The sequence below is a fragment of the Xenopus tropicalis genome, chromosome 1 (genome assembly GCF_000004195.4).
Source record: "Xenopus tropicalis strain Nigerian chromosome 1, UCB_Xtro_10.0, whole genome shotgun sequence".
NCBI classification, from domain to species: Eukaryota; Metazoa; Chordata; class Amphibia; order Anura; family Pipidae; genus Xenopus; species Xenopus tropicalis.
The window spans coordinates 143225331-143297419 of NC_030677.2; the positions used below are offsets into that span (position 1 = coordinate 143225331).

General features: G+C 38.6%; 5 protein-coding genes across 5 annotated transcripts; 1 reads left to right on the top strand and 4 right to left on the bottom strand.

Annotated features, from left to right (window-relative positions):
* Positions 1-22178: 22178 nt before the first annotated feature.
* On the bottom strand, positions 22179-23048 carry LOC101731992 (olfactory receptor 5V1-like). Its single transcript, XM_004911375.2, has one exon. The coding sequence runs from the start codon at positions 22944-22946 to the stop codon at positions 22179-22181; it is 768 nt and encodes a 255-aa protein (XP_004911432.2). The 5' UTR covers positions 22947-23048.
* A 7224-nt stretch (positions 23049-30272) lies between these two features.
* LOC100486940 (olfactory receptor 5V1-like) lies at positions 30273-31220 on the bottom strand. Its single transcript, XM_031906108.1, has one exon. The coding sequence runs from the start codon at positions 31218-31220 to the stop codon at positions 30273-30275; it is 948 nt and encodes a 315-aa protein (XP_031761968.1).
* An 8061-nt stretch (positions 31221-39281) lies between these two features.
* On the bottom strand, positions 39282-39884 carry LOC116412263 (olfactory receptor-like protein COR9). Its single transcript, XM_031906110.1, has one exon. The coding sequence runs from the start codon at positions 39882-39884 to the stop codon at positions 39282-39284; it is 603 nt and encodes a 200-aa protein (XP_031761970.1).
* A 5940-nt stretch (positions 39885-45824) lies between these two features.
* LOC100486623 (olfactory receptor 5I1) lies at positions 45825-46809 on the bottom strand. Its single transcript, XM_031906113.1, has one exon. The coding sequence runs from the start codon at positions 46807-46809 to the stop codon at positions 45889-45891; it is 921 nt and encodes a 306-aa protein (XP_031761973.1). The 3' UTR covers positions 45825-45888.
* Positions 46810-51534: 4725 nt separating this feature from the next.
* Positions 51535-52470, top strand: LOC116412266 (olfactory receptor 226-like). Its single transcript, XM_031906116.1, has one exon. It carries the CDS (start codon positions 51535-51537, stop codon positions 52468-52470), a length of 936 nt encoding a protein of 311 aa, XP_031761976.1.
* Positions 52471-72089: the final 19619 nt, after the last annotated feature.

Genomic DNA, 72089 nt, shown 5'->3' on the forward strand with positions numbered 1-72089 from the left:
ATAACTCACAAGGTTTTTAATTGCAACAATGCGGAACCCCAGGTAAGTTGACCGTTAGGTGAAAAACAATCACCCCACTAGTGCTCCCACCTTATTCTGTTATCTACAGGCGATTATATCTTACATACCGAGAGTTCGCCCTGATTATAATTGATTCCCGATTACTATTAATGGTATCTCGAGTCTTACCCCGTACTTAGTCTGCACATCGGATTTCTCTGCTGATACGATTTAATTGAAAGAAAGCCGAGCAGGGGATCCAGGTATAATGTGGGTCCGTCGTGCTCTTATACAATCAATTATAGAGTGCGCTAAGGGAATTAAAGTTTCCACTTGTCAACGCTATCTACCGCCTGACTATTATCTAACACACAGACTCAGCCAAGTGGATTAGCCTTTGCCGCTGAGTCGCTCAAACAACATGTTATACAGTCACCAGACAGATATTTGAATCGGTGCGGGGAACAGAAGGGAAAGTCGGCATTTAACTCAGCTAATGTATAGCTACTAATCACGATGCGATATTTCCCTATATAGTTAGGATCTTCGGGAGCGTAACCCTAACTCTCTCGCTAGCTGTGCCAGTTGCACAGTCTGATAAATTAGCTATGTTCTCCAACTCATACTCGCTTCGCATTTATATCAGCACCACCCCACCATGGGGAACACGTAAAGTTGTCGGCGCTAATCGTATTTCGCAGCCGATTTCAAAAAGCCGATATTTACCGAAGACAACCTTGAAGAAATGGATGTTAATATTCACCCAGCCTACCATACAATCGCTAACTTGCTTATTAGCTGTGCCAGCTGCACAGTCTAGAGTCGTTAACTGTTCTCTCTGAGTTCCGTACTTCCCTGCTCCCCGCCCACCGTATCAAACAGATCAGTTGCTATTTGCAGAGCACGCTTGTCGCATAATACCCTCCCGTATATTTCTCAATTGCCCATTGTAGCGTTACACATTAACATCTATTGCCCTACCCCAGTGCCTACCACACAATATTCTACCTCGGCACTGACGCGCGTTTCGCTGAAATGCTTTTTCAAGGCGATATTTCCGCTTTGTTGGGAGTTACTTTTAAATCCTTCCCAAAATCCTTCCCAAATGCCGACTTTCCCTTCTGTTCCCCGCACCGATTCAAATATCTGTCTGGTGACTGTATAACATGTTGTTTGAGCGACTCAGCGGCAAAGGCTAATCCACTTGGCTGAGTTTGTGTGTTAGATAATAGTCAGGCGGTAGATAGCATTGACAAGTGGAAACTTTAATTCCCTTAGCGCACTCTATAATTGATTGTATAAGAGCACGACGGACCCACATTATACCTGGATCCCCTGCTCGGCTTTCTTTCAATTAAATCGTATCAGCAGAGAAATCCGATGTGCAGACTAAGTACGCGGTAAGACTCGAGATACCATTAATAGTAATCGGGAATCAATTATAATCAGGGCGAACTCTCGGTATGTAAGATATAATCGCCTGTAGATAACAGAATAAGGTGGGAGCACTAGTGGGGTGATTGTTTTTCACCTAACGGTCAACTTACCTGGGGTTCCGCATTGTTGCAATTTAAAACCTTGTGCGTTATCTGGCCCTGTATAACACGCAGGAGATCGATGTAAGTGGTCTAAAATAAATTCCTACTATTGTACTATGAAAGTAATACCTACCTTAGGAACCGCAATGTATTTCATTGGTTGAGAGTATAGGAACAAACAGGAAACTAATATAAGGGTTGAAATAATTCCTTATTGAGATTACTTACCTCAGGAACCACGTTGCTTGTTGAAATCAGAGATAGGAGACTGTTTCAATTTACACTTGCTGTTTTCCCGTTTCCTAGAGCTATATTGCAACATTTTAGCAACTTTGTAACTGGCATTTCTACCTCCCTAAAGGGATTTGCAACTGTAGCGTTTACTGAAGTTAAAGGGTTGTTAGAGTAGACACAACCCTTGTGATTAGCCCAGGAAATAGAGATTGGATCTTAATTTTCCTTCTTACTTACTTTTTTCTATCTACAAGTTTTTAACAAAGGTTTTAAGTGAAGAAATAAAGACATAATTTTTAATTGTGGCCTACAGGTGTGCCAGAAAAGTGCTTTGTGTGTCTTTCCTTCTTAGGAATGTTTCTCGAGTTATGATTACTATCACACACTGTGCACCCTGAAACTATAGTGCAGGGCCAATTTTTCTCTTTTTTTGGATTCAGTATTTATATTAGGGACCTTCTCTTTCCCTATTCTGACCCTAGCACATAGTGTAACAAGTACACGGAGATGTCACAAAGAGCCGGTTCTTATTTTGGGGGTGAGACACATGGTTTTAACATTAAAGCCAGGAATGAACAGAGAAAAGAAAACCTGACCCAAATTTTCTCATGTCCCCTCATGACAAATACTTCAATGTCAAATAACAATAAAACTCTGTTAAAAGACTTGAAGAATAATCTGTTGCAACAAACTAAGAGTTGGTGGAATAAAAATTTTTTAATATATTTTAATATTTTTAATATATTAAGCAGAAACTCATTCCTAGGGGTTTAAGAATTCAAACTTTCCCATCATTTACACTGTTGAGCGATGATCTTAAAGATGAATGGGAAGAAACCCTAACTACGTGCTCATTAAAATTAATGAATATTCTTATCACGAATGAAAGGGGCAAACTAGAGAAATTGGAACAAGAGATAGATCTAATACAAACGGAGCTTGAAAAGAATCTAACTGATATTAGGATCAGCTATGACAGACTGTCTGTTGAAATTGACCGGTATGAGTCAATAGTCATTGAACGTAAGAAACGGAAACTATACAGAGATCAGCAGGATTTGGTGACTGGAAAGATGTATAATTGGCCACATACCAATACTAGGGAGAGTAGGGAAACAGATAGAGACCCTGAAACTTCCGACACAGATACAGAACCTTCATTTACCAGGGGAACCAGACCAAGGCCTAGTTTTTTAGAGACAAGTACCGATTTAGACAGACCCTACAACAAAAACAGAAACAGATTGGATCGGGAAACCCCCCCCCGCTCAAAGTATAAGATCCGGAGGGGGAAGGGAAAGGGAAAGAAGAGGTCTCAGACCTCAGGAGAGGCGAAATTACAATTACCAATGATTCCCGCAGCGAACATAAAAGAAACTCATAGGGTGATCAACTTATCAGAACATTCCCTGGATCATAACCATATATCAGTATTATCCAAAGGTCTTTCATTCTGCCCAACACCTCAGGTTGACAATTTCGAGTTAGAAAAAGACCTTAATCTTTTCTGTAGAAAGATCTTGTTAAAAAAGTTTTTTAAGAATCAGGTGGAGGAAATGACATTTGATTCTTTTCAGGAAACACAAACGTGGACAATATTGAGAGATTTAGCACAAGAAAATGAACCCCAGTGTAATGATCAGGTTACGAATAAATTTAAGAAAAAGTCAGATTTCACCCCATCACATACACTCAGCCATTTCGTACAAGTGTTCAAAGAAATGGCTTCCAGGGAATTTACAAATATCAAACGTAGGACCCAATTAGATAATTTGACGAAATTTGAGAGATTAGCCCTAAGGGAGTTACAATCTTGGGAAGATGTTCAGATCAAGCCGTCAGATAAAGGGGGAAATGTGGTCATATGGTCTAATGAATTATATGTGATAGAAGCAAAAAGACAGTTACATACGGATACGTATAAGAAACTTCTCCTCAATCCAACAGAGGCATATGTAAATAAATATAATCGGTTGATCAATGATGCTTTCAAAGACCTAATAATCTCTGAATCGGAAAAGATTTTCTTGACGGCTGATTCTCCCAGTATTGCAAAATTTTACTTATTACCAAAAATCCATAAGAATGAACACAAACCTCCAGGTCGCCCAATAGTTTCAGGTTATGGCAATCTAACAGAAAAGGCCAGTCAATTTCTGGACCAATACTTACGAAAATATGTTTTAACATTACCCTCCTATGTAAAAGATACAATGGAGGTTCTAGCACGATTAGATGGCATACATGTGACGAAAAACACATGGTTGGTAACTCTGGATGTTGAAGCTTTATACACCTCAATCAGGCATTCAGATGGGATCGAGGCAACTCAATTTTTCATAATAAATGACCAGACACTTAATCAACACAAGGGACGGCCATGGGTACAGCGTGCGCGCCAACCTATGCCAATCTATTTTTGGGCAAATGGGAGCAGGATAAAGTCTTCTGTGATGATCTCAGCATATATACCAATTTTATCCCAATGTGGATTCGGTATATAGACGATATTTTCTTTCTCTGGGAAGGACTGAAAGATTTACTTGATGACTTTTGCGGCATCTTAAACTCCAATAATTTAAATATCAAATTAACGAAAACCTTATCCCAAGAATCGATTACCTTTCTAGATTTGACAATTGGAATCGATAAAAATGGAAACTTAATAACAGATTTATTTCGTAAGGATACAGCCACCAACACAGTGTTACATCATGATAGGTTTCATAGAAACACTGTAAAAAGATCACTACCCATTGGAGAATTTTTGAGACTAAGACGAAACTGTACGTCTTATGAAACTTTTCAAATGAGAGCCCAACAATTAACAGCAAGACTGAGATCAAGGGGTTACCCAAACAAAGTAGTAAAGCAAGCCTATCATAGAGCACTAAAAACTGATCGGCAAAAATTATTGAGAGCTAACACCAAAGAAAGAAATGCACAAGATCAGCAAATTAGATTTGTAACTACTTTTGGCCCACACACGCCACAAGTTGAGAACATTATTCAAAAACTATGGCCGATAGTACAACAAGATCATGAATTAAGAAGATTGATAACAGATAGAGTTCACTTTTGCTATAGAAGATGTCAAAATCTTCGAGACAAATTAACCAAAAGTCACTTTGTTAATAGGACACGACAACCTCCAGTTAACGGATCTTTCAAATGTGGAAATTGCATTTCCTGTAAAAGTATGAAAATCCAGACACAATTTAGGGATAGATTTGGCATTACACATAAGGTGAATGATTATATAAACTGTAAGTCCACGAATGTGATATACTGTATCGAATGCCCTTGCAATAAAAAATATATAGGTATGACAACCCAACCCCTTAATAAGAGGATACAAAAACACATACCGTATATACTCGAGTATAAGCCGATCCGAGTATAAGCCGAGGTACCTAATTTTACCTAAGAAAACTGGAAAAACCTATTGACTCGAGTATAAGCCTAGGGTGTCACCAGTAGGACTGGTGCGAGTGAGCCAGCACACAAAGTGTGCTCACACTTTGGTTTAATTGAGTATCCCAAAAATTGCCCCCTGTCTAGCTTAAGAAATATATATGGTATAGTGTTTTAGACAGTGGTGGCCTAAGAAAGGTACTAGAAAGGGACTAGACATGGTGGAGTGGGCAAAGTTTAGGAGAGACTGGAAAAGGCAAAGAACGGGAACAACTGGCCTGACAAGTGCAGGACAGGTAGGAGCAAGTTGGAACAGGCATAAAACAGGACAGACAAAACCAGGACGGAACATTTAGATAATCCCCTACTCAGGCTGGCCTTCCACTAGTATCATGGGATTCCAAAGTCTATATTGATTACCAAGAAAAGCACATTTAAGATTAGCAGAAATAGTACAGGAGTTGGTGCAGCCATTGGTAATCTGTGATGTTCTACCAATGCCTAAGGTAATAAAAACAGCAATGACAATAGCCCTTTCCAGTTTGATACTATAAATGCATGGATTACAAGTGTCGGTGAAACAAAATAATTTTTTATTAATCAGAAACCATCAATCTAAAATTCTAAGATAAAGTTTCCCCTTACTCCTACATAGCAAAATCGTTTAGGATTAATTGCAAACTGCATATACTGCAGGCCATTACTGGAGGACTTGTGTCCCTGCGTACCTGCGCCCGTGCTCTCCCTATGCCAGCTTCCCAGAACGCCATCCTAACTGTGCGCTCTGCTCTTCACCTGTGCGCGCTTCTGATCTGCTTGGCGCCGCAGTCGCGCCAGTGACGTCACGCGCCCCTTCAGTTACTCGTGGCCTGATCTTAGACCTTGTAAGATCAGGCCACGAGTAACTGAAGGGGCGCGTGACGTCACTGGCGCGACTGCGGCGCCAAGCAGATCAGAAGCGCGCACAGGTGAAGAGCAGAGCGCACAGTTAGGATGGCGTTCTGGGAAGCTGGCATAGGGAGAGCACGGGCGCAGGTACGCAGGGACACAAGTCCGTGGGGGGGCACATCCATACCATATACTCGAGTATAAGCCGAGGTTTACTTTTTGAGCACATTTTTAGTGCTCAAAAACTCGGCTTATATTCGAGTATATACGGTAAGTACAATCAACAATGTAAAGGAAGATTTGAAACTAAATAAAACAGTCAGCTCTGTGGCAAATCATTTCTTCAGATTCCACATGGCCAATCCCTCAGGGCTGAGATTTTGGGGTGTGGAACATGCCTCGTTAGGCATAAGGGGAGGAAATGTCACCGAACACCTTCTGAAAAGAGAGAGTCGGTGGACCTTCCTATTAAATGCTTTATCTCCAGGGGGACTAAATGAGAAAATTGATTATGGTGCATTCCTGCGTGATTAGATCCCAGGAACTGGTCCTAATTATAAGGTCCAATATTATGATTGAATTTATTTATTTGCTATTTTGAAATAACTGTTTACCTAATAGGTTATCAGAAAAAAGAGGGTCAATATATAAAAGAGGGCTAATACACTTCACTAGTGATATTCACTAATGACTCTTTGAATAATAAATCGTACACATAGAGGACACAAGCTATATTGGGCAAAACAACTTCATTCCACTTACCAATATTTGGCACTTTTCACTAGCAATACACATGTATTTTCACAGGGCTAATCCCTAATTAGTGCATCTAAGATTATTTGTAATAAACACAAATTATTCAGTAATAAGCTTCACTTGATTCCTCCCAGTCACGTATATTTTTTCAGAACATTCACTTTATTCCTCATCACCAATTTAGTATATTAATAACTTTTTATCCTCACATTTCACTCCCAATCACTGATCACTTTCCAATAGCAACATTATTCACTCTAGCTATATAGGATAACACAGGAGAGAGATCACGATGTTAACAGGAATGCTCATCTAAGTTAAGCTTAATGGTAATGAAAATCCATAATCATTCACAAATAAGTTACATCTAGCCCCAACTAAGTTTGTACAATCTATCCGGGTCTAAAGGAATTAGAAGTATTAGTGACCAAGGATTTACGAACGGACACTTATAGACAGTAAAAGTTCAGGCAGTAGGGAATTTAGGGGTTAAATCCATGGAAAAACCGGCAAGTCTCTAGTGATTGGTTGGGAAGGATTTAAAAGTAACTCCCAACAAAGCGGAAATATCGCCTTGAAAAAGCATTTCAGCGAAACGCGTGTCGGCGTACAGATCTCTAAGAGTAAACCTCAGTGCCGAGGTAGAATATTGTGTGGTAGGCACTGGGGTAGGGCAATAGATGTTAATGTGTAACGCTACAATGGGCAATTGAGAAATATACGGGAGGGTATTATGCGACAAGCGTGCTCTGCAAATAGCGACTGATCTGTTTGATACGGTGGGCGGGGAGCAGGGAAGTACGGTACTCAGAGAGAACAGTTAACGACTCTAGACTGTGCAGCTGGCACAGCTAATAAGCAAGTTAGCGATTGTATGGTAGGCTGGGTAAATATCGGCTTTTTGAAATCGGCTGCGAAATACGATTAGCGCCGACAACGTTACGTGTTCCCCATGGTGGGGTGGTGCTGATATAAATGCGAAGCGAGCATGAGTTGGAGAACATAGCTAACTTATCAGACTGTAGCATTTACTGAAGTTAAAGGGTTGTTAGAGTAGACACAACCCTTGTGATTAGCCCAGGAAATAGAGATTGGATTTTAATTTTCCTTCTTACTTACTTTTTTCTATCTACAAGTTTTTAACAAAGGTTTTAAGTGAAGAAATAAAGACATAATTTTTAATTGTGGCCTACAGGTGTGTCAGAAAAGTGTCTTTCCTTCTTAGGAATGTTTCTCGAGTTAGGAAACATAAATCAGACAGCAACTGTGCAGACGTTACAAATGAATTTTACAAAGGGGTGGCCATCAAACTTCTCTGTGTGCCAAAAAGAAAGCAAAAAAATTAAAAGTAATTTGCAGGGCTATGACTGGATGGAGGACCCCTTGGGGTAAAAGGGGTGGGGGGCTGGCAGGGGGGGCTCACACATGAAAAATGGTTTAAAAAGGCAGATATCATATACTTTTCTTGAGATACAGGAGAACTCATAGGGGTTTTGAAAAAATATGGATCTCTGGCAAGGGGACCCCAAGAGATACACAGTTTGAAGTAAGCAGTGTTTAGAGTAAATTGCAGGCGACAGATCAACACTTTAGGAGAACTAGCACAAAAGTACAGAGAGCAAGTGATTTGCCATATATACAGAAATAATGAGAGATGGTAGAAGGCAACTTAAATAAGCTTACTTAGTAGATGATTTTAGTGATGTTTGGTGCCCTTTAAGGCCTGGCCAACACTCAATGAACTATTTAACTAAAGGGAAACTAAATCTGGGGGTTCCTACACATACATAAAGGCCAATTTTAAGATTCCTTATTGGTTGCCATGTAGAATCACTGGTTATGTCAAGGATTTTTTTTTAAAGGTATTCAAGTGTCCACTATAAGTAGTATTTATTCTGTGATTAACAGTGGTCCACAATCCTTGTGCCTTTTATTTTTGAGGTATATTGAGAGTGGGGGAAAGAAAGCAAGACTGTTATATTGTATTGTAACTCGCTGAAGATTAGCCAGGTAAGCCAAGGCAAACAATATAAAAATATATTTAACAGATCCTTAAGTACAATCAGACTATGTGCAATAAAGATAAAGACTGAATAAATAGTGACTTTAGTATGTTCCTATGCATCGTAGGTTTTAAGTTATTAAGGCTGAAAACAGAACTGCCGGACATTTCATGATTCCCATACCTCTATACATTCATCAGTTCCCGGGCTGCAGAGAGCGGACAAAGCATTCTTTTCTGTAGTGGTACGATCTTTAGTAAATAAGTACCCAGTAGCCATGCCTACTAAGCCCAAAATGTTGTAAAAGTTTATATGTGATCACTCTATTATATAAATTACCATCCTACAGGATTTTGCATTTCTAGAGGAGTGCAAACTGCAGTTATATAGAAAAGTTGGTGTTAAATTCCTCCAAATTCCTCTTAAGCCACTTACTATTCACTCTCAGTTTACCACGTGTTTGCTAAGCTTAATAACTTTCTAATATTAGAATACTGAGCATATGCACTGCCTCAGATACAGTAGCTGCAAGAGACCACTGGAAAGTCACTGAAAATAACAGCGGGGCACCCAAGAATGGGACATTTCCAACAAAGGGGATCACCAGCCATGGGTCCAAGTTAGGAATTGAATCTGAGAACTTTGTTGCTGTTTGATAAATATTCTCTTCTTTCTTTTCAAGGTTTTGTTTGGCGACACATAATACTTGGGCGTAGACTGGTGGTCATTTGGAATCATCATATATAAAATGGACAATGGCAAATTACCTTTTCACTAAAGGGCACTAGAGAAGAAAAATAGACTGAATCATCATCACCCCAGTTGAGAATTACAAGATTAAGAACTCTAGATCTGAAATGGAAGGAGTAATCACCACTTTATATGACCACAAATGTGGCCAATCGGGCACGGCCGCAGTACGGTCTGTGGGCCAGGGCCTAAGACCGGAAAAGAGGAGAGCAGCCCCAGGGCAGGCGGGGGGCTCAGGAACCAGAGAAGTGGAGGGTACATAACGGATACCCTGCCCAGTGTCACGCCAAAACGGCAGGGGAGCCAAGGTAGAGGCATCAAGGGAACAGGATAGGAGCAGGTGCAGCCAAAGCAGGTGCGGTCGGGGAAGGAGCAGGCGAAGCGAGAGCAGGAGCTACAGAAGATCAGGGTGGAGGTCCAGGAGTTGATCAAGGGGTCACAGCGGGAGGCTGAGCATAGGGAGAAAGTGCTCCCACTCTTATGTCTCGAGCATCAAGAGCCAGGCACACCCAGAGGGAATGGAGAGGAGTGTCCAGAAGTCGTTCTGGGAGAAGGTGTACAAGAGACTGAGGGCTGGAGGAGCGATGACCAAGCGAGGAAGCTGGAGCAGCACAGGGAGTGGTAAGGGAGACCAAGCGAGGCAGCGCAGGGATTTATTGGCAGGGCTTAAGCAATTTTTAGCCAGATGGGAAGACCAGGATACAGAGGATGAGGCGTCTCAGGTGTGGGTTGGCAGGGCGGCCATGCCAGGGGGAGGAGTAAGCTGGGTACAACAGTTGACCAGGGCCTCAGCTACTGTGGCAGCAGGGCAGGAAAAAAGGGAAGGGACATCTGAGGCTGGAGACAAAGAGGAGGTAGACATAGGGGGCAAAGAGAGGGACAATGGGCTTGAAACACTGATGAAATTGCAGAGGCGGCAAGGCAAAATGTTGCATTTCCTGGCCCATTGGGGGTTCATATAAAGAAGGAAGTGAAGGATAACATATGGAAAGGAGAGTTTCTAGAGCTCTTCTATCTGCTCCCCCTTGACGAGGTCATAGAGCTTAAAGATTAGGATAAGAAGGATAATAATAGAAGTGGTATAAGAAGAAGTGGTATAGGAAGCTCCCCAAGACATTCGGTAATTGGCTCAGAGCTTTTTGCATCCTAGCAAGCATTATCGGGGAGATGAACCCTTAAAGGTGTATAAGGGGGGCTAGCTTGGTGGCAGTACGATGAGCAATTCCGCCAGAGGCTGGCTGCCAACCCAGCCATGAGGTGGTACCAGATGGATATTACCCTCTATCTCAAGCTCATGATGCCAATAGGCAAACCCCTTTCAGAGAGGGGCCGGGGGATTACAACAGGGGACCACCTCGGCCCTAATTTAGCCCGGATATTTTTGGCAGTTCAACGAGGGACAATGTAAATGGCCTCAAGCATGAGTGCTCCGGATGTGGGGGTGCAAACTCCTATGCCCGGTGCATCAAGTGAGGGAAAGGGATTGATAAGCCTGCAAAAGTAGAGGACCCCAGTGAAGCTAAACAAGATGTAGCCGCGGCTCGACCACTACAGTAAACTGGAGGAGGCAGCCTTATTGGTTCCGGGAGGGGTTTAGGATTCCCTTTAGCCTGCGGGAGGAAAGAACAGGTCCTATGCAATTTGAAGTCGGCCGAGCAACACCCAGGGGTAGTATAAGAAAAACTTGCCAAGGAGGTAGAGATAGGCAGAATGGCAGGTCCTTTTAGTGACGCGCCCCTAACCAACTTGAAAGTGTCACCATTGGGGGTGGTCCCTAAAAAAAACTCGGAAAGTTCTAGCTTATCCATCACCTATCACACCCCCGTGGGCAGACTGTCAATGAGGACATTGACAAAGACTTGTGCTCCATATCCTACACCTCTTTTAATAGGGCGGTCTACCAGGTTAAAGAGGCAGGACAAGGAGCCCTCATGGCAAAATGCAATCTTGAGATGGCTTTTTGTCTTCTCCCAATACACCCCAAGTGCCATCACCTTTTGGGATGCTGGTTTGAGGGGTTGTTCTATGTAAATCTTTCCCTGTTCATGGGATGCGCCATATCCTGCGCTTATTTTGAGGCATTTAGTACCTTTTTGGAATGCGTAGCGAGAAAGAAAGCAGGTAGTCCTGTCATGGTTCATTACTTAGACGACGACTTCTGGGTAGGGCCTGCTAATTTGGATACCTGTATCCACATCCTGGAGACGCTCCAGGAAGCGGCACAAAACTTTGGGGTCCCCTTGGCAGCAGCAATAACTGAGGGTCCCGCCACGACTATGCAGTTTCTCGGCCTGGAAATAGATTCGGTGGCAGGGGAGTGCCGGTTACCAATGTCTAAAGTGGAAGCACGAGGTGGGCACCCTGCAGCAGGCTAGGAAAGTGACACTCCAGCAGCTCCAGTTACTGTTAGGGAAGTTGAACTTTGCGTGTAGGGTCATCCCTGTCGGCAGAGTCTTCTGTAGGAAATTAGGACGGCCTATGACAGGTCTGCAGGCACCACATCATCATGTGCGCCTCACACAAGATATGGAGGTATGGGAGGTGTTTTTGAGACGCTTTAATGGTAAAGTTTTCTTCCAGGCAGGTACCTGAATACTTGTGTAGTCACACAAAACGCGTTAAGTTTTACCACTAATAAAGCTTTTTGAACTTTTTAATCCGCTGGGTGCATGCTGTTTTATGCTGGATATTAAACTGTTCTTCCAGGATTCTGAAACCACGGCGCAGGAGCTGCAGCTCTTTACTGATGCTGCGAGAAGTGTAGGCGTCGGGACATACTGTATCTGGCAGGGAAGTGGTGTGCGGACCAATGGCCCAGGGAATGGGTAGAGTCAGGCTTAGTGTACAACTTGGCCTTTCTGGAGCTGTTCCCAATTGTGGTTGCCATGTCTTTTTGGGAGGAAGAACTAAGGAATGAGTTTTGTTCAGACAACATGGTGGTCCTGCAGGGTATCTGGTCTGTGCCCTCCCAACTGGTAACTGGTCTGTGCCCTCCCAACTGGTGCTTAGGCTGCTTCACGTGCTTGTGTTGCGCTGCAAGCAGCGCATGTGGCAGGCGTATGGAACATTATTGCTGATGCTCTTTCTTGCGTTCAGTGGGAGCACTTTTGGCAGGTGGCACCGGAAGCAGAGAAGAGAGGGTTCCCCCTTCCACAGCAGCAATTGGATCTGGGGAACACAGACGGAGCTGGTCAAAAATTTGTTAGCCGAATCTACTTGGGTAGCTTATGGTTATGTGTGGGAGGAGTGGCAACAGTTGGAGAGCTGGGCAGGAGGTTTCAAATGCAGGGATGATCGGCGGGATGCAGTGATTTGGTATGTGGCTTGACTGGTGAAGCAGGGAAAGTTCGTAGCAGTGATAAAAAAAACAAATGGCAGGACTGGCATTCCTTTATAAACTGCTTAGGATGGAAGATTTCATAAATCAATTCCTTATTTGGCAGGCCATTAAGGGATTTAAGAAGGGAAAGATAGGCCCGGATCAGCTTCCAATCCCTTTTGATTTATTAGTTAGGTAGCAGGTAGCGTTGGAACAGGGCTGCTTATCTGCATTTGTTTTGGCCTTTTTTGAGGCATTTTGGGTTGGGGAATTAGTGAGCAAAAGCAGGAGGGGTTTGCAGTTGGATGATATAAACGTCAATGATAGTGAGTTGGTGGTAAAGTTGCAGAAGTCCAAAACTGACATATGGGGCAAGGGATCAGTTATTCACTTGTGTAGTGTAGATGGGGGGGTAGTATGCCAGTCGGTTGTGTGGCAAGGTATCTTAAGGTCAGGCCGGGCATGGGGGGTCCGTTGTGCATGAAGACGGGTCCCCATTGTCACGCTTCCAGTTTCTTGCAGTTCTAAAAAAGGGTTTGCAGCTGGTGGGGGTGAGGCCAGAGGACTTCGGCACTCACTCATTTCGGATTGGAGCGGCAACAGAGGCAGCTCGTCTAGGCATGAGAGACAAGATGATCATGAAAATTGGCAGATGGAAGTCCAGGAGATTTAGAAGGTATATACGGCCAGAATTCAATCAGAATTTTGGATAGGGACTTGGACAGTAAGTTGGACAGGTGCCAGGCCTGGGCTCAGGATTGGTTATCTAGGAGATTGTTATAGTTATTTACTGCTGTTAATGTTTGTAATACAAACGGATGTTACAACAAGTTATGATGTTATATACATGTGTTATAAATTAAAGATGTTTAATTAATGTTAATAAACACTGCTGCCTTTTCTTCCCAGCCTGTTGCCTGGTATTGTGTCTGTTTTGGGTGGGTTGGGGAAGGGGGTGGGTACTGCAAACTCAACACTGCACTCGTCATGTAATTGTCCCCCAGTTCCTTGTAGCAGTCCTGAAACATGCACAGTATAGTAAAAATCACAGGGATCCCCAGAAAGCCACAAAGGACTGGCGACATTTCAGAACATGACAGCATGACAGTGACGCAAACACAGTGACCCATGGCAACTAAAAAACAGATTGGATTAAAAATAAAGACGTCAATGATAATATTTTTCTTAATTTGGTTTCACTTAATGTTCTATAATGGTGTTCCACTATTTATTTGCATTCTGACTTCCAAAATGCTATCTAGGTAATTAAACCCTAGCAACTAGATAGCAGTCAAATGTCGAGCCTTGCAGCAGCACAGAGTGATAGTTGCTTATGGCTTACCTAGAGCGCAAGTAAGTTCCTACATAAAGGTGATAAGACACATATGGTCCCAGCTCACACTGGCTTTACATGCTTATATTCAGACCCACATATTGCAGTGATTTAATACCATAACCTGGATTGGAGAGGTATAAAATTTAATACAAGATATATTAATATACAGCCAAGAAAAAGGAGGTACTGGTAAATGACGACTGGTCTACATGTGAACAAACTTTCAAGTACAGGTATCTGACCCCTTATCCGGAAACCCATTATCCAGAAAGTTCCGAAATATAGAAAGGGTCATCTCCCATAGACTCCATTTTAATCAAATAATTTACATTTTTAAAAATTGTTTCCTTTTCCCCTGTAATAATAAAACAGTACCTTGTACTTGTTCCCAACTAAGATTTATTAATCCTTATTGGAGCCAAAACAGTCCTATTGGGTTTAATTACTGTTTAATTTAATTAAGTTAGACTTAAGGTAGGAAATTTCAAATTATGGAAAGAACCCTTATCCAAAATACCCCAGGCCCCGAGCATTCTGGATAACGGGTCCCATACCTGTATTAGCAGCAGAAAGAGATGAGTGCCAACTAAATAATTAAAATACAGAAAATATGGTATAACAGATTTATCAGAATTCAAATGTGTGTAATTTGTGTGGATTGTTATAAAAACGTAAAAATTAAAAAAAGTATTAATGTTTACATATTTATTAAAATATACACTTTATAAAGTGTATTTTGCAGCTGCAGATCTAAGGTTTGCTATTTATGAAGTTATACCTTTTATCTGTTTTGTTTCTGTATTATTGGAATAGTATTAACAGCACAGTGTCATATTTGTATGTTACACATAATTAATGAGGTAGCTCATCTTTAAATAAGCTTTTGTTATAATGCAGACAGGGTATTCTGAGACCATCTGCAATTTGTCTTCATGTTTTATTTTTGTGCTTTGTGAATTATTTAACTTTTTGTTAATTTTGGGATCTCAGAAGTTACCTGGTTTCTAGGGTCCCACTGGTTTGAATGAGAGACTGGATAATGAATAGGAGAGGGCTCCAATAGAAAGATATGTCATATAAAGCAGACAATTTTTCCAATGACCAGGGTTGAGGTTGGGGGGGTGGCGCAACTAATGCATAGTACATGATTGAATTATTACATATATGATGTAAATGTAATTATTACATTTTATATTATGCACTTTATTTTATTATTATTACATACATATAATACAGCTCATCATAATGCAAAATCAGTGGGGGACCTGAGCTTGTTTCCCTGCAACTAGATGCGCCCAGCCCCCTTGCCTTTCCACCTAAGTGGTAACATCCCCTGATGCTTAGTATGGAGCTTTAAGTACTTTGGCCCTTGTCGCAATTAGTAGAAAGCTTCCAAGGCTTCACATTGCTGTTGTCATGGCTGTGTAACACATTGGGCAATAGATCATACAACAGAGTTGGCGCTCACAAGAAACAAACCACCAATTTAAGTGAGTTATAAAACAATTTATTAGTTATTTACAAAACAAAACCCTCATTTAAAAAGTGCATCAATACATGATCAGAAGTTAAAATACAAACCTCAAAATACGTTAATTCATAGAATGAGACTTAACAATTCTTGTTTGGATGGGAAATACAATGTACAGAATCAGTGAAAATAGTTTAAGAACAAACCCATATGATAAATCAGAAAGCTAATGGATAAAGTACTTAAATAAATAAATATACATGGGTTAAAAATGAGGGAACCACCTTAGGGATAATTGCACTAATACCTAATGCGACTTTACCATTAATCCGTCGCTAAATATAGCCAATAGTAAAGTGCACACTAGTCCCTATAGAAACCTCACTCCAAAAATAAGCGTTTAAACTTGTAACCTACAGATTCATATATGGCGTTAGCAGTAAGTAGTATTAAGCGCAATCCCCCACACTCCAGAGAATATTGAGAAGAACTACCCTCTGTCCCGGCCGGGAACTTACTATAGGGCACAGCCGATGGCGGATCCCGCTCCTACCTGTGGCGCAGCAGCGTTTCTCTCCTAGCGGTGACGTCACCTTCGTGAGTCACAGGTCCGGCTACGGGTCCTCACTGGCTACAAACTCCGACGCGTTTCGCGCACCTGCGCTTAGTCATGGAATATTCTATCAAGGGGATCATTAGTCTCTTATATACCTCCTCACCCTGAATCAAAACGCCTCCCTGCTGGTCAGAAATGGTTAACCCTTAAACCTATAGGTTACACGCAAGGTGTGCTCCAATTTTTAAGCCTAAAAGACTGTTTCAAAAAAGTCAATAAAGACCACCTGTATTAATAAAGGGCTGGAATTTCCAACCCTATTGGGATAAATTATCTAAAAATGTCCATATTAATATGCAGATATAAATCTAATTAAACACAATTTTCCAAGGTATTGAATAATGCCTATAATTCAGTCCCCTAGGTAGATAGCACCATGTTATACTTGCTATCTACACACACTTATAATTATGAGTCTCAAGTATATTTACAAAGTAAGTCTCAGATGTATTAAGTCTTATACTATTGTTACACAAAATAATGGCATCAGTCTAGAGCAAAATATAATAAAGGAGATGAGAGACATATGACAAGTAACCAAAGGTTCTCTAGAATGGGGAAGGAGACCAAGTGGAGTAAGTTTAAAACCAACCGACCTCTCAATTCTAAAGTCAGGAATATTACACAAATGAGAGATAGAAAGGATATTGTGAACTTTGACAAAATTGGGGGGGAAGGAAAAGAAAAAAGTTTGGGAACCTCTTTGTGGAAGTACAACACTAATAGGTTTGCTCCCCTTACAGAGAAACCGATAGGTTCATCGCGACATTCTCCAACAGATGCTCTACCTACCCCTTTTCTGGAGAAGAAAATGACGCCAAGGAGGGAGAACCCAAGAGATGTTTGGGATACACGCCAAAAGTTCGGACCTCATCCAAAGAGAATGAGGAGATGGGAAGAAAAATTACCCTTAAGTCTAGAGGAAAGAGGTCCGGAAAAAAGACCAAATTACGGGAATTGAAAGAACTTGTGAAGAATACCAACCCCGAAGACTTATACAGATATGGGATCTATAATTTGTCTGGGGTTTGCCTTACCTTGGGCCAGATTAGTCTTCTGAATAAGGGTTTAAATTTCTCTCCCAGGTCCCCATTTGATAGATTTAACTTTTTTGTGGATTTTGGCCTTTTTATTAGAAGGCTTTCTATTAAGAGGTTTTTTAATATTAATAACTCTAGGAAATCACAATTACCTCAAGGGGGGGAGTTGGTCTTGAAAAAGACGATACAGAATGAATTACTAAGTGGAGAATTAAGTGGTTTGATCGATATGCATAGCTTATTGAGTGAATCTATGTCCATTGAAGGCTTTAAAGTTGGTACTAATGTACGAGGGACCTCCAGATTTTATCCTTGTGAAACTAAGGGTCCCTATATTTCTTTATTTGAGAAATTGGTATCTAGAGAATTGTTAGAATCTAAAGATCTTTTTTGGAAAGATAATCTAACTACTCTAGAGAGAGAAGCTGTGAGATCGATACAAAATAATACATAAATTATTATTAGACCTGCAGATAAAGGGGGAGGGGTGGTTATACAAAATATAGAAGAATATTTGGGTGAAGCTCATAGACTTTTGAGAGATAAGTCAACATATAGGAAACTCGAGAAAGACCCTACAAAAGAGTTCCACGTAGAATTGTTTATTGTTTTAAGAAAAGCCTTTTGTAATAATATTATACAACAAAAGGAATACGATTTCCTGTGGATAAAATATCCTAAACTAGCAGTCTTCTATCACTTACCCAAGATCCATAAAAAGTTATTAAGTCCGGAGGGTCGCCCCATTATTGCTGGCATTGATTCATTAACATCTAAACTATCTTTGTTTGTTGATCTTTTCCTACAGCCAGTGGTACCCTGTATCCCTTCCTATTTAAAAGATTCTGGAGCAGTGATGGAGATCCTGAATGATATTACATGGGAAAGTGGGTACGTCCTAGTTACAGCAGATATTTCAGCCCTCTACACCTCGACTGAACATCATAGAGGTGTGGAGGGGGTAATACGGATTTTGGAGAAATTCAATTTCCCTGAACGCAAACAGAGAGAATTTTTGAGAGAGTCAATGTTGTTTATATTACGACATAACTATTTTAGATTTGGCAAGGAGTTTTTTCTCCAAATAAGGGGTACGGCAATGGGAACTCGTTTTGCGCCAAGTTATGCAAATCTCTATCTTGGAGATTGGGAAGATAGATTTGTTTGGGGTTCGAATCGATCACCAGCCCTTATAATGTATCGACGCTATATAGACGATTTACTACTCATTTGGGATACAAAAATTGCCTCTTTGGATGATTTCTTTAGGACCTTGAATGATAATGAGGATGGTCTGAAATTCTCTTTTAAGTCTAGTGAAGGGAGTATTGACTTTTTAGATTTAGAGATTTTTGTCCAAGATGGAAAATTGTGCACTAAAACTTTCTTTAAAGAAGTAGACAGGAATACATATATACTTAATAGTAGCCATCACAAAGACATTTGGCTCAAAAATATTCCTAAAAGTCAATTCACTAGAATACGTAGAAATTGTACTAATGATTATGATTTTATGGAACAAAGTATTTTTCTTTTTAAAAGATTTTTAGAAAAAATGTATGACAAAGAACATCTTATCAGAGAGTTCGTTAAGGTAGCTGGTGACAATTTTTCGGTCTTTCTTCCTAGATTAGGAAAAATTTTCAGAGCGGATCAGATAGGAATCATTGCGTTAGATGGATTGGTGGATTCTCAGACTAAAAACAACTTAGATGTTTTTTTGGAGAATAGAGATGATTTGAGTTTATATGATAGACACCAACCCATACAAAAAGGGAATAAGTATCCAAAATCGGCTCATAATAAAGTATGGAGGGAGAGGGGGTTAGGAACCATATCCCAGGAGAAGGTAGTGAGGAACAAACGTAAGAAGTTCTTTATTAATAAAATAGATAGTGTAGATGTGATACAAACCACTGTCAATGAGCCGTCCGATGAGTACGGCGAGTTGGCATTAGTGGCTCAGTATCACTATAATATGTCCGGAATTTTATCTATACTGGAGAAAAATTGGCCCATTCTTCTACAAGATCCTTTTTTAAAGGATAATTTACCAAAACACCTACCGGTAATATATAGGAAAAATAAGACCCTTAGAGATATCTTAGCACCCACCGTGTTGAAATTACATAGAAAAAATTCTACGGTAGAAAGTGGGTCTATTTTAAACTATTTCCCTAGTCCCTCAATTAGAACAAAAGACAGGGTAAAAAGTATGACCCCTAGGGGATGGCATGTATGTGGTAACTGTTCCCAATGCAACTTCTGCCCAAAGAAGATTTCAAGTATCAATTACTATAATTCTGATAAAAAATATCTTATTAAGGGCCATATTTCGTGTTGGTCACAATATGTGGTCTATATTGCTGAATGTAGCTGCAATAGGAAATATGTGGGACGTACTATACGTTCATTCCGTACTAGATTATATGAACACATTCGGAAAATCAGACTAGGGTCTACTGAGATTCCACTTTACAGACATTTTAAAGATGTACATGCATCAGACGTTAGACATCTCAGGGCTTGGGCGTTAGAACATGTAGAAGTAGACCATAGAGGGGGAAATAGACTCACTATTTTAGATCAAAGGGAATCTTTCTGGATGTTTTCACTTAATACTTTTGAACCATTAGGTTTTAATGAAAATTGGAATGTGAAGTCATTCCTTAGATAACCACTAGATGGTAGTATTGCAGGGAGAATGTTTTTAGATTTTTTAAATGTTATTATTTTGTGTAACAATAGTATAAGACTTAATACATCTGAGACTTACTTTGTAAATATACTTGAGACTCATAATTATAAGTGTGTGTAGATAGCAAGTATAACATGGTGCTATCTACCTAGGGGACTGAATTATAGGCATTATTCAATACCTTGGAAAATTGTGTTTAATTAGATTTATATCTGCATATTAATATGGACATTTTTAGATAATTTATCCCAATAGGGTTGGAAATTCCAGTCCTTTATTAATACAGGTGGTCTTTATTGACTTTTTTGAAACAGTCTTTTAGGCTTAAAAATTGGAGCACACCTTGCGTGTAACCTATAGGTTTAAGGGTTAACCATTTCTGACCAGCAGGGAGGCGTTTTGATTCAGGGTGAGGAGGTATATAAGAGACTAATGATCCCCTTGATAGAATATTCCATGACTAAGCGCAGGTGCGCGAAACGCGTCGGAGTTTGTAGCCAGTGAGGACCCGTAGCCGGACCTGTGACTCACGAAGGTGACGTCACCGCTAGGAGAGAAACGCTGCTGCGCCACAGGTAGGAGCGGGATCCGCCATCGGCTGTGCCCTATAGTAAGTTCCCGGCCGGGACAGAGGGTAGTTCTTCTCAATATTCTCTGGAGTGTGGGGGATTGCGCTTAATACTACTTACTGCTAACGCCATATATGAATCTGTAGGTTACAAGTTTAAACGCTTATTTTTGGAGTGAGGTTTCTATAGGGACTAGTGTGCACTTTACTATTGGCTATATTTAGCGACGGATTAATGGTAAAGTCGCATTAGGTATTAGTGCAATTATCCCTAAGGTGGTTCCCTCATTTTTAACCCATGTATATTTATTTATTTAAGTACTTTATCCATTAGCTTTCTGATTTATCATATGGGTTTGTTCTTAAACTATTTTCACTGATTCTGTACATTGTATTTCCCATCCAAACAAGAATTGTTAAGTCTCATTCTATGAATTAACGTATTTTGAGGTTTGTATTTTAACTTCTGATCATGTATTGATGCACTTTTTAAATGAGGGTTTTGTTTTGTAAATAACTAATAAATTGTTTTATAACTCACTTAAATTGGTGGTTTGTTTCTTGTGAGCGCCAACTCTGTTGTATGATTAGTTTGTTTCGATTGGGGATTAGTTTTGGAGGAAGGCAGCTGGTCACCTAACATATATAATTTAGTTTGGGCACTTTAGTACCTAGTAATGTAGATTTACATGTGATTAATTAAATATTTTTTCACTCAGTGTTGTCCGAATTTAATATTAAAATTTTCTTAGCCAAGCGCGGACAAGGTTTAGCACATTGGGCAATAGAGACAACAGGTAATTAGAACCAGAGGTGGCCCGGTTCAGCACAGCCAATGTCCCGGCCCAGTGGTTGGGGACCCCTGATATAAAGTATCACTACAGTAAAATAAATACAATAAAAGTGTAGCCTTACAGACAGCAGTTTTTGGCTGCACCCACTTTTTGCAAGCCCAAAACAGAAATCACAATTTGAAATCTGGCAGAAGGCAAATAATTCATAAACTATATGAAATAAAATAGAAATACAAATACTCCTTTTCTATATCCCTATCCCACTGATATAAAGTACAGCCTTTTACATTTAATGCCCAGTCATGTGACTTACTCAACCAAGTTCCAGTATTGGAAATAACATCATAATTGCCATTACCTATAGCTTTCCTACTGCAACAAAAAAGGGATCATTTTAATGATTTTAGTAATTGATTCTTTGCAATTGCATACATTTTCATGACATTTTTTCTTGTACGTTACAAATCTCTCTCCTTTAAAAGCTACAGCAGGGGAATAATCATCATCATAATGGTGCAGGAACAAAACTGCACCAGAAGTTCTAACCTTTGTGTTCTATAAAATGCATGAACAATTGTTCAAAAACATGATTTTATTAAATAAAAATGTTTTGTATTGTTCCTTAACTGATCTAAAATTTGTGCGGATACCACTGTTTGGAGGTGGGCTTGCAGTTTCCTGGTGGGCTTCTGGAACTCCAGTCTACTGGAAAGGGAGAGACAAATACTGATTTGTATTCCATTGTTTTGGGGTTTATATCCCCCCTAAAAAGTTTGTTTTTAGAATTTTACCAATAACTTTTTTAATTTCTTGGTTCCTCAGGCTATATATAATTGGGTTGAACATTGGAGTTGCTACACTATAAAACAGGGATACCAAACTGCCAGTTTGTAAGGAATAGGTTGCAGAAGGTTTTATATATGTAAATATAGCTGTTCCATAAAACAAAGAAACAATTGTTAGATGTGAAGCACAGGTAGAGAAAGCTTTGTGTCTTCCTTCTGTAGATGGTATTTTGATGACAGTGCAAATGATGAATGTATAAGATATAATGATAAAAATAAAGGGACTAAAACCTACCCATATCCCTCCCACTACAAACAGAACCAGTTCATTAACATGAGTTTGAGTGCAAGAAGCCTGCAAAAGTGGTGGGATGTCGCAGAAGAAATGTTTAAGATTAGTGTCACAGAAGGAAAGACTGAATGTGAGGATTGTGTGGACAAGTGAATTCAGTAGGCCACCAAGCCAAGAAGCAGCCACTAGCAGAAAGCACACTCCTCTATTCATGATCACAGAGTAGCGCAGAGGATAACATATTGCAACATATCTATCATATGCCATAACTGCTAAAATTAGTGCCTCTGTTCCTTCCATGGAAATAAAGAATAGAAGTTGCACGACACAACCTGAATAAGTTATAATTTGCCTCCTTCCCATAAAATTGCTCAGAATTTCTGGTACAGTTACAGAAATGTAGCAAAGATCCAGAAAGGAAAGATGACCCAACAAAAAATACATTGGAGACTGTAGGCGACCTTCAGAGGTGATCACGAAAATGATTGTTAGGTTGCCCAAGAGTGCAACTAGATATATAGAGAGAAATATCACAAACAACACATTCTGAGTCCCTGACACACTTGAGAAGGCAAGAAAGGTAAAATGACTCCATGAACTGGTTGTATTTCTGTATGCTGAGAGTCCACTAAGCTGCATTTCGGGCCACATTGTATACTGTGTTTTCTGATCAGAAGACTTGATTTAGACTTCTAAAATGTTCTTTACAACACAGCAATGGAGCTTTTGTTCCTCCAGCCCTTACTGCTGCAGTAAAAATATCTTCATGTTTTCTGTTTTTTTATCTTCAAAATGAAAACAAGGTTGCAACAAAAAAGGCAAAAATGTGGATTTATCTGTATATTCTGAATATCTCTGATGTACAGTATATAATGCATCTTATAGTGTAGCTCCTCTTGCTTTGTACTGTTAGGGCTATACATATGACCTTAGACAATGCACCCACACAAACAGATGATCCGGTATAGTAAAACCTACAGTTTATCTTTATTATAAATGTGAATGCTTCCCTTTCTCTCTTCTTATGTCCAATCCTGCAGCATTAATAGCTGGTTTTAGGACACGTCAGCTACACAAGGTAAATTGGAGAGCGATGCAAAGCTCTGATTACTGAAATCAATTGCCCCTCCCTACTGCCACCTTTCTTTGCACATCCTGTTTTGCATCTTTCTTATAGTATTCAGCTTTTAAATCAACACCTACCGTTCTACCCGCTAAGTGAAAAATACATATATTTAAAAAGCACTTGTAATATTATTCAGCATTTCAGCATATTAGTCCTCGTACAACAGCTATTAACAAATCTCTGCAGTAATGAACTTTTATATGCAGTACCGTTCCTCGAGAGACCTGCAAATCACAGTGCCAATTATTACAAGGAATATTATAGTATGGATAATTCTGCTGGGTATTTAACCAAGTAAGGTTTTGCAGCTGCATAAAGCAACACTGTCAACTACCTGAATCCCAAAACAGCATTTTACTAATTTCAGTTGATTTTAGCTGATTTTACGTTTTTTTTTTTTTTTTTTGTAAAACGAAGACATATAAGTTTTATTGATTTTTACATTCTCTCATTTGCACGAAGCAAGACACAAGCAATGCAGCAACACAGGCACAAAATATGTCCATGGTAGTAAATGGATCACATTGGACATTCTGGATATCACCCATGTAGACCATGAAAATATACAGTATTTACATGCAGCTCAATTACACACATTAGCTTAGAGCCCATAAGGAGCCCTGTGCTTTTCCTAAGTAATGTACACAGCGCTCTGTGCCTTTTGCCTAGTATGAAAACTTAATACTTAAGAACTTAATTTAGCAATGGTCAGTGATTTCTACTAAGTAATAAATGCATTTACTGCCCTATATTGGTAATTAATGATTCAAATTAGTGCTGAGTGCGGCTGCTGGGCCTGAGTATGCTGTGTGGAGATGTTGTATTATATATTACGTTCCCTATTGCTTATTTTTGTTTCCACTGTCTGTAAAGTTTGTTGCAGGATGTAATTTACACAAAAGAAAAAGAAGTTTTGGTAATGTAGGGAAAGCTGTCTTGAGAGGGTGAGAACAGGCTAAGAGAACACTACTACTACTCTACTACTACAGGGTGTGACCCAGAGGAAAGTGTAAGTTTTTTTTTTTTTTTGACTGATTAGTTTTTAAGAAAATATTGCTTTCATTTGACCCTGCTACAGGCAGATGTTGCTGTGTAAAAGTTCCTTTAATAAGTTCCCATGCAGGATAGGCTATCCATGAGCAAAGGCAAAGGAAAATGTAGTGAAAAAACGTGAACACAAATATACTCAGGAATATTCTTAATAACCACGAATAGTCAGTATTATTTAAATAAAAAAATCATAGAAAAGATTTTGATAAATCTGCCCCTTAAACTGCAACTTAAAAGCCTCCATAGAGGGGTTTTGTGCATGCGCAAAACCTCAAAATTTAAATATATATATATATATAAGGATAATACAGTACATGGGACTTTAGTGTTATATCACAGAACACGTTTATAAGCACATGAAAGCAGACAGGCAGCTAACAGTAGAACCAGGATTTATTTATTTTCATTTTTCAAACAGTGAATAAAACAACAACAGCTCAGGAGTTAGTCATAACTCACCTCAAGTAAATCAGTCACTTGAAAAATCAGTGCCACCAGTCCAAATAAAGGGGCCGCATGAATAAGAAAAATAACTATTCTCATGTCTCTTAGCATGAAGTTATTATAGTAGTCACTTTCAGTGCATGGCCCCAACCCCTAACAGTTCAGCCAAACGTAGTGTCTTTCATTTCATAAGCCTTTATTCTAAATGCAATATGGTACATAAAATCAATTCTAAAATAGCCCGCAAATATTCACCAAAAGGGCTTCCTAACTTAACTGAACTGAAGTCCAGAAGCGGGGGACAACACAGCTTGTTGTGTAGCAGTCAGGTCACGAGGCAGGAAACCTACACCATCCTTTTACAGTCCTTAAGCACTAGATCAGCATTCTAACAACCTGGGATGGTGAACATCATGGTTTTAGTGGTTTTTAAAAATGCACTCTGTGGCATAAATACACATGCAAAACCACACAAAATTGACACCTGCATTTTTTGCCCCATCAAAAAAGGAGTTTTCTCGTCCCTCGACGACTTTTTGTGTAATTATGTCAACCTCAAGTGCATCTTCTATTGTTACGTAGAATAACCCCCACTGTGCATTGTCACTTGGTATGTATTTGGCCAATTACATCTTCTTCCTGCAATATGGCAGGAGTCAGCTCACTGTCAGAAGTTCTCCTATTACTTCATCAGCTTTGTTCTGCCGCACGAATATGATAGTATGTCTGTGTGGGTAGTGGGTAAGCATGACCGCAAAAGGAAACTGATTGGGGAGGAGACTTCTAAGGTGGTTTAATAATGATCTGTCCCTGCAGACTAGCCAAAGAATTTGGTCAGATCTAAAGAGTAGGCAGCCTGACCTGATTCAGGAAATTGCTAGAATTGTGCGAGTATAGCGTGATATTGCAGCGTCAATATGTTATGTGTAATATACCATCATATATTATTTTGCTTCTTGCTACACTAAAAGATGATATAAACAAATTTATCAATATCCCAGATTTATATCTTACATTTGTGATTTTACAGCAAATCTGAGCTTTAAAGGACATGTAAAGCCTACATTTGCCTACAATGTATATTAGTTGGGCACATCTCCCCCACCCAAATGGCATCATTTGTACTGCATATATCCCCTCCGTTTGCCAGCACCATCACATTTTCCTAAAGCAAATAGCAGCTTTCACCTGGTGGCCATTTTTCCTCTGATACATAATTGGATACTTTTAAATCTGTAAACAGCCTACAAACACAAAGACCCTTATTCAGCATACATTTCATCAAGAATACAGGCTCACACAGGCAGAACTGTCTCTGATAAAAGTTCTGCTTTGTTTGAGCGCTGTAATGGCTCAGGAGAAAAAAATTGAAGCAGACAGCTAGAGCTGACTTTCTATGCAACTGTATGCCTAACAGCAAATCCCATTATCCTTCTGTCCTCTGCTTTGTAACAGTCATGCTTTGGCTTTGCAAAATTTTTTGACACGTCTGACGTTTTTTGACGTGACCGTGACTTTTTTGATGCAACTGCAATGTATTTCATGCAACCACAACTTTTTGATGCGAGCAAGACTTTTTCCACACCCAAATATTTTCTGTGGCAAATTATTCCGGCGGTCACACAAAAAGACGCATATACAGCACATCACCTTTGGGTGAGCCTGTTATATCAAGTTCTACAATACACTTAGGGGCACATTTACAAAAGCGCGAACGCTCCGAGTGTATTTTCGCCGATTTTTTCGGGCGTCCGCACAACTTTTTCGTACGGCGCACGACTTTTTCGTACGGCGCACGACTTTTTCGTACGGAGCACGACTTTTTCGGACGTTTGCACGAAAAAATCGGAAAGGTTTTACCGTTGTTTACAATTGTTCGGTACGAAAATTTCGTGACTTTCAGATCGCCAATACGATATTATCGTGACTAATACGATTTTTTCGTAAGCATTTTCGTGATATTTGCGATCTTCCGAAATTTTCGTTTCCAATACGATTTTTTCCCATTTGTGATTCGGATTCGTGGATTAGTAAATGTGCCCCTTAGATTGTAAGCTCAACGGGGCAGGGACCTCCTTCCTACTGTGTCTCATACCACATGGCAATTATATATATATATATATTTATTGTATTTATTTATTATATCACTTGTCCTCCCTGTGTGTAATTTTGTATTCTGTAAGATTGTGCAGCGCTGCGTACCCTTGTGGCGCTTTATAAATAAAGTTATACATACATACATACATACATTGTATTAGTCCTCTGCTGCCCACAGCAAACTTCTCAGCTACATAACTGTCCCTTGCCCGGATCCCTGCACCTTTTTCATGCTACAAACTACTCCACTGCATATGGGGCCTACTCACCCACAAGCCCCAGCAACATTCTCTTTAAAGTTTACTACTAATCTACACATACAGTAGATGCAGATTTATGAAAGTGTGGAATTAGAGCTCACTGCAGAAAAAATTCACTCACTTTCTATACACCCCTATTCCTGTTTTTATCAATGGGTGAAAATTAGGAGTTCACCATTTGATAAATGCGCTTCTAAAAATCCCATAGGAATGAATACATGTGGATGAGTTTTTCTGTGTTGAGCTCTAATCTCACACTTGATAAATCTTCCCCATAATTTAGACATCTGTTCACTCCAGCCTTTATAGACTATATTTTTGGTTAACAGCCTAGCTATTTACCCAGTTTTATTTTTACACTGAACTGTTCCTTTAACTCTCATCTTATTGCTATTCAAAACATTTTAAGGTATGGCAACAGAGACTTCAGATATGATAAATCAGGATCCTCTTCTTTGTTGTCTTGCTTCCTGACTCCCTGTTTAAGATGTTACCAGCGTCCCTAATGTCCTCTGGGAATGCTATTGAACAGTGATCCCCAACCAGTGGCTTGTGAGCAACATGTTGCTCTGCAACCCCTTGGATGTTGCTCTCAGTGCCCCCAAAGCAGGTAATTATTTTTGAATTCCTGACTTGGTGGCAAGTTTTGGTTGAATAAAAACAAGATTTACTACCAAATAAAGCCCCTGTAAGCTGATAGTGTGCATAGAGGCTGCCTAATAGCCAATCTTTACCCTTATTTCACACCCCTATGAACATTTATGCTCATGTTTCTCTTCAAGTTTTTTAACATTGGACTGTGGCTCACGAGTATAAAAGGTTGGGGACCCCTGCTCTTGACGATTTGAGAACTGAAGGGCTAGCCATGAGATCAGTTTCACATTCTAGATGTCCTTGAGAAACAAAAAACAAAGATGGTTAAAACTGACTATTACAGTAAAACATAACCCTCCACACATCTGATCTTACCTACTGTACAATGAAATATGGTATGAGCTTTTTTTTTTCCACTCATATATTGATATACCTGTATATACTAGTGTAAAAAGTATATTCAAACATTTACATTGGTTTTCAAGCAATGTCATTATTAGTTTGCCAAAATGTTAAGCAACCACAGTGAAATAGATTGCTAAGGTTTTCCTTGGTCCTTGGTTCAGAGGAAGCTGCACCGGCCTGTGGAAAAGTTGTCTAAGTGCTGCACCAGCATTTTCTTAACAATCCAATCCTTAGTGCTTACCATTTTATATCTCCCCTGCTTGCATGAACAAGAATCTGTGCTAGAGACACCTGGGACACCAGAAGAAAGGTGATTGTAGTTTTTTCATGAGTCGGTGCAGTTTTCTCAGAGCAGGAGCACCAAAACAAGGGAAACAAATTTTGCCCCCCCCCCCAAAGAAATAAACCAACATATTCTACATTTAACTAGCTGGTTTATGCAATAGCAACAGTCATCCTGGAACATTTTGTCAATAAAAATACCCACAATATAGTCTCCATTGTTGGAAGAAGAAATTTCAGCTGTTCATAATAATGGTATTTTTTCCTCATCACTGCGTTCTTCTTTTTTCTTTGGTAAACTTCTCTTCTAAATGCATCCCTTATGTGCTTCCAGCAACTCATCTCTTTTACTAAAAAAAGACAAATCAAGTTTAGCTCAAAGAAAGCAAATTTATAAAAATGAACATAAAAGGATTTTATAGGTCAATAAACTGTGAGGTAACTTCTAATATCCTCATATTTAACAAGGAGGGGGGGGGGGCTTATTATAATAAAACAAACTTTTCAGCCTTGTGACCCAAATTACATCCTAAGCACCACATTTAAAAAAAGGGTTTACAGGGCTTATGAAAACCAATGAACGTGTGTATTTGTGGAGATAGCAAAGCATTTTGACAAAGGCCATTACACAACTTTATTGTTTGTTTTTGTTGCTATTCACCAGGTTGATCATATTGGAAGTGTGGTGCTGTCCAATGTATGCTCTATATATACTATAGCCTTTCAGCAAACAGAAATATACTGTATGGATAGTAATATATGGATATACATAAAATAAATATACATAAACCTACATAGAAAAGTCAGTGAACATTACAGTGATACAGTGAATACAGGGTAATAGCAGCGACAATCACTTGACAGCAAACAATTACGCCTCAACAATTTTATTGTTGTTTTGCATCATTGAGTAAATGCAATGACGATACATGCACCGATAACCACTATTTGTGTGACTTTGTGGAGCATCTTGAAACTGCGCCGTCTACAGCACATCTAATAGTTACCATGTGTATGCATTGTAGTAAACAATAATAGAAAGTAAGTATTCCATAGCATCCAATCAGCATGTTGATTATTTCATACAGCTTACATTTAGTGGATGCTTAGAACCTTAGAACTTTATTTATCCTAGAAACAAGATCAATTAGAAGATTAAAAAAGAGGCAACTCCATTACAGTGTCAAAGCAGTCTTACATCACGCACTACTGTAGAAAAATAATCTAAAATGTATGTAGAAACATGCCTCTTTAAAAATAAAAGGTATAGCACTACCATCTACCTGTGGGCTATTAGAATATTATTTATGTATTGGGAATTATTATGATTTTGAATGTGAACCCCCCAAACATTACACAAACTGTGTTGTATTCGAACAAATAAAAAAATAAAATTAAATATCTACATAAGCCTGCTTATGGCTTTAAAAATGTGTATATCGTTTAACAAATACCTAATAATAGTAGTTCTAATAATAATTTGTGCACCATAACACCATAAGCCATAATTGCTTATCTTCTGTAGTGAGGAATAAATTGTTTGCCAATAGCTTTTTTCACATATTGGTTTTTCAAAGTATATATTAATGGGTTCAGCATTGGAGAAATGACACTATACAGAACTGAAATCAGTCTGTCCTTCTCTAAAGAATATGTGGAAATTGGTCTCACATAGCTAAAGTTTACATTCCCAAAGTAAAGGACTACCACAGTAATATGAGAAATACAGGTGGAAAAGGCTTTCTGCCTGCTCCCTGTTGATGTTATTTTCATTATAGTAAAAAGGATATAGACATAAGAAACAATAATGCACAAAAATGGTGTCCAGCCTATGAAAATGCCAATTGACAATAATAAAAGTTCATTAACAGAAGTATCTTGACAAGAAATGGAAAGGAGAGGGGGTAAATCACAATAAAAGTAACTTATCTTATTGGTATTACAGAAATGTTTCTGAAAAGTAAAAACAGTGTGGACCATTGAATTAACAAAACCACTCAGCCAGGAGATACCTGCTAAGCTCATGCACATGTTGTCACTCATAAGAGCACAATATCGAAGTGGGTGACATATGGCCAAAAAGCGGTCATAAGACATCATACAAAGAAGAACACACTCAGTTCCCACGAAGGTTATGAAGAAAAACATCTGTGTTACACAGCCAGCAAAGGATATTGTTTTCCTTTCCGCCAGAAGGATTTCCAACATTTTGGGCATAGTGGTTGAGGTGTAGCAGATATCTAGGAATGAGAGATTTCCCAGAAAGAAGTACATTGGCTTGTGAAGGCTCTTGTCAAGTCTTGATACCAGTATGATGGTGACATTTCCAATTAGTGTCAGGAGGTAAATAAGCAACAGAATGATAAATATAAAAACCTTAAGAATGGGAAGGTTGGTTAATGCTAGCATGAAGAATTCTTTGGTAGCAGTCTCATTTGCATTCATTAAAGTCTGGATCATTTGGTCTGAAATGAAACAAAAAGATATGTTAGTTCTAAAGGCCCAAAGCTAATAAGAAGGAATGGGATCTGTTACTGAGAATGTTTGGGACCTGGGGTTTTTTAGATAAGGGGTCATAATTTGCATCACCATAAGACTACTAAAAACATTTAAACGTTAAACAAACCCAATAGGATGACTGTGCCACCAATATGGATTCTTAGTTACCATCAATCAGGAGGTACTGGTTTATTGTTACAGTGAATAAGAAAATAATTTTAAAAAATTACAATTATTTGTTTAAAATAGACTGTGTTGGAGATTGGCTTCCTGTGATTCTGAGCTTTCCAAATAATGGGTTTCTGAGTAAGGCATCCTGTACCTAGTTTATGAGGCAGATTGATTGTTATGTTTTAATTAATTATTGTCTATCCATAACAATTCAGCTCTTTATTATTATCATTTATCAAATTCGTGAATGAGTCTTGCAGCAAAAATCTAAGTTAAAAAAAATAATGAGAGAAGCTAATTCCTGCTAATTTCTAGGAGGCTGGAAGGTGGAAAAAATATACAGTATTATTGCAGTGTTTGGTGTAGCTTGGACTAATGGTAGAGTAGGCTAAAAAAATTGTAGTCTGGTTGGTAATGGCCAAGTTAAAATAATGGAGGCAAGAACTGTGAGGAGACGGTTTGATTTTCTTAATTTTGCACTTAGGGTAACAAATATATTAAAGGAGTAGTTTAGTATGATGTAGATGTTGATATTTGCATTTGCAATTGGTCTTCATTTTTTATGATTTTTAAGTTATTTAACTTTTTTATTCAGCAGATCTCCAGTTTGGTATTTTAAGCAGCTATCTAGTTGCTAGATTCTTATTTACCCTAGTAACAAGGCAATGGTTTGAAGGAGAAATTAAATTATAAATGGGGGGTGCAATTAAAGATAATTAAAAGCAATAGTTTTTGCCTATTTTCGTTTGAAAGCTAAACAAAAGATGCAGAAGAGGCAAAACATTAAAAAAACTATAAAAAAAATAAATCATGAAAACCAAGAATAGGGCATTTTATAACATTCTAAAAGTTAAGTTAAAGGTGAACCACCCATGAAATATAAATATATAGTCAAGTGTAACATTATTATTTATTTTAGATCCCTAACCAAGAGAAACAGCAGATTCCCCAAGTCTTTAGAGCAGCCATTCATTGTGTCGTAATAAAATCAGAAAGTTTTCTCAATTCCAAATGCTGCCAACTGTTTTATGCAGGGAGGGTCAGGCAGGTGCACCTGCACTATTATTGTCTGTTTGAGCTTGATAAAGGGCCCGAAACGTCGCTGAATTACTACAGAAATGCAGGCTACATGTAAGATGTTTTTATTATTATGAACTGAATATACCTTTTTGCACTTTTTGAAAAAAACTTTTGAGTGCCGCCTTTTCTTGTTGTTTTTTGTATGTGAAGGAGTAAATGGAATTCTCTTTCTGAGGCAGTGCATCAGTACACTTTATATACTGTTTTTCATTCAAAGCTTCATTTAAATATATCTCAACAGAATTCCTTGACTTCCCTAACCCTGATCAACAGACTGCTACTTTAAATTAGATGAGTATAAAAGGGATCACAGATTTTCTTAAATGATCTGTTAACATTAAGGGGCTGATTTACTTACCCACGAACGGGTCGAAATGAGTCCGATTGCGTTTTTTTCGTAATGATCGGTATTTTGCGATTTTTTCGTATGTTTTGCGATTTTTTCGGATTCTTTACGAATTTTTCGTTACCAATACGATTTTTGCGTAAAAACGCGAGTTTTTCGTATCCATTACGAAAGTTGCATAAAAAGTTGCGCATTTTTCGTAGCGTTAAAACTTGCGCAAAAAGTTGCACTTTTTTCGTAGCGTTAAAACTTACGCGAAACTTTGCACCTTTTAAGTTTTAACGCTACGAAAAATGCGCAACTTTTCGCGTAAGTTTTAACGCTACGAAAAATGCGCAACTTTTTACGCAACTTTCGTAATGGATACGAAAAACTCGCGTTTTTACGCAAAAATCGTATTGGTAACGAAAAATTCGTAAAGAATCCGAAAAAATCGCAAAACGTACGAAAAAGTCGCAAAATGTTCGTTTTCAAGTCGGAACTTTTCCAATTCGGGTCGGATTCGTGGGTTAGTAAATCAGCCCCTAAGCCTTGATTAAGGTGCAGAAGAAATCAAATTCTTGCCATATACATCTGTTATTCCTACTGTGGGAACATTTTAATTATCCTTGCTCCTGATAAAAACTGGCCACAATATCACGATGTGTGATCTTTGTAAAGCATTGTGGAATATGTCAGAGCTGTATAAATACAGCATAATGCTACTAAAATAAAAAATATGAGCCACCTCTGGAAAAAAAAAATATTTATAGGCATAATGTAGCAAGCTGATATTTGGGAGGTTCACCTAATTTTAGCTAATATTACAATAAACTGAATTCACAAAAACTGCTGCTGGATTGGAAGGATGTTTGGATCTGGTTTATAAGGATACATAGGGGTGGCAAAAGAGTTGACATGAAATCTGTTATACTGATCAATGTATTTTCATTTAATACACAGTTACATTCTCATCAATACACAGCCTGGAAAATTTGGACAGATTTAATGATATTAAAACAAACCTTCTTCAAGGAAAAAGTAAACATTATCTTAGTTTCTTATTATGGATAAATGATAAACCAAACTTGACAGCAACAGAATATAAGATAACATTGAATAGCATAATGTTCTTACAGCGAAAAAAGGCAGTACATTTTTCTATTTAAGTATTGAAATATAATCAAGTATAATTCTTGAATTCATGCTTAGTTCCAGTGCCTGCTAACAAGAAGTAGAGGGTTAATGGTCCTCTCAACAATGGTATATGTAAGGAAAGTAGCAGCGATGCTCCTATTTGAATTTTTATAAACACTATAGTGCACTTTTGGGAATTCAGAGTTATAGCGTTGCCTTGATAATTATGCTCCCAGAGACCTTTTGGGGGGGGTATTTGAAAACCACATATTATTAGTGATGAGCGAATCTGTCCTGTTTCGCTTTGGGCAAAAATTTGAAAATGTTGCACGTCACAAAAAAATGTTTTTTTGACGTACTCAACAATTTTTTTTATGCATGCAGCAATTTTGGTTCACGCTGCAAATTTGGACTTACAGTGTTATTTATTCAAGTATGTGTCTTTTTACTCAATTTTACTTAAGTCTTGGCATGTATGGAATTTCGCTACTAATATACAATACTATAGCGGTAAAAATGTAGTCGCCAAAATATACAGTACAATAGTGGTAAAAATTTAGTCGCCAAAATATACAGTACAATAGTGGTAAAAATTTAGTCGCCAAAAATATACAGTACAATAGTGGTAAAAATTTGGTTGCGATATTATACAGTACAATAGTGGTAAATATTTAGTCGCGATAATATACAGTACTATATAGCGGTAAATATTTAGTTGCGATAATATACAGTACTATATAGCGGTAAATATTTAGTCGCACAAAATACATTACTAGGTATATATATTGGCGATTTGTCGCGACTTTGTAATCTCGTGTCACGAGCGACTTGCGGCCATTTTGTGGCGATTTTGGAATCTCGTGACATGTGCGACTTGCGGCCATTTTGTGTCATTGAGCCTGCTGTCACCAGAGGCGCTATATTATAGAGTTCTTCCTGCGCTCAGGGTATGACAGGCTGCTGCTGGGGCCAATAGGGGTCCATGAGTGGAAGAGGGCTATCCTGCGCAACCTAATAGCAGGGTTGCGCAGGGGCTTTCGCATCGAAATGGACCTCCGCCTGCTCCAGCGGATTTGGTCAGACCTGAAGCGCAGGAACTTTCAGGAGATCTCTGAAATTGCTGCAGGTAATTATTCTACTTTAATATGGTTTTACACAATACGTTTCTTAAAAGATTTAGCAAGTACTTGAAATGTATATTTTCTCTCTCTCTCTCTATATATATATATATATATATATATATATATGTGTGTATATATGCATGTTTTTTCAAAAATACACAATAAAGTTGACAATAAAGAGGGAATTTTAAATATGTTGTGGCATTTTGAAAAACAAATACATATACACACACATATATATATATATATATATATATACAGCCAGAATGCTCGGGACCAAGGGTATTCCGGATAAGGGGTCTTTCCGTTATTTGGATCTCCATACCTTAAGTCTAAGAAAAAATCAATAAAACATGAATTAAACACAATACGATGGTTTTGCCTCCAATAATGATTACTGTATATACTCGAGTATAAGCCTAGTTTTTCAGCACCCAAAATGTGCTGAAAAAGTCCCCCTCGGCTTATACTCGAGTCGGGTGCCATGGGTCCCTCCAGACAAGCACCCTCTGTTCTTTGTGTGCAAATTAGGCCACCCGCAACCAGACCCTCCAGTGCCCTGGGCTAGGCTCCCACTAGCAATACTTATTTCCCCTTACATCCCAGTTTGCCAATGTGCAATGAGCGTGGGGTAGTACTCATATTGTTTTTGTTGACCCTCTTCTCCACTTACAGAGCTAATTTACTGTTTTTCTTTGAAATAAATATTGAAAAACATATATCCCACTGATGCCTCAATTAATGTCATTTTATAGGTATTTATTTTGATTATTAAAACTTAGCAGTAGCTGCTGCATTTCCCACCCTAGGCTTATACTCGAGTCAATAAGTTTTTCCAGTTTTCTTAGGTAAAATTACGTACCTCGGCTTATATTCGGATCGGCATATACTCGAGTATATACGGTATTTACATCTTAGTTGGGATCAATTGCAAGGTGCTGTTTAATTACTACAGAGAAAAAGGAAATCAGTTTTTAAATTATGAATTACTTGATTCAAATGGAGTCTATGGGAGACAGGCTTTCCGTAGTTTGGGGCTTTCTGGATAACGGGTTTCCGGATAAGGGATCCCATACCTGTGTGTATATATATATATATATATACACACACACATTTTCACATACATATGCATAAATGAGTTTAAAGCAGGGGGGGAGCAGCAGGGAGCGGCCCATAGTATGAGTCATTTGGGGGAAGGGCCATAAATGTGTGTCCTTTGGATTGATGTGAGGGTTCACAGGGGGAGGGGCCAGTGGGGCCAAAAAATTTTTGTTGTGAGGGGCCCCATTATTTAGGATGGTGGCCCTCTGTGTATGAATGTATATATATATATATATGTATAATAGATTGAAATAACATCTTGCAATACTGTCTCACAGAACTCAATATCGACATGGCGCCTCTTCTCCCTCCGGAGGCACAACCCCAGGCAAACCAGGCTCAAGGACCTGCCCCAGGACCTGCCCAGGCCCCCGAGGCCCCAGGACCCAGCAAGGCCCCCGAGGCCCCAGGACCTAGCCAGGCCGCCAAGGCCCCCGAGGCCCCAGGACCTAGCCAGGCCGCCAAGGCCCCAGGACCTAGCCAGGCCCCCAAGGCCCCAGAGGCGGAGGAGGGCCCCGAGGCCGAAGAGGCCCCAGACACCCCCCCCTTTACGCCTCCCCCAGTTTCCCCGGCCCTTGAGTTCTCGCCCCAGCCCCCCGGATCCCAGCCACCAGGTTCTCCTGCAGACGAGGGAACATCACGTCGGTCAATGCAGGAGGACCTGGAGAACATGAAGGCCGAGCTGGCCCAGCTCCGGGGGGAAGTGGCCCAACTGAGGAGGGACATGGATGAACTCAAGGGCAGCAAGCCCTAAGTTTTATTTTCCCCCTTTTTTTATATTCTATTTTTAATTATTTTCTTCTTATAGTAAAATTTGATATTTTTCTACTTTTGAACTGAGTAATGTCTACTTATTTTTCCTTCCTTGATATGGTATTCTATACTTTCATGTAGTTTCCCCTACACTCTTACATCTATCAGTAACAGCATCAATATGTTATATGGATTAAATGTTTGCAAATATTCTGCCAACAATTTTGTCTTTAGCCCATTTTGCTGAATAGTAAAACTTGCGTTAATTAGTACGTAGCGTATTTTCTGGTGAGTGTGATAACTGCCAATCCAATGTTTTGTTGCCAGAATAATTGCAATATTATATTTGTCCCCGTTTAATAAAGTGCCCATAACATATTTACCATTTATTCTGTGCCTAAAATCTTCCACTTAATTTAAGCCACTTTAGCAAACGGACCCCTAAGTATTTGGCTAAATATTCTTCAATGCCCCCCCCCCATTTTATTACCTCTAGCACTTCTTTTTTTTTTCTTACTTAGATTTTTATTGTTTTTTTGGGCAAATAAACATTTATACAGCACCTCTCTAGCACTCTGTGCTCTCCCAGGGCAAAATGTTGCCAGTTTTATGCTGCCGATTGTCGCGTGCGTAATGTCGCGACAATTAGCACTTGCGATAAATAGCGTGCATGCGAAAAATACTGCGCATGCTATTTATCGCGACAAAATTATCACATGAAATACCGCGCGTAAATTAGCGCGAGTATGCTTATAGTGAATCGTGCGAAAAGTCGCGAAAATTAAGACGCGATAACATTTTTAACACGCTAAAAATAGCGCACGTTAAATTGCACTTTAGTGAATCGGGCCCAATGTGCCAATTTTTTGCACTTTGCCCACTGAGTGGGGCATTGTGCAAATATCCAAAGACCTCTGCACTCCATTTTGCCAATTACCTTGTGCATTATTAATGTACACGCTTATTCCAGAGCATGTCGTAAAGCTGTTTTATTTCAGTTGCAGGATATAAGCATTGAATTTTAGATCTTAGATGACTGAAGTCTGAATACTATGCCATACAATTAGAAAAATATCAGAGAAAAACCTCAAAACTTAACAAAACGCCTTTTTTTTTTTTTTTAAAGAAAATTAATAGAATGTTTTTAAGAATTAAAGTTTGCAAGAATTACAGTCACTCGTGCTTTCTTAGCAAAGTCTATTCAAATGCTCAGTAATTCTTTTTATTTGAAGCTAAAAAGGTGCCTAAAAATTAAACAATGTTTTCAGGCACACATACAATTGTTTTTTTAATAAGAATTGCCTTTAAGGGGTATTTGTGTAGTTTTTTGGAAGAAAAACGGTGCACATTTATAAACCCAAGGGGTAGATTTATTAAAGCACAAATTTCGTGCTTGTTTGTTAAAAGTACGATTGGAAAAAATTCGTACTAACCCCAATAATTTCTGATGTGCGAAAATTGCACAAAAATAATTTTCTAGGTTGTACTAAAATTTCGTGGTTGCGATCCAAAAGTTATGAAATTTTGTATCCGAACAATCGCAAAGGGCGCGAAAACTTTCTGACTTTGAAACTTCAATGAATGATTTTGGAAGCCTCCCATAGGACTCAATGGCACTCTGCAGCTCCAACCTGGCCAAAAGATAGCCACTATACCAAAGCTAGAATGAATTCCGAAATTTTTGTTATCGTTGCGCAAAGTACGAAACGTACGTCTTTTTCGTGCAATAACGAATGTATCACAAAAAAGTTGTACTTTTTTAACGATATTATGGTTAAACAGTAAGAAAAGTTCTAAACTTCTGAAAATACGAATTTCTTCTAATCGTTGTCATCGTGCTTTAATGAATGGGCCCCCAAGTGTACAAAGTGTGATTTTGGGTGCAATTCAACATTTTCTGCCTTAAATGTAGAAAATATTGACTTCCCTTCATTCAAGCATCATTGCACACACGTATACTTGTTCAGTGCAATTGAATAAGATGCATTAGCTCACATCAAACTGCAATTGGGTGGTTTTTACAGAGTTAAAATGATGTCTCCCCATGATTTTTTAATCACAAGTTTGCTGAGCCTATTGTGCAGCCCTGAACTGACATTCGCTCTGAGGTTCCCGTTGCATCAGTATAAGCACTTACACATAATCCATCATGGCAGCCTGAGTTCAATTAGGCAGAAGCACAAAAAACAACTTTAGGAGCAAATACCTTTATTAAATGCCATCAATATGTGCAAGAATTGTATCCATTTTTGCACAACCACAATTGCAGCTGTATTTGTAAATGAACCCTATTGTTTTCAGCCACAAATACAAACATTATTTTTGACAGGGATATCAGTGTAGCGCATTAAACAAAAAAATAATACAATGTATTTTTTTCTTAATGGCTTTTTTTAACTGATGATTTCTCAAGCTGTAGATAGCAGGATTAACTAGTGGCACAAAGACTGAATAAAATATTGCACTTATCTTCATCTGTAGCAAATTCGAGGAACTGGGCACTGGCTTTGCATAAACCGAGGTACCGCCAAGATAGAACAAGGAAGCATTTATTAAATGAGACACACAAGTAGAAAATGTCTTCCTACGCCCTGTGGCTGATGGGATCCTTAATACAGATTTTACAATAAAGAAATAGGAAATTACTATAAAATAGAAAGATGGTAAAACAAAAACAGTTCCTAACAATGTAACTATTATTTCAGCTATTTTGGTACCAGAACAGGAGATGTGTAAGAGTGGGGGTATATCACAGAAAAAGTGATCAACAATATTAGATTTGCAGAAGTTTAACCTATAAATTATTGCCGTGTGAATAGTGGAATAAACAATCCCATTGATCCAGGATGCCACAGCTAGCTGCATACAGACTCTCTTACTCATTATATCCATGTAGTGTAAAGGGTTGCATATTGCCATATATCGGTCATAAGACATGGCAGCTAAAACTGTGGACTCAGTCACTGACAAGTTGAAAAAAAAATAAAGCTGAACCAAACAGCCTCCAAGCGTGATCTTTTTGTTATGTGTAAGTGAGCTAACCAACAATCTAGGAATGATGGTGGAAATGTAACATGTGTCTAGAATTCCAAGGTTACAAATGAAAAAATACATTGGTGTCCATAGAGTAGGAGTCTGTATAATGACTGCAATAATCAGGAGATTGCTTACTAATGCAGTAAGGTAGACAACAAAGTATATAGCAAAAGTCAATGTCTCGTAGCTAGGCTCATCTGAAAAGTCTTTTAGGATAAATTCCATTGGTGCTGTTTTGTTTCCCATGTTAAAACGGTGCTAAATAAGATATTATTCCCTATTAATTTAATTTTTTTAATTTATAGTTAATGATATCAAAAGCCTGTTGCTTGTCTGAGGTCTTTTAACTTAACCCAGAACTGAAAGTAACTTTATAGTTCATTCATTTAGATTGTAAAACACCATAAAATTACCAAATTAACAATTCTTGGATATGAATAGTTATTGTCTTGACTAACAGACCATATACATAGGATAAATGCACTGCAATATAACTATAAAAGTAATTACCATGCACAATAATGGGCTTAGTTTATTAATAGGGTACCTAACATGGTATTTAGTCTTGCATTAATGTTTTTTATTCTATGTAAGTGGTAGTTAACCTCACTTAGTCTTATGTCAATTAATCTCACTACACATTTGTTGACCCTCAATAATGTTTATAACAATCAAAATACTGGTTTGAAGTAAACTATTACTGGAGGAGACATATACCGCTAAATATGGCCTCAGTTTTTGGTAGTTGTATGCTGGTTTATAGAAATTGTTTCGGTTTTGTTTGCAGAATTTCAAATGACATCACTTATGATTAATAGGATCATTCCAGGAGCTGGCTTCTTTATTTCGGGACGTTTCTGGTCAGAGAAATTTGTTCTGCAAAGGTAAAAAGGTCTTAAAATGCATCACTTAAACAAAAGAGCAACATGCATATAAAAGTTCAGCTTGCTTAGTGCTGTGGAACAGACATACAACCAAAATGATTTCCCCTTTAAAGACGTTGTTCACCTAAAATAACGTTTAGTGTGTTATACAATGCCCTTGCTCTTAGCAACTTTTCATTTAGTCTTTATTTTTTATTTCTTATAGTTTATGAATGATTTAACTTATTCTTCTGCCTCCTCCCACATTTCAAACAGGGGTCACTGACCCTGCCAGCCAAAAACTCTCTGAGCTCTGTGAGGCTACAATTTTTAGTTATTGATACTTTTTTTAGTACTTATCTTTCTTTTCAGGCCCTCTGCTATTCATATTCCAGTCTCTCACTGAAACCACTGCCTGTGTGTTAGTGTAAACCAGACTGCAGAAACCAGATAACTTCTAAAACCACAAAAACAAAGACCAGTTCCAAATCGTCTCAGAATAGCACTGTCTGGATTATACCAAAAGTTTATTTAAAGATGAATAACCCCTTTAATGGTGTATAAGATAAAAAGATCACACTGTGTTGTACTATTCCATTATTACAGAAATAATATTTCAAAAACAAGAATCTAACAAAACTTTAAACTTTATAAACAACACATCTAAGATCTGCAGCTGCTTAAGACCATCTTCAGAAAAATGACACGTGGGGAGATTTGTTGCCTGTGTTAAAAAATTAATAATGTAGGTACAAATCTCCTCAAAAATGCCTTGCCCTTTGCTAATATTGTAATTGGCGCAAATTAATTACATTACTTTTGGCAATTCATTTTAATCGTGGTAAAATGCATTTTCCCTTGATTAAGCCAAATGTAATTTACTTACAGCAATGTTAGTAAATGGCTTTTTTAGGGAGAACTGTTGCTCACAGTAGTGAATTATTAACACATAAATTAACGCATAATATTAACGCATAAATTACTGTGCAATATGTACTCTGATACTGAAGTCATCACTGTATTCCACTGCAGGCATTATGTGCTGTATTCAATGTTAAATTGATGAAGTAACAAATTAACAGTGTGATAAGCTCATAACATAAAGATAATGATTTGTACCTAAGTGAAACATGCTCTTAATCCAGTTCCAACCTAAGCTATGCTCAGTGTTTCTCTTTGCAGCACATAGCAGCTCAGAAAGTGGTATTGAAAAACACAGCATTAGTTAGATGCCACTCGTTTCACAAAATGTATCTTCTATGAAAAGGAGAGTAAATGTTTTCCGCAGTGATAATTAATTAGTTGGCACCCATGACTTTTAACCACTGTAACTGGAATCTCCCTTTACATTAGACCAGAGATCATTCACCAGTACCTTCGTTTTTGAAGTTGCTTATTAATATATCTTAACGTCCTCTTCAATCCAGATTATGGTATTAAATCACTGCAATACACAGACTGAATATGGGCTTGTTAAGCCACAATAAGATGGGGCCATATATGTCTTATCACATTTATGTAGAAACTTACTGCGCTCTAGGGAGGGGTGATTAATTTTGCAAACTAAAAAAAAATGAGTGTTCGAGGCATCAGGGAATACTTATCATAACTGCACAACTGAAATTAACAAACAAATTATGAAACTTTAAAAGAGTATTAACTATATCCTTTTAACCACATTTTCCTTAGTGTAAGCTGTCCAAATTTGGCCAGTCTTTCTTCATAAATGAAACCATCCATACACAATATTAGCTTAGTTGCTCCTATTTAGACTTTATTTCAAAAATGTCCATTGTGAGCACTGAAGATTAAAACAGTTCTATATATACTGTATATATATATAGAATAACTTCTCCTCATTGCCCAGGCCATATACCCTGCCTGCTTCCCTCACGGAGCTCTGCACCCCAATATGGTTTAACTGTGAGCACAAAAATCCCTCTTTAAGGGGTTGGAATAAGGACCAAGGAGGAAGCCTAGACAGTACAAAAAGCCCAAAGCATGGTATCTGAAGGGTTAACAAGCGTCTCTAGTCGATGGCACAGGTCAGTTCAGGCAGCAGTCAATGGAATCAGGATCAGGCAAAAGAGTGAAAACTGGCAAATCAGTCCAAAAAATCAGTTTACAGTGCACCCAGGAGCTCAAGAAAGAAGTCCTATTGAACCTGGGACTAGCATCTATTTACTTTGAACTTTCACACCGTGTGATGACGTCACGCAGTGTGATGACGTCACATGCTGCCATGACGTCACTACGCGGCCATGGGTGCTGCCATCTTTGCTTCGCAATGGAATGCTCCTCACAATAACACTCCTCTAGCAGAACCTTGCATTGAAATACATTTTTCAAAACACAAAACAAAGGGGCTAGCCATATTCTTAGTTTCCCAGGTACCCTCAGCCATGTGACTTGTGCTCTAATAAACTTCAGTCACTCTTTACTGATGTGATGCAAGTTGGAGTGATGACAGCCCCACCAGCAGCCGATTTAAGAATAAAATTTTAAATGGTAGAATGAGTTATTTGTAATGTTCACAGTGAAATAAACCTACACTAGTGATGGGATTCGCACCAAATTTCCACTTTTCAACATAGGTGGATTATTTTGCGGAACGGGTGTCAAAATTCAACATGTAAAAATATATCACACAACAAAAAATTGACGTCCGCAAAAAATGCCAACAAAAAAAATTGACCCTAGCCTAAGACTAATAGAAAGTCAAGGGTAATAGAAGATTTTTTGGTGATGAGTTTTGCTATTCAAAGTAAAATAATTTACACTAGATCTAGATTAGATTTATAAAGTGGTAATGTTAAAAAATTGTTGACATTTGCAGGGTTTGCTGAGTTTTCCAATATATTCCAATACTACTGCAGTTTTGGGCTTCAGTCCTAACGAAGGAGTGGAAAAGGATGGGAAATTAAACTATGGAGAAAGACTGTAAGGGTGCATCTGTTTAAGCTATTTGTGTATGTGTTTTATGCTATCTGATTACAACTATATATAAATCTATTATAATGGATTCTTCTATTATAACCAGGTTTTACACAATTTTTCTGGCATAAATTATTTGACACAGTTTGAAAAAATGTCCCAAGCCTTTACATGAAAAGCCTAATATTTTTTTAAAAAAAAGGAAACTAATTGGAGATGGTGCAAAAGTAAAGGTATATAAATAATTAATGGTAGAACTGCACACTTAGAAAAAAACTATTTAACTAACAAACTATCTCAGTATTTTAATCCATAATCTGCATGCATTTACTTTACATATGAACAACACCACATTCCCATAAAAAGAGTGGCTAACTGAACACCAGTTTTTTTTTCAGAACTCATAATAAAGATGAGGAATTCTGCACACCACAAGTGTTCTTTAATTATTGGACATTTTTTATAAATAATGTAGCACTCCTTACTTTATTCATTGTCACTTCTAATAAGGTATTTACACATGCCCCCAAACACCTCTCTACCCCAGTGTATCCTTATTGTCCCCCAACAATTTCTTCCTATTCTAATGTTCTTTCCTTTTGCCTTCAGTGCACAAGTTAACCATTTTATATTACTCTTGCACCACATTTGAGAGATCTGCCCTACAAAAATTAAATTAAGGGGTTTGCATCAGACTGAAAATTTGGGTTTAAATTTAAGTTTTGTGGGTTTTTTGTAAACAATCCATAAATACTGACTGTCTTATTCTCAGTTGAAAAGCATGACAATTGTGGCAATAAGTGAAATAATAAAAATGACATTTTAAATTAATTAATTTTTTATTCCTCCTGGCCTCTTATGCAAGAACTGGCCACTGCTCTTGAATAAAATATCAACAAAAGATTTGCACTTTGCAGAAATTAAACTTTGGTGTGCTAAAGTAAAATGTCTTATATAAGTGGCCAAAATGCATTTATGCTACTTTTAAAAAGGGCCACTTTAAGGCACTGACAGGCCTAGTTCCCAGTCCTATTTATGGGCTCCTCAAAAACAAATGTGTTCTTTACTACACTCATCCTAGTGTACAAATATGTTTTTCTAATGCTGTTTTAATATGATTGATCCAATCCATAGAAGTAATTGTGCATTTTGCCTGACCTGTCGGTGCAGGGGGTATAAATTAGGGAGACAGAGTTCAGTCAGGTCTCAGCTTCCTGTTTATGGTTTGAGATGCTGCATTAAAAAGGTATTGCTAATGGAAGAGCTGATGGTAGACCCCCTTGTGGTTGGCATGGGCACATTACCCTCTAGCTCTTAAAAAGGCACAGAACTTCTTGGTACTTTTGTGCACAGAAGCTCATTGCCATCTTGTACCAGGTCTAAGTTCTATTTTGTCCCACATTCAAAACCAGTCTGTTGGCGGTGGCATGTCGGTGGCATGCTGCCCCTAAAGTAAGGGTCGGCCCATTTTTCTCAATTAATTTATATTTACTTATCTGTTAAATGATGATGACATATGAGCTCTGAATTCAGGATTTAGTGTGGGATTTGCCCACACTTTCGTCCAAATCTATGTGCCTGGCAAAACTGAATCCAAATCCTTAAAATCCCTTGACTTTTTGTCACGTAAAGACAGCTCTCTGCACACGGTAATTGCTTTAACAGATTAAAGGGTAGGCAGACTCAATCAAAAGTAATCAGAAGAAAAAGGCAATTCAAGATCAAGAAGTAAGAAACTGAACCAGGATATCTTTAAATAGCAGCAGCCAATAGAGTCAAGTGAAGGCTGGGCAAGAACAAGTTAACATAAACATGGTGTACCAGCTGTACTTTTAAAACACAAATGCTATGCTGAAAATACAGTATCAGATACAGTAACAGGTGTGTAATTGGCAGATAGGGGGTACATTTTTGGAACAATGAATTATTTCATTAGAGAACAAATAAAGATGACAAATGAGTGACGGCAAACTGTAGTTCATACTATAACAGTCCATAACAAATATAACAGAATCAAAGGTCAGAGCTGGCATAAAGTTGAGACACAGATACAAATCAATCATCATACAGGACTGGAGCTAATCTGTATAAAATATGTAGGCCAAGTGTTATTGCATTTTATATAGAAAGGTTTTAGTCACTACTGTTTTTATTGCTCCTTTTAACTCCTTGTTCCTCAGACTGTATATAATAGGATTTATCATTGGAACAAAAATTGTATAAAATACTGCGCTTATTTTGTCTTGTTGAAAAGCAGAATTGGCTGATGCAGGTCGCAGGTACACAGATGTTCCAGTCAGGTAAAACAAGCAGACTGCCATTAGGTGGGAAACACAGGTGGAGAATGTTTTCTTACGCCCTTTGGCAGATGGGATCCTCATTACGGTTCTTACAATATGAACATAAGAGATTACTATTAATGGAAAACATGGCAAAATCAAAACAGCACCTACCACAAAAATCAAAATTTCATTTAATTTAGTATTGGAGCAGGAAATCTTCAACAGCGGTGGAATGTCACAGAAAAAATGGTCAATCACATTTGATCTGCAGAATTTCAGTGTAAAGGTGTTTGCAGTGTGAATAGTAGAATAGGTGAACCCAATCATCCAGGAAGTTGCTGCAAGCTGTAAACAGAGCCGTCTGTTCATAATAACTGTGTAGCGTAAAGGGTTACAAATAGCAACATATCGGTCATAAGACATGGCAACTAAAAGAAAAGACTCTGTCGCTGCCATGCTAAGAAAGATGTACATCTGAACCACACAACCACCAAAGGAAATTCTCTTCCACTGTTTGAGAGAGTTTCCCAGCATATTGGGAACTGTGGTAGAAATATAGCATACATCAAGAATTCCCAAATTTAAAATAAAAAAGTACATTGGTGTCCTTAGATTAGGAACATGTATTATGATCAATATAATCATCGCATTTCCTACTGTTGCAACCAGGTAAGTAAATAGAAATAAGACAAATGATAGGATCTGAAGAATGGGCTCTTCTGAAAAGTCAGTGAGAATAAATTCCATTGGTGAAGTTTGGTTACCCACTGAAGGAAAAGTGAGGCAATATATTTTACATGGAAAGCATTATAGACATGAATTAAAACACATTAAAATAGGTTAATCTGCATTAGCATTCTTATCAATTTAGAAATGTAAATTATTCCGTGTCAAATACACATGCTATGTTCAGTTCTAATAGAAGTGAAAGGAGAACAGGCAGCAAAGGGAATCAGCAAATCCTAGTGTAATATTGTGGCCAAGAGCCTAGCCATATTGATTCTTTTTACCACTTTTAAAATGTAATTTGTTAGAAAGCAAATTGCCCTAACATTTTTACCTATAAAACTGGCTTAAATGATGTTGCATCTTCATAATATTATATGATATAATGAAATTATATAAATGATTGAGCTTTTACTTACTAGTTATCAAAGGAGAGAATGTAAAGGTATTCATAAACAACAATTGCATCCACCTTTATATGGAAATAAGTTGGTCTCAGGAGATGCAGGAAATGTATTTCTTTACTTAAAGAAGGTAATTGGGTATCCTGGGCAATGATGGCTTGGGAGATGCAAAGAGTACTGTAAACTATGTCCAGAATGAGCACACAGAACTCTGAATACTATATTACATTTTAAAACTGCCTAAAAACTAACAATGTCTCAGAAAATGAGTCATTTTAAACACATATGGATGGTCTCCTTTACTATCGGGGCAAAGTGCTAAGTGCAAGAAATCAGATCTATATTCCATTTATCCCCAAAAAAGTTCTGTATTTCCCATGATTCCAGTGAAATTTCTATAATGGAAGTTAGAGCAATTTTTATGCATTGCTATTGGCTAGATATGCAGGTAAGCAGGTAAAAAAATTCAAGTTGCACTTCATTTTGGAAGTCATGTAGGTGATCTGAGGAGTAATAGTTAATTAAGTGTAATTTAATTTGCACCAAAGGGTGCAATGCGCAAAGACAGAACTGTGAGACAAATGGATCACATTGTGTCCAGCCCAGCGTAGCTGACTGAACCACTGCTCCATGCTCTGGTGAATGAATTCAGGTTGGAGTGTCAAGCATGTAAACTTCACAAAGGGCTGGGGTTATATCTTGTAAATAAGACTAATTTTTTTATTGTTAATATTGACATGATCATAATAATTATAGGTACTGTATCTGTCAAAGCAACTGAGTATGTAGGGTAATTTATTGGAACTTTTTTGTCCTATACAGGATTGCACAAAAGCCAAACATTGGGGTTTATTTATAATTATGTAAAAAAGAAAAGTAGCCCTTTATTCTGTATAGGCACGGTTTCAAATATTTTAGCTATACATATAAAGAGACATTTCACTCAAGAGATGCAGTTTTACAATTAACATTATTTTCATCCAAATCTGGGGCACAACCCTGGGATTATTTCAAACACATTAAGTTCTCTGTTCAGCCTTAGATACAGGGGTATTGCAGTCAATTACAGTAATTTATATTCATTGTAATGTTATTGTAAATATATATTGTTACCACCTTTGAACCCTGACTGCAGAACTAAAAGGGTCTGGCTCCTTCCTCTGGGCCCTGACCAGGGTGGGAGGTTAAGGTAATTATAAAATACCTTACTGACTTCTGGGCACTCACATCAAACAAAACTAAGTGAACCCCCTAAAATTCTGTCCCATTATGAGGGTAGGGCATCCTAGCCAACCCAGTCAAAGTTTTATTTATTTGTATTAGATACTTTATGCATGTTTAAGTATCAAAAAAAGAATCTTACAGATACAAATTTATGAATTTCTGCATTTTTATGAATTTCTGCATTTTTATGAATTTCTGCAGAGTAGAGTCACCCACTGTGACCTACAGCACTTATATTTGCCTATTTGTGTCTGTTAGTTACCCTCCCATATAGATTGTAAGCTCTACAGGGCAGGGACCTCCTTCCTCTTGTGTCCTCGACTCTTAACTTATTGCTGCTGTATTTATCTGTATTTATTATTATACTTTGTATTCATATATTATCTTATTAACACCGTTTGTATTAATGTATTCTACTGTACAGCGCTGCGTACATAAGTAGCGCTTTATAAATAAAGATATACATACATACATACATTTTATATTAATATGTAATTTTACTAGCTCAGGTGTGAGAGTGCACCAGTGAAAGAGGAGGCTCTGTGGATCCCCCTCAAAGAGAAAAGGGTGTACGTCTAGAGCCTAGCCTGAGGCCCCAGTAAAAAGTATAGCTGGATACAGGCAAATAAAGCCTAGCCAATAGAAGAGATATGTCTGCTTGGGTAATCTGGACCCTAGCAACTAAATAGCTGCAAAAGTTTAAAACTGGAAAGCTTCTGAAAAAACTAGGAAAAAAATAATAAAATAAAGACCAATTGCAAATTGTCTCACAATAGCAGTCCATACATTATACTTAGGGGCAGTTTTCCTACTGTGTGTATTTTTTGCGACTTTTTCGTTAATTTGCATGACTGTTTTGCGACAATTTGTGCAACAAAGTCGCATTTGTCGCGCCGAGTACGAAATTTTCTGATTCATTAAAGCTTCGTTATCGTGACTTTCCTTGGGCCAGGTTGGACCTGCAGAGTGCCATGTCCTATGGGAGGCTTCCAAAATCTTGCACAGAAAGGTTTTCCTGCCGTTTACGATCGCTTGGACACGAAAATTTTGTGACTTTTGGTTCGCCAATACGATATTATTGTGACTATTACAATTTTTTCGTAAGCATATTTGTGACATTTGCGATCGTCAGAAATTATCGTATCTAATCCGAATTTTACCCATTTCGGGATTTGAACTCGTACATAATGAATCTGCCCCTAAAAGTTTGTTTAATGTTGAACAACCCCGTTAAGTTAGAAAACAGCTTTGCTTAGCATTCACTGGTTACGTTTGCCAAATATGGGTAAATATTTTCTCAATCTCACGGAAAACTTTTAAAACTGTCTTTCAATTATTGGTATTGTATCATAGGGGATTAGTATTTCTCTTGGGATTTGCATTATGAAATAATTACTGTACATTAGCAGACACCTTTATGCCTATAAGTGTTCTCTTCAGTGCAGATGTTGTAAGGAAGGATCCATGATGATACTTACACTGTGATGAGAGGTATTATTGGTCACATTCTCAAATCCATCTTGGGTACAGTAAGTCTTGGTACTTTCTAGACAGATATCACTGGCCTTGTTAAGCCTTCTTTTGTCTGTTTAACCATTTTTCTTTCTACTAGACAATACAGACACCAAAATAAATAAAATAGAATTATCAAGAAGATATATATATATATATATTTTTACTTGCAAGCCACAAGCATGCTTGTACAACATATAAAAAAGTAAGTTGTTGCCTCTTAAAGGTATTCTGTCATGATTTTGATAGTATAAGTTTTATTACTATATTACAGTTTACATAGCAAAGAATTAATTCTACCATTTTATTCTTAAACCAAAAAATGTATTTATTCAGTTGTAATATTGGCATGGAGGCAGCCATGCCTGAGTCTGAGCTTTCAGAAGGAGCCAGGACTACATCATAAAGCTACTCGCAGATAAGCTATTATTTCCCCTACTCCAATTAACTGCTGGACTTTTACTATTAAGTGCTATTCTGATATACTGTAGGTGGGGAGGCATGAGAGCATTTTTAGCAACTGAGGTGTCAGGGAGCGGCTATCTTGCTACCTTCCCATTATTCTGCTGATCAGATGCTGGGGGAAAGGGAGGGGGGTGATATCACTCCAACTTGCAGCGCAGCAGTAAAGAGAGGCTAAAGTTTATCAGACCACAAGTCAAATGGCCGTAGGCACCTGGGAAAATAAGAATATTTCTAGTCCCATGTCAAATTTAAAAATTAATTATTAAAAAATGAATTTTCTCTTTTGCAAAACAGATTTCAATGCAGGATCCTGTTAGAGGAGCACTATTAACTGGTGCATCTTGAAATAAATATGTTTTCCTGTGACAGAATGCCTTTAAATAAGAGAAACTAGCATCCTCCTCCAACTCATGTTTATCTTGCTGGTATAGGTATTGGGCTTTCCTTTTATTTCATTTTTCATAGTTACATTAGGAAACAATAGCTCCCCTTTAGTCTTTAAAGAAATGCATTCATGAAATGATAACACTCTCTGTATTGTAATATAATCCCTAACTAAATCCATTTAGCAAAGCATCTCTGAAGTTCATAGTTATCCCACTACTGACCTTGTAGTCAGAACCAACCCCTAGGTCTAAGGTGACACACAAGAGAAACATATATATAATTGACCCCCTTTGACGGCAACACTTTTTAAACAATATTGCCTCTTGCATCATTTATTGCCAAGATGTTGATTGCATTTGACCATTGCAATTCTTGACCTCTTCCCATAATACAATGTGTTAAATGGCATGTGATATGCCCTGGAATGTCATATCTGTATCATCAGTGTAGCATTTAACCCTACTGCCATTCCTGCAATTACTGCAAATCCTGGGTATACATTGCCACTTCTTTACATTATCACATTGATGCAGAGACCAATGGTTGCACGGGTGAGAAATATACATCACGTTCAAACACCAGGACAGGGCATTCCTGTAGATCCAGATGGTGATTGTATTGTACATCTAAATACAAAACACCACGGTATTACGTCAGCATCCCTGTAGTATATCATGTAACATTATAACCAAATGATTCTCTTGGAGTTTTTTTTGCCAATTTTTAACTTAAAACTGAAAATGAAGAAAGAACCATGAGAAACGAGACTGAAAGGACTGAAATTCTACTCCTTGGATTTGAAACCAGTACAAAGTTACGTTTCCTCCTCTTCATAATTTTCCTATCCTTCTATGTCCTTACCATCACCACCAATATGTTCATTATCGGTATAATAAGAATAGACCTTAATCTCCAGAGAAAACCTATGTATATCTTTCTAAGCCACTTCTCCTTCCTAGAGATATGGTATACCACTGTTACTCTTCCTAAAATGCTGGTTGATTTTATAGAGGATAACCATACATTATCCTATAATGGCTGCCTTACCCAGATCTACTTCTTCTTTGCATTGGGTCTCACTGAGCTATCCTTTCTGGCAGTAATGTCATATGACAGGTATTTCGCTGTATGTCACCCATTACGATACAATGCTATTATGACAAACAACCTTTGCAATAAGATGGCAATATGTTCATGGTGTTGTGGTTTTCTTTTCAGTTTCATTTTAGTTATTCCCAGTTCTAGACTCTTGTTCTGTGGTCCAAATACTATTAACCATTTCTTTTGTGACTTTATACCATTGCTGCACATCTCCTGTAATAAAACATTGACAACAGATAGACTTTTCTATACACTGGCTTGGATTATTATTTTATTTTCTTTTTCTGTGACCATAGCCTCATATATTTTTATTATCAAGACAATCTGTAGTGTGCTCTCCAGAGCAGGAAGGAGGAATGCCTATTCAACTTGTGCCTCTCATCTCACTGTTGTTCTGACTTTTTATATCACAGTCATCTTTATGTATATTCGCCCATCAGCACAATACTCTTTTAGTGTGGATAAGGTGGTCTCTCTGTTCTATGCTGTGGTGGTCCCACTGTTAAATCCGCTGGTGTACACTCTACGTAATGCAGAAGTGCAAGAGGCTTTGAGGAAAATGCTTGTAAAAAAAATTGCATTTTTCTAACATGCCCTTTATAGAGGGGTGAGAGGAGAGAGCTGCGCAGACTCTGGCACAGGAATTACAGAGACAAGAAATCCTGTTTCTTTTGATAGAAGACTCAGTGCAGCTTTTCTGTGAGTGCTTACGGCTGTATTTACATAGACCTTTCTGATAAAGCTTACTTAGTTTTTACCTTTCCTTCTCCTTTAAAGTACAGTTTTTATAATTCTGCTAACAACATGGAATTCCTATAGCACAGATGTATGGTCTCTCTCCTTACAGGCCGTTTGCAAAAATGAGGGAGTTTTCTGGATATCAAGGACATGACTTATGGCCTCATAACGAACATGATGTGCTAGGACATGCCCCCCCCTTTTTTTTTTATAAACCGCAGCGCGGCTCTGGGAGATAAAAATAAGCTTTGCCATCCTGCCTACAGAAACAATGGCTGCTTAGACAGGGTTGCACCTTCATTAAAGCTTAAATAGCCCTGAAACTAAAAAAAAATATCAATTACAACTGCAATTTTACATTAAAATGTTTTTAAAGTTTACTTATCCTAAAAAGGAATTCCTACAAATGCCACCTGAGGATAATGGGCCATAATTCTGTCTAAGCACAATGGGAAAGAACTACCCTCAAAGCAGTGTTTGAGGCTAGCATAGAGGAGCTCAAAAAGGCACAAGCACCTTTACAAATGATATTTATTTGGCCACATTTTGTAACCAACTCTGCATCTACCAATTGTAAATGAGCTCCTATGTTGCATGACTACAATACGCACAGGAGGCCCTAGTAGAATAGCTAATAATGTTTTAAAATTTATATGGAATTATGGTAATGTTGTTTGTATTGTATATAATTATTTTATAGTGCCCACTAGCAACCTACATTATGCACGGTTTTCCCTCCGGTACCTCATCATGCTCAGAGGAAGTGGGAATAGGGTCAGTTCATGCTATTCATGCCCTAATGCGGTTGCCCTAACACAGCAAGTGCAACATGTTAGGTATCAGGAGCTTCACATGACCCTATCAAGATGTATAGCATATATAGCCAGCAAAGAGGAACAGCTGAAGAATGAAGCATGCCCAACAGGTCCTTGAAAATGGGTCACACATTATATTCCATGTAGAATACATAGAAATACATTTTTGTTATCCATTCCAATTGTGATGCCATGCCTTAATTGTTTTACATATAGTGAGAGAGGTAAAATACAAGCATTATCCCCCAGTTTCAATTCTTTACTCGAATGTCCCCTAGTAAACTTGCACCATCTAATCCAGATCCCAGTGAAGCCAAAAATGCTTCCTCCCAATCATCCGCTCCGACTGATGGGATGTCATTCTGCCACATTTGTTGTGCTCTATCGAAGGGAGAGGGGAGATACAAAGTTAGGAATCTGTGCAGTCTTGAGACCAGCTTATCACTTCTATTATCCCACAGAACCTCTTTAAACCTGGTGGTAGTGTAATCTATAAAGTGGAGAATTGCGATTGATTCCCTAGATTGGAAATATCTGAACCATTGAATAGCCTGCCTGTTGTTAACCCTTACTTGGACTGAGGGAGATTTTCAAAGCATTTCACCCCAGTTAATAAAATTTTGTCCAAATCCAAATTTGTGCATAACTGCCCAAAGATACCGCCAAAAATTATGGGGCAAAATGTTTGCCGGGCATGGATTTGCGGCTAATTTCGGTGTTTCACTATCAGCGGATTTTTTGCAAAATGGGTGCAAAAATTCGGCAAGGAAAAAGTAGGCAAGCAACAAGAAATTTTCGCCCGTGTCAAAAAAATTGTTGCACGTGTCATTTTTTTGACACGTGCGACATTTCATCATTTTCACCATTTAGAACATTTTCCACCATTTCACAAATCTTTTCAAAGATTCACAAATTTCTTGGTGAAGAAAAACGGGACAGATTCGCTCATTACAAAAAACATAAAAATCACACACATGACAATGTTTTTTTGACTTGCGTCATTTTTGCCGATTCGCAGTTCTTTTCAAGGTTTCGCAAATTTCTTGGCGAAGCAAAACAGGACAGATTTGCTCTTCACTAACCACCACTCTACAGAATCAATAGCTTTAGCCAGGTCTATAGATACTACTGCTCTAGAGCCTTTATTGTCGTGTGGGATCTGCAGGTGTATGTGAAATTTTCTAAGGTTAATGGCTGTGGATTTATGGAGCATAAAGCCTGATTGGTTGTGATAGATTGTTGTAGTAATTACCTTTACTATGATTAAGTGCCTTAATGGGCACGAAACGCGTTAGGCGTTTATTGTTTTAAAACATGAAGAAATAAATTTTTGGATTTTAGCAGTCTTCACGTGTCCGGAGTGCTTTACGTTCCATATGCTAACCTTGTAATTACCTTTACTAACCTGGCAGCTAGAATTTTAGATTTTTGTGTCAGTATTTATAAGCGATACTGATCAGTACTAGTCCCAGGTTTTTAGAGCTTTTAGTATGCGAACTAGGAGGAAGGGCTGAATAGAATGTAACAGTGTAGTGCAGTTTTCAGTGTCAAAGTGAAGCCAGGCATGTGTATTGCTTTTTTGGGATGCTAAATAATATATATAACAATTCAGAGCTGCAAGACACTATTGAGTTTGGGGCAGATAATATACTGCGGGAAAATATTGGGGTCTTGTGTGCCCAGATAAAAGGAAATATACACTGCTGAAAAAAATTAAGGGAACACAAAAATAAGACATCCTAGATCTGAATGAATGAAATATTCTTATTAAATACTTCGTTCTTTACATAGTTGAATGTGCTGACAACAAAATTACACAAAAATTATCAATGGAAATCAAATTTATCAACCCATGGAGGTCTGGATTTGGAGTCACACTCAAAATTAAAGTTGAAAAAAACACTACAGGCTGATCCAACTTTGATGTAATATCCTTAAAACAAGTCAAAATGAGGCTCAGTAGTGCGTGTGGCCTCCACGTGCCTGTATGACCTCCCTACAACGCCTGGGCATGCTCCTGATGAGGTGGCAGATGGTCTCCGGAGGGATCTCCTCCCAGACCTGGACTAAAGCATCCACCAACTCCTGGACAGTCTGTGGTGCAACATGGCGTTGGTGGATGGAGCGAGACATGATGTCCCAGATGTGCTCAATTGGATTCAGGTCTGGGGAACGGGTGGGCCAGTCCATAGTATCAATGCCTTCATCTTGCAGGAACTACTGACACACTCCAGCCACATGAGGTTTAGCATTGTCTTGCATTAGGAGGAACCGAGGGCCAACCGCACCAGCATATGGTCTCACAAGGGGTCTGAGGATCTCATCTCGGTACCTAATGGCAGTCAGGCTACCTCTGGCGAGTACATGGAGGGCTGTGCAGCCCCCCAAAGAAATGTAACCTCTCATCATTTCTGACCTACTGCCAAACCGGTCATGCTGGAGGATGTTGCAGGCAACAGAAAGTTCTCCACAGCATCTCCAGAGTCTGTCACGTCTGTCACACATGCTCAGTATGAACCTGCTTTCATCTGTGAAAAGCACAAAAAAAGATTTGCGAATTTGACAATCTTGGTGTTCTCTGGCAAATGCCAAACATCCTGCACGGTGTTGGGCTGTAAGCACAACCCCCTCCTGTGGACGTCGGGCCATCATACCACCCTCATGGAGTCTGTTTCTGACCATTTGAGCAGACACATGCACTTTTGTGGCCCGCTGCAGTTCATTTTGTAGGGCTCTGGCAGTGCTCCTCCTGTTCCTCCTTGCACAAAGGCGGAGGTAGTGGTCCTGCTGCTGAGTTGTGGTCCTGCTGCTGAGTTGTTGTCCTCCTACGGCCTCCTCCATGTCTCCTGATGTACTGGTCTCCTGGTAGTGCCTCCATGCTCTGGACACTACGCTTACAGACACAGCAAACATTCTTGCCACAGCTCACATTGATGTGCCATCCTGGATAAGCTGTACTACCTGAGCCATTTGTGTGGGTAGTAGACTCTGTCTCATGCTACCACTAGAGTGAAAGCACCGCCAGCATTCAACAGTGACCAAAACATCAGCCAGAAAGCATAGGAACTGATTAGTGGTCTGTGGTCACCACCTGCAGAACCACTCCTTTATTGGGGATGTCTTGCTAATTGCCTATAATTTCCACCTGTTGTCTATTCCATTTGCACAACAGCATGTGAAATTGATTGCCAATCAGTGTTGCTACCTAAGTGGACAGTTTAATTTCACAGAAGTGTGATTGACTTGGAGTTACATTGTGTTGTTTAAGTGTTCCCTTTATTTTTTTGAGCAGTGTAATTTTTTCTAGCTGATGAAATAGGTCTTTTGGGGATCTCTACTGGAATGTGGTCACTTTTAGTACATCAGTGTGCTTGTGCCAAATTAGTTCAAGGCCCAATTCTATACAGTAGGTTGAATGAGCTTATAGCAAACTGCTGGAAACATAAATGGGTATAATTACCTTTGTGAACAGTATCAATACAAGCGCAGTTATGCATCCATTCTAGTTGAGTTTTGTGCCTTAGTATGAATTAGGTAGAAGAAGCAGAGTGCAGGCCAAAAGTTCATGGTTCCCTTTGTCCACTATACCAATATATTTGTTTTTTTATATACAGGTATGGGACCTATTATCCAGAATGCTCCTGACCTGAGTTTTTCCGGATAAGGGATATTTCTGTAATGTGGATCCCCATAACTTAAGTCTGCTAAAAATCATTTAAATATTGAATAAACCCAACAGGATTGTTTTGCCTCCAATAAGGATTAATTATATCTTACCGTAGTTAGGATTAAGTACAAGATACTGTTTTATAAATTTCAAATGGCATATAAGTGAACTCTCAGGCCTTCCCTGTGTGACACCCATAATGATGCAAATATAATTTGTACAATTTTTACAAAAAATGAACTTGCTTATTCAAACTTGCTGGTTTGAATAATAGGCAAAACACTGTACTGTGGAAAAATACAGCAAATTACATAGATTTTGTAGACATTTTACCAAGTTAGTAAAATCGGTACCCTGGGATCAGGCATAAATGTTTTTTTTTTAACCCCATATATATTTTTTTATCTAATGCACATTGTACACACTACTGGACTAAGCTATTTCCTCACTTTTTGTCATACAGGGCCACATTTATCATAATACTATCATAGGGAATCAGGAATCTGTTTTCAATAGTCAGTGATCAATTGGAGCCTTACAGCGTGTAAATTAATTGTCATTTGTGAGTAAATGCTACCATCTTGTGGAGAATAATTATTACAAACCTATATCTAGTTTGCCGAAACGTTGTGCTTACCAGAAATTTTAAAATTACTGTTCTCCTTTTTATAACTATTGAAAATAATGGTAGCAGTAATAAAATTATACTTATCTATATAACGGCATAGTTAATCATTTGTAAGATTAGCTTTGCATAATCCCCCTGCAGGGGACTAATAGAAGGTAAAATATGCTACAGTAATGCTTTCCTGCAAAAAATATAAGTTTTCTTAATTTATTTTTTTACTGATTTCCTTAAGACTTTGCTTAAGACCCAAAATAAAAGCAGATCTCTTATCCAGAAATACTCTGGTTTTCAGTAGCGGCATGAAGGCTTGCTGAAAGTACTTATAAAAAAAGCTCATTATAGCAGTCATGAATACTTTCTAAAAAGTATTCTCTATCCAGCATTCTAAGCCAATTCCAACATACAAAACAAAATACAAATGGCACAAACCATACAAGCAAGTCCACTGCTCAAAGCCAGTTAATTTATGTCAACAATTGAAGATACCATGTGGAAATGGGGCTCCTAAGTTACTTTCTTCTTTCTACATGCAAATCTAAAACTGCATATTCTTACATTTCAACTTGTGAACAAGTACAGAAGGGAATATATAAATGCAATATGCTTGTATAATTATTGTAGGGTGCCTTTTGTCCTGTGTTCATGGCTCTAAGGCATAACAGTAGCCGACCACCCTAATTCTAGTGTGACCCATGTCCTAGTAAAAGCAGGTGAATTCATAAAGAAGAGCTAAGTGTTTAAGGGTAGTTTGTAAAGACAGGCCTTAAATATATAGGGGTGTGAGTGAAAGGCAGTAACACATTATGGGGACAATGCATCTATTTAACATTCTAATTTATGAATTAGAATTCATGGTTCAGTTTTTAAAAAAAAAAGCTCTGAAAAGTTTTTGTCAAAACTTTTGTCTTGTCAAAACGTCAGTCTTAATATCTGCTGTTACACAAGTGTTTCCTTTCTAAATATTTTTAAATATTATTTATATTTCACTGCCAGAACAGGCCTGAAAAGGAAATCATTTAATAGAATAAAAGGGACAAAAATTCCAATAAAATTAATATTTAAAAAAAGAAAAAAAAGGGGGGGGGGACTTTAAGGTTCAGAAACCAAGCCTATTAAAGGGGACATGTACCATCATTTTCTACTTTTTTCCAAACTGTTGTTAGTAGTTTAAAATTGAATCAAAAAAAGGTTTATTTCATAAATACTGTGCTTTTATTGTAAAACTGCTCAAGCCCCTCCCGGTTGCAGGGCTTTCGGTCATCAATCACAGTCTGACTTTTAGCTGGGGCCACCGGCTCTGGCTTCTTTCTACAGAGGAGCTGCATTCAGAAGGAGAAAGCCTGGGTGTGCAGACATGAGCGGCGGTTTCGATGACGCCATTTCGAAGCACATGAACATGCTGTTCACGGCCCGCCCAACTAGCATTTTAGTGCGCACTCCAATGTTGCATCTTAAATGCTGCTGTAACTCAAAATCGCCTGCTTTCATAATTATATGTAAGCGAATGTTTTAAAAAAAAATTTCTTACTAAAATAAACGATTTTTTTATTGACAATAAACAAGTCAATTATTTTTATGCTTTTTGTTCCCGCAACAAATGCCTGCATCCGGTCATACAGTGTTTGAAAATTTGATTTTTTTTTTCCTGCAACAACTCCCTGGATCCAGTCCTACAGTGTTTGACAATTAGATAAAAAAAAGTTCCCATTTTTTTCAAGACCTTTTCATGTAAGTGATTTTTCAGCTAAGAATATTTGATAAATTTCGACATTCCTGGAAATAATTTTATTTAAACTTTGCAAAAAAAATTTGATTTTTAAAAAATATATTTGGGAACATTTTTTGTAATTTTCACTATTTTTCTGTGTAAAATACAGCTGAATATTACTGAAATTAATATTCTTCATTTTTGCAGCCCATAAATTATATTAATGCTAATATTCAGTAATGATTCAGTACGAAACATAACAAAGGTGGTCCCTTCTTTATTCTACGACAAGTGGTGAATTTTGTTACCTCACTGGATGGTGAGAATTTTGAAGGTAACATATGAATAATATTTATAGTTTACATACAGTGGTGTGAAAAACTATTTGCCCCCTTCCTGATTTCTTATTCTTTTGCATGTTTGTCACACTTAAATGTTTCTGATCATCAAACACATTTAACTATTAGTCAAAGATAACACAAGTAAACACAAAATGCAGTTTTTAAATGAGGGTTTTTATTATTTAGGGAGAAAAAAAATCCAAACCTACATGGCCCTGTGTGAAAAAGTAATTGCCCCGTGAACCTAATAACTGGTTGGGCCACCCTTAGCAGCAATAACTGCAATCAAGCGTTTGCGATAACTTGCAACGAGTCTTTTACAGCTCTCTGGAGGAATTTTGGCCCACTCATCTTTGCAGAATTGTTGTAATTCAGCTTTATTTGAGGGTTTTCTAGCATGAACCGCCTTTTTAAGGTCATGCCACAACATCTCAATAGGATTCAGGTCAGGACTTTGACTAGGCCACTCCAAAGTCTTCATTTTGTTTTTCTTCAGCCATTCAGAGGTGGATTTGCTGGTTTGTTTTGGGTCATTGTCCTGCTGCAGCACCCAAGATCGAAGCTTGAGTTGACAAACAGATGGCCGGACATTCTCCTTCAGGATTTTTTGGTAGACAGTAGAATTCATGGTTCCATCTATCACAGCAAGCCTTCCAGGTCCTGAAGCAGCAAAACAACCCCAGACCATCACACTACCACCACCATATTTTACTGTTGGTAGGATGTTCTTTTTCTGAAATGCTGTGTTACTTTTACGCCAGATGTAACGGGACACGCACCTTCCAAAAAGTTCAACTTTTGTCTCGTCGGTCCACAAGATATTTTCCCAAAAGTCTTGGCAATCATTGCGATGTTTTTTAGCAAAATTGAGACGAGCCATAATGTTCTTTTTGCTTAAAAGTGGTTTGCGCCTTGGAAATCTGCCATGCAGGCCGTTTTTGCCCAGTCTCTCTCTTATGGTGGAGTCGTGAACACTGACCTTAATTGAGGCAAGTGAGGCCTGCAGTTCTTTAGATGTTGTCCTGGGGTCTTTTGTGGTCTCTCGGATGAGTTGTCTCTGCGCTCTTGGGGTAATTTTGGTCGGCCGGCCACTCCTGGGAAGGTTCACCACTGTTCCATGTTTTTGCCATTTGTGGATAATGGCTCTCACTGTGGTTCGCTGGAGTCCCAAAGCTTTAGAAATGGCTTTATAACCTTTACCAGACTGATAGATCTCAATTACTTTTATTCTCATTTGTTCCTCAATTTCTTTGGATCTTGGCATGATGTCTAGCTTTTGAGGTGCTTTTGGTCTACTTCTCTGTGTCAGGTAGCTCCTATTTAAGTGATTTCTTGATTGAAACAGGTGTGGCAGTAATCAGGCCTGGGGGTGACTACAGAAATTGATATTGAAATTGAAAATTGAAATTGATAAACCACAGTTAAGTTATTTTTTAACAAGGGGGGCAATCACTTTTTCACACAGGGCCATGTAGATTTGGAGTTTTTTTTCTCCCTTAATAACGTAAACCTTCATTTAAAAACTGCATTTTGTGTTCAATTATGTTATCTTTGACTAATAGTTAACGGTTTTTGATGAGCAGAAACATTTAAGTGTGACAAACATGCAAAAGAATAAGAAATCAGGAAGGGGGCAAATAGTTTTTCACACCACTGTATTTTGAGAGTGCTATTATTTTAAAATATTGATTGTAATGTTTAAACTCTTGCAGAGCCCCCTCAGTACAAGTACTCCTCATGACCATATAAACTTGTTTACATGCATTTATCCTTACTAAAACTACTGAGTTTTTATTGGAGCAGTCAAGTGCCTTCTTTACTTGATTTTCATATACAGTATCTTTGTACTTTAGAGGTTACTTTACATAGGTAAAAATATTTTTTAAGATTTAAAACAGCAGTTTATTTGTAGTTCAATTTTCACATATTTAAGCTACTTCAATTTTAGGATATAATATATATGTAGGGACCCATAGGGTTAAGTTCCCTATGGCTTTATCCCCTACCTCTTCACAATCTTCACTGTTATTGGGCAAAGTCCCTATACTCAGGTTTCAGTTATGTAACTGTATTCCCTATAGGTTTATACAGGTTGACCACTCCCCTTGCAGACTGATATTGTAAGGATGTCCGTCGATCGAGTCTCCCCGTGCATGTGCCTAGAAGCCAGCGCACAGGAACGAGCGCGCGTTCAGTCGCGAGCGGCTCGCCGAAAAGTCGCGCGTCCTGACGCAACACATACGTGGGTCTTGTCGCCAGCCTGTAAATAGTAGCCAATTACATGTGTTCTTTGCTTGGTTATCAAGTTGCCTGGCGTTTCCCCGATCCTGATTCTTCTGCTGTGAACCTCTGCCTGAAAACCGCTTGTGAATCTGTTCTGCCTGCCTTGACTCTGACCTGTTTGACCATCCCTCTGTTTGATCATCTGTACTTCGTTTTTCGCTCTCCGGCCTCTCTCCACTGCCGTGCTTCCTGTTCTCATCTTCAGGTAAGCCTCCGGTTAGTGTGAGACGTTTGTGGGCTTGCTCGCTACGACCCATCACTCGGCTTGATATCACTCTGCGGCCTGACAGAATAACCAAGCCATGGAAAGGGAGGAAGAACCTTCTCCTCTCACCACCCTTACTCAGCAGATTGCGTCTCTCACACAGGCTGTAAGGGAGCTTCAGGGAGGATATAGTCAAGTCCAGGAGCAGCTCCGTACTCTGCAACCACCTGTACCTGCTCCGGCTGTCTCACCTCCACCTCCTGCTGCTGGAGTATCTGTCTCACCTGTCTCTGAGCCCAAGGTGGCGATGCCCGAAAAGTTTTCCGGTGATCGTAAGACTCAGAACTTTCACTAACGCTTGCAAACTTCTGTTTACTCTTAAGCCAAGAATGTATTCCACTGAGCAAATCAAGGTGGGAGTTATAATTTTGCTGCTTCAAGGTGAACCACAGTCCTGGGCTTTCCACCTTATGAAACAACGCAACTCCTCTCTACTGTCGGTGGATTCGTTTTTTCAAGCTCTAGCAGTTTTTTCCGATGATCCGCATCGCACCGCTTGCAGCCGAAGCATCTTTAAGAAATTTGCATCAAAGGAACAGACCTGTTGAGGACTACACGGTAGAATTTCGCATATACGCTTCTGATGTGGACTGGAACCAAGCAGCCTTAAAGCATCAGTACCGCTTAGGTCTCTCCGACAGTCTTAAAGATGACCTAGCTCGAGTTGGGGTTCCAGCCTCACTTGATGAACTCATTCATTTGTCTATTCAAATTGACAAACGCCTGAGGGAAAGGAAACTGGAGAAGGCTGGTCAATTCTACCCATCCTGGCTCGTCCCCAAGGCTCCTCCCCCCATTCGGTCAGAACCGGGATCGACGAGCCTGAACCTATGCAGATTGGGGCACTGCGTACCTCCCTATCTTCTTATGCCGGAGACGGTTAAATCTCTGTCATCTGCTTCGCAATTGCCCTACTCGCCCTTGTAAGAAACCTACCGTTAAGACTGATACTCCCAAAGTACAGGTTTGCTCCGTTATTAACTTTGTCTATTTCCTTGCAGTTGGGAAACAAGACTTTAATCCTCCCAGCAATACTTTATTCCGGGGCTAGTGGTTGCTTCCTCGACTCTCAAGTTGCGGAAGTCCATCGAATTCCGTTGAAAAAGAAACGGTTTCCAGTCTTCTTACGAGTTGCTGATGGATCACCTATAAGCTCTGGTCCTATTTTGCTTTTTGTGGACATCTCAAGCTCAAGAGGCATTCAATGCGCTTAAATCTCGCTTCACTTCTGCACCCGTGCTGTGTCACCCGAATCCATCTCTACCTTTTGTTCTGGAAGTAGATGCCTCAGAAAATGCAGTAGGAGCAATACTTTCCCAAATGTTCAATCCCTCTAGTTCTTTACACCCTGTGGCATTCTTCTCCCGCAAACTAAGTAAATCTGAACAAAATTATGACGTTTCTGATCGAGAACTCTTGTCGATCAAATTAGCCATAGAGGAGTGGAGATATCTGCTGGAGGGTAGTCCTCATCCCATCCTAATCTTCACAGATCACAGGAATTTGGAGTATCTTCGTACGGCCAGGAGGCTGAGACCCATACAGGCCCGTTGGGCTTTCATTTTCATGCGATTCAATTTTCATCTCACATATCATCCTGGCTCTAAAAATACAAAGGCTGACGCTCTTTCAAGAATGTTTCCTTCCCAAGTAAACTCTTTTAGCTCCTCTGAAACTATACTTCAACCACATCATTTTTTATGTGTACAGTTTTCTCTCATTGACCAAATTAAGCAGGAATGTAGCTTGAATGTTCCTTCCGAGCCTGACCTTGTGGCTAGAAATGGGCTATTTTTCTTCAGAGAAAAGATATTTGTGCCCAAAAAATTTTGCTTAGAGGTTTTGCGTACTATCCATGATTCCAAACTGGCCGGACACCCTGGGATCAAAAACACCATGGTTTTGGCAAAAAGGTTCTTCTGGTGGTCGAACTTGTATTCGGATTGTGTAGCGCATGTAAGGTCCTGTGACATCTGTTCAAGAACAAAGAGCGCACATTCTAAACCAATGGGGTTACTTGTTCCATTACTGGTCCCCGCGAGACCATGGGGTTCAATTTCCATGGATTTTATTACAGACTTACCTTCATCCAATGCCTACACTACTATTTTTGTCATTGTTGACAGACTAACTAAGATGGCTCACTTCGTCCCTCTTCTTAAGCTCCCTTCAGCAGTCCTCTCCGCAGAGACTTTTATTAAGGAAATCGTTAGACTACATGGAGTTCCTGACGAAGTGGTATCCGATAGAGGAACACAATTTACTTTCCGATTTTGGAAGGTGCTTTGCGATGCTCTGCAAATCAAGATCTCATTCTCGTCTGCTTTTAACCCACAATCTAATGGACAGACTGAGAGAACGAATCAGACCTTGGAACAATACCTTAGGTGTTTTACTTCGTATCTCCAAGATGACTGGTTGGCCTTGCTCCCTTTTGGCAGAATTTGCGTATAATAATGCGCACCACTCTTCTATTCAGCAGTCTCCGTTTTTCGCTAATTATGGTCTTCACCCTGCTCTCCGGCCACTCTCCACTGCCGTGCTTCCTGTTCTCATCTTCAGCTAAGCCTCCGGTTAGTGTGAGACGTTTGTGGGCTTGCTCGCTACGACCCATCACTCGGCTTAATATCACTCTGCGGCCTGACAGATATAGTGTCTAGCAAGAAGGAGTGGCTTCCTCTTTGGCTGCCTGTCTGCTACCCTAGCACAGCTCCCTCTGAGCCTGGGTGCAGCAACAGGCCCCAGTAAGCCACCTTACCAAAGATCACCTTACCAACTGAATAAGTCGGGGACAGGGCCCCGTGAACGAGGATAAGTAAGCACAGCAGATTTATTTAATAGCACTCTCTAGGAGAAGTGAGCATAGTAAGCTCTAGCTAGAAAGGGCAGCCAATAGCCCCACCAAAGGAGTGATTAGATTCAGGAGTATTTCTTCTATCCGGCAATGTTGCAGGGCCGCGGAGTAGAGATAGTGACAGGCCAGAATAAACCCTGATCCCTACTCAACCGGAGGACTCAATCCACTAGAGGTTATCAACCCGAAGGAGTTCCTACTACTTGGACTATCTCCCAAGGGGTCCTGGTTGAAAGGTGTGTTTCCCTGCCCAGACTCTACCAAGAGGTGGGATAAAACGGTGCATTTCCTCATTGTACCATTTCAATCTAATTGTCTGTGAGTATGATAACCCTGCATAACATCTGTGTCTTGGACCAATAAATCTGTATTATAGTTCACCAGCAAGAACCTTTCCGGCGTCCATTTATATCTATTACACTACACAGCATCAGCAAGTTGTAGTGCAACTACACCCTCAGCTCCATCTTATTTCTACCACATACCTGAGGCCCATGACTAAGAATTAAGGGTCGCATGTAACACATGCTCTACACTACGCTACTAGCCAGGGTTTGCCTAATCTAAGTCAAAATAGTGTTACATATATGTTTATAAAATTTCTAAAATGAATTAGTTATCTAGAATTACAGTGGATGAAATAATTATTTGACCCCTCACTGATTTTGTAAGTTTGTCCAATGACAAAGAAATGAAAAGTCTCAGAACAGTATCATTTCAATGGTAGGTTTATTTTAACAGTGGCAGATAGCACATCAAAAGGAAAATCGAAAAAATAACTTTAAATAAAAGATAGCAACTGATTTGCATTTCATTGAGTGAAATAAGTTTTTGAACCCTCTAACAAAAAAAGACTTAATACTTAGTGGAAAAACCCTTGTTTGCAAGCACAGAGGTCAAACGTTTCTTGTAATTGATGACCAAGTTTGCGCACATTTTAGTAGGAATGTTGGTCCACTCCTCTTTGCAGATCATCTCTAAATCCCTAAGGTTTCGAGGCTGTCTCTGTGCAACTCTGAGCTTGAGCTCCCTCCATAGGTTTTCTATTGGATTAAGGTCCGGAGACTGACTAGGCCACTCCATGACCTTAATGTGCTTCTTCTTGAGCCACTCCTTTGTTGCCTTTGCTGTATGTTTTGGGTCATTGTCGTGCTGGAACACCCATCCACGACCCATCTTCAGTTTCCTGGCAGAGGGAAGGAGGTTGTCGTTCAGGATTTCACGATACATGGCTCCGTCCATTTTCCCGTTAATGCGAATAAGTTGTCCTGTGCCCTTAGCAGAAAAACACCCCCAAAGCAAAATGTTTCCACCCCCATGCTTGACGGTGGGGACGGTGTTTTGGGGGTCATAGGCAGCATTTTTCTTCCTCCAAACACAGCGAGTTGAGTTAATGCCAAAGAGCTCTATTTTGGTCTCATCAGACCACAGCACCTTCTCCCAGTCACTCACAGAATCATTCAGGTGTTCATTGGCAAACTTCAGACGGGCCTGCACATGTGCCTTCTTGAGCAGGGGGACCTTGCGAGCCCTGCAGGATTTTAATCCATTGCGGTGTAATGTGTTTCCAATGGTTTTCTTGGTGACTGTGGTCCCTGCTAATTTGAGGTCATTAACTAACTCCTCCCGTGTAGTTCTAGGATGCTTTTTCACCTTTCTCAGAATCATTGACACCCCACGAGGTGAGATCTTGCGTGGAGCCCCAGAGCGAGGTCGATTGATGGTCATTTTGTGCTCCTTCCATTTTCGAACAATCGCACCAACAGTTGTCACCTTCTCTCCCAGCTTCTTGCTAATGGTTTTGTAGCCCATTCCAGCCTTGTGCAGGTCTACAATTTTGTCTCTGACATCCTTGGACAGCTCTTTGGTCTTTCCCATGTTGGAGAGTTTGGAGTCTGCTTGATTGATTGATTCTGTGGACAGGTGTCTTTTATACAGGTGACTAGTTAAGACAGGTGTCCTTAATGAGGTTGACTAATTAAGTAGAAGTGTCTAACCACTCTGTGGGAGCCAGAACTCTTAATGGTTGGTAGGGGTTCAAAAACTTATTTCACTCAATGAAATGCAAATCAGTTGCTATCTTTTATTTAAAGTTATTTTTTCAATTTTCCTTTTGATGTGCTATCTGCCACTGTTAAAATAAACCTACCATTGAAATGATACTGTTCTGAGACTTTTCATTTCTTTGTCATTGGACAAACTTACAAAATCAGTGAGGGGTCAAATAATTATTTCCTCCACTGTATATCTAGAATTATATCTAGAATTAGATAAGGTTAATCAACAATTTATTACTTATGTTTATGAGAATATAGATATTGAAGTGACATTTTGGCAATCTGTAAATCCATATGACAAACAGTCATATGTACAGTATTACAGTATTACAGGACAACTATGCCACTAAAATTGTTTCCCCCTCCACCAGTGGCTACCTGCAGCATTAGGGAGCACCCGGTGCAGGCGTCTATGTAGTTTGTTGTGCATGCACAAAATGAGCAAGTTAACACACATGCTCATTATGCTCATACATGGCAAACAACATGGCTGCCTGTACTGGGCTCTCCCTACCGCTGCAGGTGGCATAGCCCTGGCAGAATTTTTTATTTATTTATTTATTTTTTTTAAACTGTTGTTTCCCCCAACCAGAGTGCAGGCTGTATAAGCCAGCTGATGGTGGTAAAAATTTGAGGGTGTTAAGTCCACTTTAAAGGACAATGATAGGTTAAAGGGGACCTGTCACCCTAAGAAATAATTCCAGATTGTTTTCAATTGTGTTTGTCAAGCAAAATAAACTTCACTTACACTTTATAAATTAGTTTAATCTTATTTTCTTCAGATTTGGAATTCACAGTTGCAACAAGCAGGCAGGGGCCATTTTGTTGACACTGTTATTAAGGCAAGCTTTGCATCCTGCCAAAATCTTATTTCTGTGCCAGTATGGGGGGACCAGATGCTCATGCCCATACACTGGCTACACAATTAGATTGTGCGAAGGGAGGGGGAATGTGAGGAGAGCAGCAGCATCTAAGAAGTTCTGAATTGAAAGTGATAGTAACTGCCAGCCCCACCTCTATGCCTAAGGCATACATAGAGGCAGGGCAGGCAATATCTGATTGACAGTTGGGATTATTTATTTCTTTTATAATGGGTATGGATGTGTTAATGAAAAAATAGTTTGGGGTTCATATTTAATTTGAAATGGGCTTTTATTATACAGCCTTTTATGTCTGGATGACAGGTCCACTTTAATATAAATTAAAAGTAAGTCTAAAGGCATTCTTTTTAAGTACTTACTGCATATCTTAATTCCCAGATCCCTGCTTGCTTCTCTGAGATATGGTGCTGGCAGCCTACAGCAGTGTGAAGACTCCAGTGACATCACTGAAATCTCTCTTCACTTCCTGTAGGCTTCCAGCGGCAGCCTTCCTATTCTCTGAGCATGTGTGTAACTTGATCCTGTCTGCTGTTCTGAGCTACACATGCCCACCAGCCAATCAGAAGCGGATCTGCCAGAGGGGAGGGGGGGAGGGAATGAAACACATGTGCAGTATGAAGCAAGGAGGGAAAGGAAGGGAGAATACCTTTTTAGAGATGGCTGCCTGTTCTAGAAAATGTGAAGTAAGTGTGACTGAGTAAATATTTAATTAGGTGAGCCAAAAGTGTGGTGTTTTTACTAAACAATAGGAGGACTATTGGGCAGTATGCTTTTTAAATTTTGACTTGCATTCTCCTTTAACTCTTTTGTTATAAGACAAAAGGTTATCAGGTTCTTGTTATTATTAGTTTGATTTTAAGAAATGCTCTAGTGCCAAGTATAATAGTACACAAACTCTAGTTTTGTAAACATGTAAAATGTTTGTATTTATTAAGGTTGGTATTTCCTGGAAATATAGAAATACTAAAAAAAAAATGGCTAGAAAGCACTGGACAGTTTAGTGCTAACCTTGAGGAATAGCATAAAAAGTTCTTGATGGAACAAAACACGATAATTATAGACAATGTTCTGAACATTTTACAGCTGATTATTACACATATTGTGGAAGTAAGAGATGTCTCAAAGAAGATGTAGTGCCATAAGTTTTTGGTGAATCCTCACGTACAACAGAAGAAGAGGCTTCTCTGTCTTCTATTTCTCACATACAGTAGATGATGAAAGTATAACATCATTATTTACTTTTTCAGAATTGAGAACTTTCAGTTTGAACAAAGTAATGGCAGATTTCTTCTTTGGAAAAAAACAGGGCTGTAAGCACAATACCAGGGTTTGGTATGAAGCACAGATAAATTCAAACAACGAAAGTCAAAACCTATGACATCGGTATTCAACATGGAGATATTCAACAATCATCTACATTGGTGTCAGTTTTCTCAATTAGCTTGAGAAAGGGTCCGGAGGGGCCCGAAACATTGCTCTTGTTTTTTGTATGTACTTGGGCAAATAAAACACTTTTTTCACGGCTTGCAACATAAGTGTGCTACTGGATTTTTTTGCAGTTAGTCAGTCTCATGACCACAAATATGTATTGCGTTACTCCACACTATTGAAAAAAATTATTTCATGATATGCGAAGCAATACCTTCTGCTTCAACTGAATATATTACTACTGAATTCTTAGTTTTACAACCAATTGAGTCTGAGATTTTATTTCATGAAGCAATAGAGGCAACAGAAACAACCACTGCCAAAAGTCAATTGGAAGAGTCATATCATCCAGAGTTAGAAAGCACAGTTGAAACCGAAGAGACTACATGCAAGGAAATTCTTCTTTTCCCAAACTATGATCATGTTCATGATCAAAAATGTATTGTTTTTGAATCGTGCTTGGATGAACTCCTTAAGCTGTTGCCGTGCAAACACAAAAATGGCTGTGTGGAGAAAGTCATAGACCTTGCAAAAAAAAAAAAATCGAAGTGTCTTGCCTCACGATCTATGGAACATGTGTACCACAACACAGAACACAACTGTGGTCAAGGCAAACAAAAATGAATAAATTGCCATTGGGAAATGTCCTTATTTCTGGTGCCATTCTTTGTAGTGGTTCCAGCTATGCTAAAATGCAAGATTTCAGCAAAGCACTGAGTCTGGTCTTTATCGGATCCACCACTCATTATAGAGATTAAAAAAGATTTATATTCCCCACTATTGACAACACATGGAAGGAAGAGCAAACTAAAACACTGGCCACATTTAACAATAAGGTAATATGTGTATCTGGGGACGGGCAATGTGACAGCCCTGGGCACTCTGCAAAATATTTTTGATACACTCCCATGAAATGAAAAGTTATTTCATTTTAGATCAAACACGTGAAAAGAGCAACACATTTAAATAAACTTGAAAACGATGCCTTCATAAAATGCATGGCTAAAATGACAGAAAAAAAATGCCAATAAAAATGATGTGCACAGACAGACACCCAGGTATACAAAAAATAATGAGAGCCAGTTACAAGAATAAATGGATACACCAATACGATGTATGGCAAGTCCCTAAGAAAAAAGCTGTTTGCAACTAGCAAAAAAAGTACAGTGAAGACTTGAAATTGTGGATTGAACAAGTTGTGCTGCCCTTGTGGTGATGTGCACGCATGTGTGATGGAACTAGAGACATTCTGATTGAGAAATGGCAGTCACAACTAATGCATGTGCAGAATGTTCAGAAGTGGAAATCTGGCAAGTTGTACCACCAGTGTGCTCATAAAGAACTGACAAAGGAAGAAAGCTTGGAATAGTTATGGCTAGAAAAGGGATCAACAGCTTTCACTGCATTACAAAAAAGTGATCTTGATACCAGATTTAAAAAATGATTTGAGCAAGTTATCACACTTCTGTCACAAAGGTGAATTGGAATCATATCATTCCAAAGCATTGAAGTACAGACCAAAAAGAATTTGCTATTTCATGGATGGAAAGGTAGCACGTATTCAATTAGCAGCCCTTGACCAAAATTTCAATGTAAATTGTACACAAGCTGTTGTGCATAAAAGTGGGAAGGGAAGAGAAAAGGTGAAAGCCAATTTAAAATTCACGAAATCCAAAAAGGATTGGGTTACAAAAAAGAGATATGAAAAAGCCAGTACTGAACTTTCTCAGAATATTTTGGATCTGGTTGTCAAACTTGTGTTTGGTGAAACTTAGGTTCAATGGGAATCCCGGAGGTTAAGTCTTCCAAAAAACATTGCCTTGGTAGACAGACCACACTAAGCACAACTCACTAAAAAGTTTTGCTCCAGATTTGAAAGGCACTGAAATATTGGACAGTTAAAACTCTGTCCAAATAAGGATTGGAGTAAAATCTGTAACATTTGGATGAAGCATAATCAGTTGAAATATTTCTTATTGTTAAATTATTGCTTGTTGAACTGGTAAATTACTTCCTCTATATAGAATATTTTTGGTCTTCGGGTTAGAAAAAAATATTTTTTATAGCTGATCTTATTGTCCAAAGAAATATTTTTTACATTTCCTATTATTTTTTAATTAAAATTTTCAATGTGAATTTTAAAAAAAATATTCATTTTCATAACTATAATTACTTTTTAAGTCCTGTATTATATCACCTATTCACAATGCCACAAACAGTTTGCAAATAACCAAAAATTTCAAAATAATTTTTTTATTTTTTTGGGGGTCATATATCGACTAGCTTCACAAGTGCCTTTAGTGTCTAACCAGGTACTGTAGCTTAAACGGATCTAGATTTAAAAAGGCTCAGGGATAGAATGTTACCCAAAGTAGGGACCCTAAGTGCAACAAATTGACAACCATAATGCAAAATAACTGATAACTTAGGATCCCTAACACATCACTGATGATGTTTCTCACTTGATAAAACTGCCTTCTATAGGATGTCATTAACACTGGGACCTCATCCTTCTTCCCAGTGTGAGCATTTATAGAGCCCTC

Coding starts and splice junctions, on each gene's coding strand:
- LOC101731992 (XM_004911375.2), bottom strand. CDS start 22,946: ATGTATTTTTTGTTGGGTCATCTTTCCTTTCTGGATCTTTGCTACATT.
- LOC100486940 (XM_031906108.1), bottom strand. CDS start 31,220: ATGATCCAGACTTTAATGAATGCAAATGAGACTGCTACCAAAGAATTC.
- LOC116412263 (XM_031906110.1), bottom strand. CDS start 39,884: ATGTCTTATGACCGATATATGGCAATATGCAACCCTTTACACTACATG.
- LOC100486623 (XM_031906113.1), bottom strand. CDS start 46,809: ATGGAATTTATTCTCACTGACTTTTCAGAAGAGCCCATTCTTCAGATC.
- LOC116412266 (XM_031906116.1), top strand. CDS start 51,535: ATGAGAAACGAGACTGAAAGGACTGAAATTCTACTCCTTGGATTTGAA.